The sequence below is a fragment of the Peromyscus eremicus genome, chromosome X, assembly GCF_949786415.1.
Source record: "Peromyscus eremicus chromosome X, PerEre_H2_v1, whole genome shotgun sequence".
Classification (NCBI taxonomy): Eukaryota; Metazoa; Chordata; class Mammalia; order Rodentia; family Cricetidae; genus Peromyscus; species Peromyscus eremicus.
In genome coordinates, this window is record NC_081439.1 from 1,439,610 (window position 1) to 1,510,314 (window position 70,705).

General features: G+C 44.0%; 3 protein-coding genes and 1 non-coding gene across 9 annotated transcripts; 3 read left to right on the forward strand and 1 right to left on the reverse strand.

Moving 5' to 3' along the window:
- Positions 1-8,295: 8,295 nt before the first annotated feature.
- Positions 8,296-39,485, reverse strand: Rbm10 (RNA binding motif protein 10). Of its 6 annotated transcripts, none has more exons than XM_059250056.1 (24): positions 38,699-39,485; positions 36,656-36,797; positions 24,803-24,983; positions 22,986-23,222; positions 21,178-21,247; positions 19,367-19,440; positions 17,847-17,933; positions 15,869-15,929; positions 15,571-15,747; positions 15,049-15,209; positions 14,795-14,892; positions 14,615-14,702; positions 13,231-13,414; positions 12,982-13,121; positions 12,750-12,867; positions 12,578-12,669; positions 12,313-12,477; positions 9,903-10,052; positions 9,743-9,808; positions 9,475-9,663; positions 9,317-9,391; positions 8,919-9,025; positions 8,714-8,843; positions 8,296-8,632 (listed from the first exon to the last, which is right to left on the reverse strand). In XM_059250056.1, exons 1-24 carry the CDS (start codon positions 38,799-38,801, stop codon positions 8,507-8,509), a joined length of 3,021 nt encoding a protein of 1,006 aa, XP_059106039.1. In that variant the 5' UTR covers positions 38,802-39,485; the 3' UTR covers positions 8,296-8,506. The 6 variants fall into 6 exon arrangements, with proteins under 6 accessions (XP_059106039.1, XP_059106038.1, XP_059106034.1 ...); XM_059250055.1 differs by having other exon boundaries at positions 38,763-38,870; XM_059250051.1 differs by lacking the exon at positions 38,699-39,485 and having other exon boundaries at positions 15,052-15,209; positions 36,656-36,778.
- A 13-nt stretch (positions 39,486-39,498) lies between these two features.
- On the forward strand, positions 39,499-41,663 carry Ndufb11 (NADH:ubiquinone oxidoreductase subunit B11). The gene is made up of 3 exons (XM_059250057.1): positions 39,499-39,745; positions 41,137-41,267; positions 41,442-41,663. The coding sequence occupies exons 1-3, from the start codon at positions 39,545-39,547 to the stop codon at positions 41,563-41,565; spliced, it is 456 nt and encodes a 151-aa protein (XP_059106040.1). The 5' UTR covers positions 39,499-39,544; the 3' UTR covers positions 41,566-41,663.
- Positions 41,664-45,347: 3,684 nt separating this feature from the next.
- On the forward strand, positions 45,348-48,552 carry LOC131899639 (NADH dehydrogenase [ubiquinone] 1 beta subcomplex subunit 11, mitochondrial-like). Its single transcript, XM_059251137.1, has 3 exons — positions 45,348-45,427; positions 47,563-47,724; positions 47,899-48,552. The coding sequence occupies exons 1-3, from the start codon at positions 45,348-45,350 to the stop codon at positions 48,032-48,034; spliced, it is 378 nt and encodes a 125-aa protein (XP_059107120.1). The 3' UTR covers positions 48,035-48,552.
- LOC131900343 (U2 spliceosomal RNA) lies at positions 46,033-46,226 on the forward strand. The gene has a single exon (XR_009376234.1). It is a non-coding gene; the product is annotated as a U2 spliceosomal RNA (small nuclear RNA).
- Positions 48,553-70,705: the final 22,153 nt, after the last annotated feature.

Sequence of the window (70,705 nt, forward strand, 5' to 3'; positions counted from 1 at the left end):
AAGCCTGGGTTTATTTCCTGGAACTGTGTACTCTGTGAGGGTGGAAAAAAGAACGGAACATGATAATGCCTTAGATTAGAAGATACATCCAACCTAAACATGGGAAGGCTGAGACTCCGGTGGCCAAAAGCGTTCATTCTTTTTTTTTTTTTTTTCCGTTTGTGGAGCTCAAGATGTGGACCAGGTGCTGGGACTTCTTCCTTGCCCTCATAGAACAATATTCTATCGTGAGAAACAACCGATAAACATAACAAAAAAAAAATCAAACAATAGTCTCACATATATCTATGCATTATAATAAGTAGCCTGTAAATACATAAATTATCATATATGAACATTTATATGTGTATGCATGTTTTTAACAGGATCTCCTTGTACAATTTAGGTTGGCTTGGAGCTTGCTGTACAAGCCAGGCTGACCTTGGACTTATGATCCTCCTGCTTCTTCCACCAAGTGGAAGTGGATTACTTACAGGCATGTACCACCACGCCCAGGTGCAAATGTTAGTATGTAAATGCTTTACATCTGTTTGTATCTTACATTTAATGAGTTGTTTATATTATATAACAGTATAACTGATTATGCATTGTATACACAGCATAAAAGTAACTATTGTATATATAATCATACATCCCTTAACAATAGTGATAGTTTTTAAGAACTGTGTCCTTAGGCAATGTCTTACATGAATTTACATAAAACCAAATGGTACAGCCTCTGCTCACCTAAGCTATGTTTTAGCCCAGGACTCCTACGCTACAAACTGTATATATAAATGTGGACAAGTATAACAGTGGTATTTGTGCATCAAAACACAGTAAAACTACAGCAAAAATACTAGATTATATGGGGTGTACTTGGTGGTAAAATGCTTGTGTAGAATGTGCAAACCCTGGATAGATCCTTGGCACTTCAGAATAATAATAAAAATAAAATAAATTAAGCAAACACTAAAAACAAAATATTGGGTAATAGGGATACTTTCTGTTCATACATGACTGTATATAATTGCTAAGTGCTATGGAGAAAAATAGACCACAGTAAAGTTAATTTGTTGGGACAGGTTGCAGTTTTATACAGAGTGGTGATGTGTGAGCAAAGATATTTAACATAAAATGCTTCTATCTCCTCAGATTCAGTCTTTCAAATATTGCCAAAGACCTTCACATTTGCTCATCTGAAATATTTATTGAGTACCTATTCAGTGCAGAGTTCTGGGAACACAACAGAGATTCTATCCTTGCATTAGCCAATAACATTCTTCCCAAAGATCTTTCCCTTATTTATCTCTTGCATAGGAACAGAGGAAAGATGTTGTGTAGAGGGAACATTGGGAACAAAAAGACTTGGTTGGCACATGTGAGAAAGAACACAATGGTTTGTAGAGTTGGAGAGGATGAAGTAGGGGCATTAGAAGACGAGCTTGGGGACAGATCAGCCAGAGTCTTATAAACCAGATTGATATGTTTAGCATGTAAAATTCAGGAGAAGGGGCTGGGGAGATAGCTCAGTGGGTAAAGTGCTAACTGCTCAACCTTGAGGGCCTGAGTTTGGTCAGGACTTGAGCACACATATAATGTGTGGTGGCTTAGACCTGTAATTACAGTATTGGGAGGTAGAAACAGGAGGATACATTGAAGCTCACTGGCCAGACAACCTAGCTAATAGATGAGTTGCAAGTTTAATAAGAAGCAATTCTTCTAAAAAGTAAGGTGTATGTGCGAAGGAATGGGGAGATAAATAATACTAACGGTGTTTGAAAAAGCCATAGGGAAACATACTATTTTAAAGGCTTACTTAATCTATATATGTGTGTGTGATATATACATATACATACATACCTTTACATATTGTAATGGAGGTAGGCCACAAGGAGGAATGATGCCCACCCTTCCCCAAGAGCCATAGACTAACAACCCCCGCCCCCCAAGTGCCAGGCAAGGGAAACCTCCCTTCAGTTTTTCATGGAGGTTAGGGTCCAAGAGAATCCCCAAAATGTAGGCTATTGCCATTGCCCTTTGGGAATTTGAAAGTAAGACACTATTGCTAAAGATACCACACACTTTGGACACAGGACTTGGGAGGAACTGAGCTGAAATTGAGCTAGACCAGTGGTTCTCAACCTTCCTAATGCTGCAACCCTTTAATACAGTTTCTCATATTGTGGTGACCCCCAACTACAATAATGAAATAATTATTTTCATTGTTACTTCATAACTAATTTTGCTACTGCTATTAATAGTAATGTAAATATGATAGGCAGGATATCTGATGAGACCCCTGTGAAAGGGTCATTTGACCCCCAGAGTTGTTACAATCCATAAGTTGAGAAACACTGACCTAGAAGTTTTCTCCCTAAGGACTAGCTTTCACAGTATCTGAAGGTGCTATGCAAGCTAATAAGGAAGAAAAATAATGAATAGTCGTTCGTACCCAGCTGAAAAGCCTATGAACCAGAATGACCAACCTGGCAAGATAACCACAGTGGTACAATAATGGCACTTTTATCTTGGGAATAACTAAACTAATAGCTGTCTAATTGGGCTTAAGGCCCACTCAGTGGGAGGGAATTTGTGCCTGGTACTATAAACCTAGCCAACTACCTGTGGCTGGACAGGTCATAGGCTTTAGAAGAGAACCTACTACTACCATTTTCTGGAGTCACTATAGTTTCTACATACTTATCCTTATACTCAGGTAAGTGTAGCAATCATGCCTCACCAAAGCTTTATTTTTGCAACAGACAGAGACTATTTTTTAAAATATTTATTTATTTATTATGTATACAGTGTTCTGTCTGCACGCCAAAAGAGGGCACCAGATCACATTACAGATGGTTGTGAGCCACCATGTAGTTGATGGGAATTGGACTCAGGACCTCAGGAAGAACAGCCATCTCTCCAGCCCCAGACAGAGACTATTACAGAGATCCACAATAGGTCAAAATTCAGAGAATAAGTGACCATTGGATGTCAAGCCCCAATTGGTACATCTATAACACAACCCCTACACCTAAGGGAAAATCAGGGAAAGGGGGTGGAAAGATTGAAAGACCAGGACACATGCTACTAGATAGTATCTTCTAGACATGATGGGGAAGCTGCATCCATGAAATTCCAATGTAGTTGCCTAAACAAGACCTGTATAACGACAATACCAGTTGAGATGGCAATGTGAATGGGGAGGTGGGGTGGGTTTCACAAGTCTCCACCCCTAGATGAAGAGCTACAGACAATCAGTGACTGCTAAAAGGAGAATCAGTTTTCTTCTTGAGACATGCCCCTTGACAGGTTATCCAATCCCAAGTGATCAGCCTTACAAGTAACACTAAATGAACTCAGAATATATATGGGTGTTATGGGAGGAGTTGGAGGGGGGACAAGGGTGGGAATGAAGTAACTCAGTACTCATGTATGAAATTCTTTAAAAAAAATTAAAATAATAAGGTGGGGCAGGAGAGATGGCTCAGCAGGTAAAGGTGCTTGCTGTGTAAAGCTGACAAACTGAGTTTGATGCTTGGAATCAATGTAACGTTGAAAAGGAGAGAACCAATTCTACAAAGTTGTCTGCTGACTTCACATATGACACACACCAATAATAATAATAATAATAATAATAATAATAGTAATAATGTTTAAAAATAAGGTAGAGAGTGACAGAAGATATCAGCCTCCATACGCACACACAGGTCTGCACACTAGCACATATACATGCACCACATACATACAGTCTATGAGCTGTAATGATTTTTGTTTGTTTGTTTGTTTCTTCAAGACAAGGTTTCTCTGTGTAACTGCCCTGGCTGTCCTGGAACTCAATTTATAGACCAGGCTGGCCTTGAACTCAGAGATCCACCTACCTCTGCCTCCTTAGTGCTAGGACTTAAGGCATGTGCCACCATGCCCAGCTAGGATTTTGTTTTTTGGGACAGCATTTTATTGTAGGTCAGGCTGGCTTGGGAACACATTTAGATAACAGGGGCTGGCCTAGAATTTTCAGTACTCTTCCTAGCCCCCCAAATGTTGGGATTATAGGCATAAGACACCATACCCAGTTGTAACAGGATTTTAAGCACAGGAATCACATAATTAAAACATTTTATTTTATTGCAGTGTTGGGGAGGGAACCCAGGGCCTTACACATGCTAGGTAAGCACTCAACCAAGTCATACACCAGCCCAATTGAAAAAATAGTCTGGTTGTGTGGAAAGAACATTCAGTGGGAAGTGGGGAATGAAAACCACTGGAAGTTAACTGTCAAGAACCCAAGAATGCTAGAAGAGCAGCCAAAGTAAGTAAAGTAGAAGCAGAGAGGAGGGGTCCTATTCTGGACTGATTTCAAACTTAAACATGCTAGATTTGCTGAGAGATCAATCATATTTGAGGTATGAAAAAAAATAACACCATTGCTGACTCACCAAGTTTCTGGCCTGTGTAGCTGGAAAGATGGAATTGTTATCCACAGACAGGCACAGGAAATAATCTACTAGAAGCAGGCATGGGGCAAGATGAAGAGTTTGATTTTGCCCGTATTACATTTAAGAAGCCTGTTAAGACACCCAAGGAGAGATGTTCCTCTAGAGAAGAGTTGAGATCAGGTGGTTCACAGCTGTATTACCAAGGCTCTGGAGGCTACGATGGGAGAATTGCTGGGGAGATTGAGGCCAGCTACACCACTGAGTACCAGTCTGAGCTACTGTGAAACTCAAAACCAGCCAGGTGAATGCATACAATTTCTTGGGAGGTGGAGACAGGAGGATCAGGAATTCAAGGCCATCCTCAGTGACAGAGTTCTAGGTTATCCTGGGTTACATGAGATGCAGTTTCAAAAATACAGAAAAGCCAGGAAGTAATGGTACATACCTTTAATCCCAGCACTTAGGAGGCAGAGGCAGGCAGATCTCTGTGAGTTTGAGGCCAGCCTGGTCTTTTACAAATCGAGTTCCAGGAGAACCAGGACTGTTACACAGAGATACACAGCCACCTTAAGAAAAAAGTCTACTTAAAAAAAATATTTGTGAAAAAAAGAAAAACGAGAAGGGTTGAAGACTAAGTATGAAATTCATAGTGAAATCTACACTGGAGACGTGAATTTGAAGACCAGAACATGTGGCAACTGAAACTAAGCATGTGACTACGTTTTTAATTGTCTTTACTTTTACCAGTGGGATACATTAAGGATATAATGTATGTTGCATATACAGATGTACTGTATATACAGTAATTGAAGCAGGATTTGGACTTGGAAAAAGGAAGAGGGAAGGATATTGCAGTTAGAAGGGACAACTCAAGAAAAATTGTGGAACTGGGAAAGTATGCAAAAGAGGGGTGGGAGGTAAGAATATTGTACCATTTCGACCTCCTCCAGAAATGTGTGTTCCTTCATAGCCTCACCAAGATTTTTTTTTTGGTCTGGAGCCCTAAGAATCTCCTCTCTTTCCCTCTCTCTCCTCCCAAGGTAGTCGTTGTCTTCCTATGTTGCTCAGGCTAGCCTCATACTTTTGGGCTCAAGTAATCCTTTGCTTCATTCCAACTTTCCATCCCCTGCCCAAGTAGCTGGAGCTATAGGCTATGCCACCATGTTTGACTAAAGCTTTGTTCAAAATGGAGTCCTAAGGGTAGCAGTGTATCTCCATGGTAAGAACACTTGCATACCATGTGTGAGGCCCTGGGTTCAATCTCAAACACTATATACACAAAACAACAGATTCCTGAGAATGAGAAGGATTCAGAAAGTTGTGGTGTGTGTGCATTTACTCCTGCCTCCAGGTCTGATACGTGTCAAACTCTGTTCTAGGCAGTGGTGACATAGTAAGAAGCAAGATAGACAAAAGTCCCTTCCATCATGGCTTTTGTTCCAATTCAGGCAACAAGTAATAGAACAACAAATATATAGGCAATAAATATGGAAAAATAGGATTTTCTATGACACGATTATGGAAAGTAGCACAAGAGCATACAGGGAACATGGCAGGGGAGGGTTGAGAATTTTACATGGGGCAGACATGGTAGATCTCACTATGGAGGTGGTGCTAGAATGCTCAGGTGGCATGTTTCCTTCAGTCTTCCCTTGGTGTTCCTGACCTTGATGCTTTTGAAGATTACAGGCCTTTTTGTTGCTCACCTGTTTGGGTTTGTCTAATGTTCCCTGACACAGGTTTAGGCTCTGTCTTGGATAGGGGACTCAACCAGGTGATGCTGTGTCTTTCTCATCCAGTCTTTTTGGGAACAGAATTCTAATACACCATAAAGGTGGTACCTGCCAGGTCTCGCTATTGTTTGTTTGTTTTTTTTTTTTGTTTTTCGAGACAGGGTTTCTCTGTGTAGCTTTGCGCCTTTTCCTGGAACTCACTTGGTAGCCCAGGCTGGCCTCGAACTCACAGAGATCCGCCTGGCTCTGCCTCCCGAGTGCTGGGATTAAAGGCGTGCGCCACCACCGCCCGGCCCAGGTCTCGCTATTGTAAAGTTACTATTTTCCCTCAGTATTAAGTACATTTAGGGGGCTAAAGAGATGGCTCTGTAGTTAAGAGCACTGGCTGCTTTGAAAGAGAACCAAACTTGGTTCCCAGCACCTTCACGGAGGCTCACTGCATTTAGTGCTCCATATTAATGAGTTCATACACAGATTCAACCATGACAGAAAATATTCAGGGGATGGCTGAGAGTATCAAGGAAGGCCCTGGGTTGTTCCCAGCACCAGTAAATAAATAAAAAAAATTAGGGGAGAAATAATTACATCTGACTTTTTTTCTACACATAAGACTTTTCCTTCCTAATTAATACTGTTTAAGAACTTACAAAATATATATTGTACCAGATACTAAAAATCATACATAGATGATTCTAAGTGTATACAGGTTCTATACAAATATTCTACCATTTTTGTATAAGGAACTTGAGCTGGGCATGGTGCCACATGTCTATAATCTCAGCACTTAGGAGGTAGTAAGAGGAGGATCAGTTCAAACCCAGCCTTGTTTACACATCCAATTTGAAGCTAGCCTGGTTTTGAGATTTGTCTGAAAACAAAACCAAACTTCAGGTAGGAATCCTGGTGTTTTGGTTCAGGTGGTGGTAAAGATAATGGTAGAGAGCAATAGCTATCCCTGAACCAATTTCCTGCAGATAAGTGACACTGTATTTCTACCTTCTTCCTTTTGTTTTGGTGGTCTTTTCCTTATTTCTTGTATAATCTACGTATGACAAATGCCATCCTTGCCTCAACTCTGTTCTACCAACTACCATCACCCAATTGCTTTGATTTCCAAGTTCCATATTAAAGGAATCTTCCCGTATGTACCTTTGTGTCTGACTTTTCACCTAGTGGTGTCTGTGAGGTTCATTTGTTGATACTTCTATTAGCATTTTCTTCCCTTTTGTTGTATCTCATTCTACAAATACATCAAACTTATTTGTTTTGTTAGACTTTTGGACTATTCCCAGTTTGGGGCTATTACAAATACAGCTGGCACAAACATGCATACAAGCCTTTTCATTTATGTTGGCTAGATACTTGGGTGTGAAATTGCTAGGTCACAGGGCATGTGCATGTTTAACTTCACATGAAGTCAGTCAGCCATACCATTTTACCCTACAGTTGCCGAGGTCTGTGGGTTCCCTGGGATTTTGGTAATGGTGCTCTAGGGTAGGAAAGAAACACACATGTCAAGTTAGGCTTGTATTCCTAGTCTCATTTTGCAGCTCAGCTGACTGGGGTTTAGAAGGCAATCCCAATTTTATGCTCCACTACATGGAGAACCTCTGCCAATAACATGCATAACCTGGGAGTCAAGGCTGTAGACCATAGAGAGTGAGGTACTGTGTTTATAGATATGGATGAAGGGAACAAGAGTGAACTTGACTGGTGCTCATGAAGACAATCTTGGGCTGAGGACTTACAGGCCAAGCTTCCTGTACTCCTTTGGGGTCATCAACATGTTGAGGGTATAGGGACAACCAGGGTTTAAGTATCTGCTGTGTTCTACATATAGATGCCTGAGAACATCATCTCTAGCCCAGGAATGGCAAATCAGTTTAGTCTAGGGACCATAGGCTAAGAGCAGGTGAGGGTTAAGTGAGGACAGGGGACTGGGAATTCCCAGTGCAGGTTCTAAACCACAAACTTCAGTTTCTGACAAGGGCTGGGTCATGACCAGAATCTTGCCAGCTGGAGTGCTGGCTAGAACCCCATGTATTTACAGTCACTATTGCCATCTAGCTTAGTCTAACATTTATGCATTCTGTGCCTGTGTAATTACAAACCATGCTAGGGCATGAGAAAGTAGAGATGGAAGATGCAGGCTTTTTAGATTTTATTACAAAAGGAACATGATTTGAGCCCAATTTCCCAGCAAAAGTCACCAACTCCAAGTCTAATTTGGTGAGAGCTTCTCTGGCTGGGGAGCAGGCTGGTAGACAGAAGAGCCTCCCTCAGACCACTTCACACCTCATCTTCTCTGTCCCTGGATGGACACCCCACGCCTGTAGAAACAGCTTTCAAAGTTGTTCACTGGGCCTCATTGAAGCGGGTCACCATTGTCTTGTGCAGTGTCTCCTTGTAGGATTCTGTTGAGGTGACCCCATAAGAACTGCCCCGGGCACCCAGGCCAGAACCTCGAACCCGTGTTTGGGCCTGTGTAAGAGAGGCAGGTTTTTGTCAGGCTGGTAGAGGTACACTGCGAGTGTTGGGAACAAGAATGGGTCATAGACTCACCTCAATGGGTGTCACAATGCCCTGTTTCTTGCGACCTAGACCACTGCCTTCTTTCCAGCCCATGGCCTGGAGCATGCGACTGCCAATGTTGTCACTGCCTAATCCATCCCGAGTGGGCTGTTCAAAGTCACTGCAGGTGACAGTGTACAGTGTGAGTGTTGTGCCAGCCCAGAGCCCCTCACCTGGTACCTGGCCCTGCACTCACACAGAGGCTGTAGATATGCCACCGTATTTCCTCCTTTTGGGCTCTGGTGGCTCCGGGATACCATACTTCTCCCTGCGTTCAGCTGCACGGTCTCGGTACTTCATTTGCTATGAATTAGTGCATGTGAGGATGTTGGAATTGGCTGTTATTTTCAGCAAACATAGGCATGGATAGGGTTGCAGGGTAGGCATATAGGTCTCTCTGTCTGGCCTGGTCTTAGGTCCTGAAGGTCAGGACATGATGGAATGGGAATTGGGAAGAAGTCTCAGAGCAATAGGATAACACATGGCTGCCAAGCTGTATGTACCTGGCTAAGGAACTTTAAGTCCCACTGCTTGGAGTGACAGGGACTTAGAAGGGGCAGATGGAATGGAGCCAAGGAGTGGGTCACACCTTACCTCCATGTCATTCTTTTCTAGTGCTTCCAATTCGTTTTCTGACAAGTGGGCTCGCCGATGAATCTCAAGGTTTTGCTGTAAAGGGAAACAGGAGAGTAAAGCAATTGGGCTGGAATGGGCTAGACACAGGATAACCTGCCGACTCTCTGCTCAATTACCTTGTGGAGCCCAGAGAGCTGCTGGTGCCGGATGAGTGCCTCCTTGCTGGGAAACTGGCGGCGGCAGAGCAGACAGGCTAGCTTCTGCCAGTCTGTGAGCTTTTCTTCCCGCTCAGGACCTCCTCGCTCCTGCTCCTCCTCACTGTCACTCTCCCCGCTGTAGGCTGCCACCAGACCTCGAGGTGGACTCTGTAGAAGTTGAGGGTGGACAGTCAGTCAGCTCTGCTGAGATCAGAGACCCCTGCCCATTTTTGCTCTGACAACTCACTGGGCGGTCATCACTGGCCAACTTTGGGAGATCCATGCTGGTGTGCTGTCTTTCAGCTAGTGCTCCCTGAGATAGAGGACACAGAAATTCAGGGCTCCACAGAGGACCCTAAGGAGTGATGAGATTGTAGGTGGGGTGCAGATGGACAGTTACAACACACCTTCTTCTCAAGGATGGCATAGCCTGCATCTGCAGTGGCCGATTCCCGCCTTTCATCATCTCGTAGGGCACTAATAGGCTGGAAGCTGTTTTTGAAGTTTTCTTTTTGCTTGTTGAGACTACGGGCCCACCGCTCCATGTCCTTGGCAATCTGGGGGAGTGGAGTGGGTAGAGGTTAAAGTTGCCAGAATTCCTCAAACTTGGGACTCTATTCTCTCACCCATGACCCTTGCAAGAGCAGCCCTGTAGCCTCAAATCTGTTACCTTTCTTATCTGAACCACTGTGTTCAGTGGCTGTGTATACCTGGCTTCTGGATTATGGCTCTTGGGCCTCATCCTTGTAGAACATTCCTTTACAAACCATAAACCATATCCAAATACCTCTACCTCCTCCAAACCATCTTATTAAAAACAAACTCAAGGCTGGGCGGCGGTGGCACAGGCCTTTAATCCCAGCACTTGGGAGGTAGAGGCCAGCCTGGTGTACAGAGCAAGATCCAGGACAGGCACCAAAACTACACAGAGAAAACCCTGTCTTGAAAAACCTAAGCAAACAAACAAACAAAAACTCAAACTCATGCCTAGGAACCCTCCCCTCTACTGGCCCCATTTTCAAACATTTTCCTGTCTCCCAACTGTTCCATATGGTCTGCAAAGGCAAAGGCAGCAGCAGAAGTAGAGTGGGCAAGGAAGGCAGTGCAAGCAGAAGGTCAGAAGGGCAGTGAAGCAGTGTTGCTGGTACAAGAACCTACTTTCTGTATTGGCCAGGGATCCTTTTCAAGCCCTTCTCTGGTTACAACCCCAACTTTTTCTTTCTTTTTGGGCAGATTTATTTCTCTGAGTAGCCCTGGCTGGCCTGGAACTCACTCTGTAGATCAGGCAGGCCTTGGAGATCCATCTGCCTCTGCCTCCCAAGTGCTGGGATTAAAGGCCACTTCCGCCTGGCTGCAACTCCAATTTCTGATTGGCACTTGTATTACTATTTGTTCTTTCATTTTTACTTTCTAAATGCAGTGAGCTACATACTTGTGTACTATGAGGGCGGGTACTGGGCCTTGCAACATACTACACAAGCACTCTTTCCACTAAGCCACACCCCTAGCCTTATATATAATTTTAATTTATGTGTGATGCCCTGGTTGGTTTTTGTCAACATGATACAAACCTAGACATAGCTGGAAAGAGGGACTCTCAATTAAGAAATTGCTTCCAACAGATTGGCCTGTTGGTAAGTCTGTGGGGCATTTTCTTAATTACTGACCAACATGGTAGGACCCAGCTCACTATGGGCAGCATCACTCCCTAGGCAGGTGGTCCTGAGTTGTATAAGAAAGCAGACTGAGCAAGCCATGGACAGCAAGCCAGTAAGCAGCACTCTTTGATGGTCTCTGCATCAGCTTCTGCTTCCAGGTTCTTTCCTTGACTTCCTTTCATGATAAAAAACCCTCTTATGCCCACATTGCTTTTGGTCAGTGTTTATCATAGCAACAGAAACCTAAGACATGTGACATGGTGTCATATTTAATGTTTTGTGTTTTTCCCAGGACATGAACCATTTTCATAATTCGTCAGGTTGCTGAGGGAGTATTTATTGCTTGTTTCTAAGTGCTGTGCTTTAATGTCATACCTTCTCTCCACAGAGACACTGAGGTTCCCTCTAACTGCTCTCTACTTGAGTGAACTTTTTGGAGCCCACTACTTATGATGGGACACCTCCTGCAGCCTTGAGGCGGGGGAAGGGCTTGGACTTGCCTCTCCTGATTGTGCCTCCCCATGGGAGGCCTTGCCTTCTTGTGGGTGGGAGTGAAGAGTGGGTTGGGAGGGGGAGGCTGGGGGGGCAGGAGGAGGGAAGAGAGGGATCTTTGATTGGTATGTAAAATGAATGAAAAAATTTCTTAATAAAAAAAGGGGGAAAATGGATATTTTCTTTTTCTTGACTGTAACAATCATTGCACTATATATATATGTGTGTGTGTGTGTGTGTGTGTGTGTCTATAAAATTTACGTTTTGCCTCTTAATCATTTATAGTGGAAAATAAAATTATAAACAATAAACAGTATATATGGATTTAAAAAAAAGTAAAAGAAAACCCTGCAGTATTTCTTTTCTTAATCAACTTCTTATGGGCCTATGAGAATTTATCTGGGATCAATAGACATCTAACTAGCAGCATGAAGGTTCCCTTCGTGGGACAGAGAAAAGCTTCCAGAGCTCACTCAGATGACACAAGTCACTTCATGGTGGTAGGTGGTCCTGCTACGGTACCCAAAAAAATTGATCTGGCTCAAATGTCTGAAGCAGTTACTACCACTGTCGATGCACACCCACTACCCTACTTTCCCATAGCAGGAGAGGGCAAGGGGTGACAGAACATAGACTCCAAACAGCCAGATGATGGCTGGAGGGTCACCTGTTGGGCTGTCTTTGTCTTATGCTTCTCTTTCTTCTCTTTTCCCTCCTTTGATGATGCCCCCGTCTCCTTATGTCCATCAGCAGACTGCTCCAAGGCAGGTATGTAGGTCCGCCGCTCCCCATCCCAGTATAGGTACTGTTGGCTCTGAGCATTGTAGTAATACTGAGGAAGAGAATGGGAAGAGGGGGCAAGAGGGAGGCCCTCTAGGGCTAGCTGCCACACAACCACAGTCCAGTTTTTCCTAGGCTACTCTGTCACCTACCTGGGAGTTGGGGTCATAGTACAGACCAGTCTGGGGGTCATAGTAGTAGCCAGATGTCTCATCATATTGGTAAGTAGAGACATCAGGGACAGCTGTAGGGAGGAAAGGCAAGGTTGTCAAATTCCTCCCTGCTTAGAGAAGAAGTCCATACCCTTACCCATAGGCTACTCACGGTACTGGCTGTAGGACTCTGGGACAGTGGGACTGGTAGCTGGTGGTAAGGCAGAGCTGGGATGAGTAGGGCTCTGGAGCTCAGACTTGAGCACAGCAGGTGACATGATGGTATATGACTGCTCATGGGTCACACAAAGGAACAGGACTCAGTGTTTATTAATAACCCCCTGCCCACTCAGGATGCATCTGCCAGCCCACCAGCCTCCCCAGAGTACCAAAGTCACCCTCACCTGGCTGTTGGAAGCTGTGCCTTGGCCACTGCTTCCCTCAGCTGATTGCTGATAGAGCCCAGGGGCAGCACCAGGCTGGGCTCGGGAGAAAGCCTGCAGTGACACAGAGTCTGCCCCAGCCTCAAGGGAGGCCTCAGGACCTGAAAGGAAAACCAAGGAGAATGCCCATGAATGTCAAGAGCATTCTGACATAAGACAGTAGGCCTCTAGGCCCCACAATTAGGCTCTGCAAGAGAGAATGAGGCTCACCTGCTCCAGCTGGGTCCCCTTTGGTCCCAGTCATGCCAGGGCCCTTGGTGTTCTTAAGGTAGCCATGGGCATAGAGGGAATCTGTGCCCTGGCTGCTGCCATAGCCCTCATCCTGTTGATAGTAGCTGTAGTCGACCGGTGGCTCCTCAGGGGCAGCCCAGGCACTCTCTCCACCCTGGGAGGCCTGAGGGGCAGGTGGGAGATCATTAGAACAGAAGGGGACATAAGGGAAGAGATCTGCTACAAGCATCTGTCCTACATGTGGAGCTAGCATTTGACAGAAAAACATGTAGTCTTAAGGTAAGTAAAAAGCAAGGGGTCCTGACCACAAGATAACAGCGGAGGAAAAACAGACTAGAAAAAGAATACATGCCCAAATGCTCCCCTGCCCTGAGCTGATACTGATGATGTACATGTGTTAGGCCTCAGACCAAGCAAGATACCCCCAATCTCTTTTTTCCTATTTTCTCTCTCCCCCCATAACTATGTAGCCCATGCTGGCCTGGAACATGTAGCAATCCTCTTGCCTTTGCCCCCACTGCCCACATCAGTGCTAGGATTACAGGTATGCATCATACCTTGCTAACCTCCTAGTCTTTATTCTCTTCTACCAAATTTTTCACTTCCCTTTCCTTTTTCTAGTCAAAGACTGGCCTTCAACATCTGATCCTCTTGCTTCCACCTCAGAAGAGCTGTGATTACAGCTGTTTACCACCACACTTGCCTCCCCAAATTTTTTGGATACTTATTAAGTTCCTTTTTATTCATAGCATACACACTTACATAAACAATGCAACACACACACACACACACACACACACACACACACACACACACACACACACACACAATATGCCATTTCAGGACAATTAAAAAAAAGTTCTAACCAACAGCATAGAGCACCAACCCAAAGACTATTGTCAAGAAATGTATAGGAGATAGTGATGGAGAGAAGGCTCAGCAGGTAACAGCACTTGTTGCTCTTGCAAAGGACCCAGGTTCAGTTCCCAGCACCCACATGGTTGTTTATAGCCATTCAAAATTCTAGGTCCAGGTGATCGGACACCTTCTGACCTCTGCAGACACTGGGCACACACATGGTGCACATACATAGGTACAGGCAAAACACTTATACACATAAAAATAATGTTTTAAAAAAACACCTTAAAGAAGAAAAAAGCCCCAAAAGTGACTGGGAAGGATATAGGATGGAGTAGGAATGGATCACTGTCTACAGAGGCAGGAGCAAAGTGGAAGGCCTACAACACCTGTTATAACAGGGCATAGCATTTTGATAACAAGCCAATTTTGCTGTTTGCAGAAAGAGGACAGAAGGGTTATGAAAGTCAGGTGCCAGGGTGATGGGGCAGAGAAGGCTAAGTACCTGTGAGATTGCCCACTGGGCAGCAGCAATGGCAGTGCTGGCCACAGAGGCAGCATTGATGCGACTGCCTTCATTGGAGGCCATATCCCTGGGGAGGATAGTAGAAACTGGAAATGAAATGGGAAGCCCCAAGGTGGTGGTGGGGGATAAGCTGTAAGGGGGCTTAGGTGGGGCTCTGACCTCTTAGAACCCTTGGCAAACTCCACGTTGATGGTCTTGCCATCGATGGTGAGCGGAGGGTGCAGGGCCTGCAGGATCTGCAGCAGCTGGGCTGCCTCCTATGGGTGGACCAAAGGGTCAGGCCCGGGGAGGCCCCCCGGCTCCATTGCCCCATTTCTAGATTGGTACCGCGGTGGGGGTGGGGTAAAGGACCCTCCTCCCTACCCTGGGGGCCGGGACCATAGCTGCCCGGCCCCCCCCTGTGCCGCCCTCACCACGATGGTGGAGAGCTGGATGAAGGCGAAGCCTCGGTTCAGCTGGGTCTGCTTGTCCTTTATAACACGCACGTTGGAGGAGGACAGCACCGCATAGGGTGCTAGGGCCCCCAGGATGGAGTCCATGGTGCTGTGTGGGTTCAGGTTGCGCAAAATAATGGCTGTGGGAAAGGGCTCAGTGTTAGGATGCACCTCTCACAGTCTGCTCAGGGACCCAAGTTGCCTCTATGCTCATGTACCTCCTGCTTCCTCTCACCTCTTCCTCTCCCATAAATTCTGCTTGTCAGTCCAAGTGCCAGCTCTGTCTCTCATCTGCTAGGAACCCTCTCATACATCCCCAAAATTAGTTTGTGGACAGTCCCTCCCTTGCTCTCTCTGTATCATGTGTTTATTCCCCACACCAGGTAGAAACATTCCCCCCCCATAAGGACAAGTTTTGTTCATTACCATTTCTCTGGTTTCAAAGGTCCCAGACCAGATGCCCTAGGGCATAGAGGAAGGAGGAAAGAACAACTGACTCACTGTCATTGGCGTTCTCGGAGCTTGGCTCTGAACCCTGTGACAGGGCTTGGGAGGTCAGTACTCCCTGGGCCTGGTAGGGTTGCGGCAGTGGGAGTAGGCCCTGGCTTAGTTCCCGCCCGCCCAGCGGCAGTGCCTGCTGATCCAGCCGGGTGCCAAGGGGCAGCTTCTGCTCTGCCTCTGTCGGGGATGGTGGGAGATAGGCTGGTGACAAAGGTGGAAGCTCCATGGCTGGTCACACTCCCCACCCTTCCACACTGGCCCTTCATTCCTCTTGCCATTCCCAGTTAGTACGGCTCACCTGATTTGGGCACACCACATTTGAAGCACTTCTCACGCCGTTTGAAGTTCTGGACACCACACTGTGAGGCACAGGCCAGGTGGTCAGGGCTTTCCATGATATCCTCCAAATATGGGCCCACAGAACAACATAATAATCCCCAGGAAGGGAGCTTTTGGGGTCGGGGTGGCAGGAGTCTTCTGGAACTTTCATTATTATTTTCAATCCTGTGAATCTTCTCTGACAACTGGTTCCTAGCACCAGTCCTCTTATTTCAGCAATCAGCAACTCTCACATGTAACAGCAGTTGCTTCCCCTCCCCATCTTGTTGAGACTATCAAATCTCAGGATTGTATCCCATGATCCTTCTTCCTGAGATTTGCTTACGTAACAGAAACTTGCACTGTTTCCCACTAGAAGATTTTGGTCAGATCCTTTCCATTCCTTCTTGCTAGGACTAGGTTGAATAAAACTACTTTTGATTTTTTCCCTTGGATATTCCAGCTACCAAAGACCTTGTCCAGCTTCCATCACATTCTATCCCTGTTCCAGTCAGGTATTAAGCAGTGTGCCTGTGTTAGGCCCTACACCATGTGATCAGGACAGTCTGCTTAGACTGTGCTGTCAGGGGTTAGGAGCAGAGAATGGGTTGAGAGGCTCACAGCTCACTGGGCTGGGCGACACAGAAGCAGGGAGGTTCAATCTGGGAAGCCCAGAGGTTTAGTTTTGCTGGGAAGGGATCTTAGTAGAGGGACTAAGAGACTTTCTACAGCTGGTGAAGGGGAACATGCAGAGATGAAAACCAAGGCTGGCAAGGGAAGATGGTGACAGTAGAATGAGGACCTCATGCTAAAACTAGATGTTCTTTGAGTTGTAGACAGGGAAGGGAGGGCATGCTCAGAGCTGGGTTTCAACTGCAACACCACAGGTGAGGGTGGAGAAAAAGGGATGAGGCTAGTGTAACGAGGAGGGCTCCGTGGGAACTGGATGGGAGGGTGCAGGAACTGGCATCAACTGTGAGAATGGCAAAGAAGGGAAGGTGGCTAGTCTGAGATGGAAGTGACAGGATCTGGTAACCAAAAGACATGTGGGACCCAAAGGAGAGGAAGAAGAAAATATGAAAAAAGATGAAGATCCACTGTCACTTTGTCCCTCTCTTTCCAGAGGTTGAACACCTCCCCTGTATAAAGGTGACAGCTACCACTCTCCCACTAACCAGACTGCTTCTCAGGGAGAAGACAGGGTGCTCCACTAGCTCTTAGCCTTACTATTAGATTTTGGGACTACCAGATAGCCCTGGTAGATGAGGCTGTAGAATCACAAAGCTGGCCTCAGGGCAGACCTAAAGCCACTTAGGGAACAGGAGGTGGCCCTGTGAGCTAAAGGCTCAAGTATGGTTCCACCTTTCTGAGCCTCAGCTTCCTCCTAGGGAATATGGTGGTGATCACACAACCTACAAGGTGGACCTTCAAGGCTTAATAGTGACATGGCTGTATCAGGGTAGTCTTTAAGGTTGAGTTACCCTCAGAACACTCTGTGCTTCTTTTCAAAGGTAACAACAGCTAATTAAGAGTTGAATGTGGGCCAGAAGTCCTTTTCTATGTTGCTCTCCCATCAATAGTTTCATTCTCTCAACAACTTAGTACTCACTCTCACCTCTTAAAGATGAGGAAAAGTGATGTACAGATAGGATAAGCACCTTGACCACCATCAAGACAGACCTGAGACAGTCTGCAAGCAGCCTGGCTCTGAAGCCCATGGTCTACACACTGTAGTAGGCTTATGTTGTCATGGATTAGTCACTTATGCTATTATTTCTTTTAAGTCTACTAGGCCTTTAGGCCAAGCTGTGTTTGATGAGGGCAGAACCTTGCTGACTGGGGCTAGACAGCCTGTTTCCAAGACCACACTTCCTCTCACAGGCTCTGAGAGAGTGAGTTGCTGCTGCTCCTGCTAGGGCAGACTCTCCCCAGCACCAGCTGCCCACCCAGCCCTGTACCTTATTACACAGCCAGTCCTCATTGATCTTGGGCTTGGGGTCGCTGTAATGCATGGATACCTTCTGGCCCAGGATGTTGAGGGAATGCTGTGGGAAAAAGCAGAGCACAGTGAGGCCTAGGTAGCAGTGCCCCACGCACCGTTTCAGCAAAGGAGAAGAGAGTGAGCGAGCCCTTCAGCTGGATGGATGAGGGACAGGGAATGAAGGGAGTTTGGAGAACTGATGGAGGGAAGAAGGAACGGAGGGAGGGAGGGAAGGAAAGCACCACAGCTCTCAGGGCACAGCTGCTTACTGCTTACACACCTCTCTCTCTCTCTCTCTCTCTCTCTCTCTCTCTCTCTCTCTCTCTCTCTCTCTCTCTCTCTCACTATCAGGCACATAGTGCTTGGTTGACCAACGACTGCCGAGTTGGGAGTACTCCCCCAGCTTGGTCCTGACAGTGCCAGGCCACACCCAGGGCCAGCACTACACAGGCTACACTGGGAACGAGGGGAGATGGGCAGGGAAGAGAGAGGAGGGGAGAGAAAAAGAGAAAGAGCGCACGAGCGCTAATGCTGGAAAAGGGGAAAAAGAAAGCCAATTTAACAGATGGAGGTTTCCCGCCATGAGGCCACCTTCCCAAAGTTGGCAGGGTCCTGGGCCCACCGCACTAGCCTACTGACCCGACCCACAGAGCAGGCCACAGGGTTGCCTCTGCCAGGACCCTCCACTTCACCACGGCTGCCCCTTCCTCCCCTGACACTTCTCTCCAGTGCTCTACATCAGTGATAGGCTAGGGCTGGGTAGCCAGGTTAGACCCTTGAGTCTTAGAAGGTCCCAACACAGTTGAGTTGGGATCCAGTGCCAGGCTAGGGGAGCCAGCTCCCTCCGTTGCAGACAGAGCACAGTTCCTTATTGAGAAGGTAGAGGTGGGGCCTCCTGTGGGTGGGGAGGGTGCTGTGAATGGGAGGGACCAGTGAATTGAGCCCAGCATGTCAATAAAACTATCACACTTGACTGGAACTTTCAACCAAAAGCAGTGCTGTCCCTCTGCATGGAACTCAGAGGGCCAAATTCACATGCAGGAGAGAGCTAGCAAAACAAGTCTTGCTAGTTTGTGTGCCAACATCTATGTTCCCCAGTGGCAGGATTTCAGTGGTCCTGAGAGCACAACCAAGTTCTGGCTCTGCTGACTCGGGAGCAGAAGGGTCCCACCAGGGTGTGGGAAGCTATGGGAAGGAACCCACCCTGGCAGCTCTTTCTCTGAAAGCTCAGCCAGGAGAGGTGAGGGAGCGCTAGTGCCTGGCAGTAGGATGGGGCCAGGGGACGGTGTTGAGAGTGGGCCCCAGATGGGAAGCCCAGTGGGTAGTGAGAGATGGGAAGAGGAAATAGTGGGGGTCAGGAGGGGGGAGAAAGAGGGCAGGGGTATGGGACACAGGGCCACAGGGCAGGGAACTGTGTCCATAAGATTCAGGCGATGGGGAGCGCTCGATTATAAAGTAGTATTTGTTTGGGGGGGGGTTCAAGTGCGGCAAAGCAACCTGATTGGCTTCCATCCATCGTGTAGCGTCCTGCAAGTGACTAAACTCGACGAAGGCGAAGCCCCGGCTCTGACCTGGAGACAGCATTCAGATACAGACGCAGTGGGTTAGTCAACAGCTTTGGACACACGGCGTTCCCGGGGGCAGAACCCGAGGGGAGAGGACCAGGGGCAGAGAGGGAAAGGGGAAGAGGAGAAAGGAAGAGAAAAAGTGATCAGAGAGAGAAAGAACAGGGAAGATAGGAGTCAAGGTAGATGGCTGGGAAGGGCAGGAAGGAGGGAAAAGGGAAGGGAAGAAAATAAGAATAGGAGAGTCAGATCAGGATAGGAAACATATATCCCAACTGTGCAGTGAGATGGGAGGCTCAGGCAGACTTGCCTAGCCAGCTTGGGGTGACAGATGGAGAACTGAGAGGGGAGGGATACATGGAGAGATGTGTCTCTAGAAGAGGAGGTTGCTTTGACTCCATATAGGCCAAAGCAAATAGCTCATGGGCAAGCCTAGAGCAAGGCCAGGAGGATTACTGGAACAGGTGTTTAATCAAAAGAGCAAAAGAGAAGCCAGGCTAAGTTGGTCTGTGAGGCTATTTTGGGGGAGAAGGGTATTCCTGGCCAGTACATAGGAAACCAGGGGGTGATTAGGAACACAATCTCATCTTAACCTTAGTGTAGGTAAAGGGGAGGATAGTCGCTAGGGAGCCACATCAGGGCCACAGTGGGAAGACTATAACCACTGACAGTCAAGATTCTCCTAAATAGGCAGATGGTGGCTGGAGCTGGCCAAGAGGACGTTACAGGTAAGAATCAGCAGGTGCCTAGGAGAAATGTCCAAAGCCACTGAGAGGCCATACCTGGGATGCCTCCCTTAGGGAAAGAAACACAGATTCTGTCAGTGAATGGTACAGCTAGAGTAAAACAGAGCAAGACCTACATGTCACTGAGACAGACTCCAGGCCTGGCCAGGGCCTTAGGGCTTACAGTTCTGGGAAAGTAACTCCTTCAGAGGTAATGATGAAAGGAGGCTTTGAATGTGGTGGATCTAGAGGGCATGCTTGATCTCCAAAAGAATCGCCATCAGGATGCATGGGAGGATGGAATAGTATACGGGGGTGGGCAAAGGAAGATGGAGACAGGGAGGAGGTGTAAGGAGGAGAGAGACTGAGATGGAAAGAGAAGCCCAGGCAGAGTGAGGCCCCACTGTGCCTGCCTTGGGGAGCCTGGGCAGTGGTTCTGCAGAGACAACTCCACCCACCCTGCTAAAACCTCAGGCCAGCTCCAAGCAGCCTGCAAGAGGGAGGGAGGGAAGGAACAGGCGAGGCCAGAAAGTTCTGACTGCTCCTTAGGATATACTTTCGATGAGAGCCATTCCTTGCCTCCCCTCTTGGGACATATGGGTGGGTCCATGTGAGACCTACTTTTGGTTAGAGGCTGTCAAAGTGATGTGAAGGAGACCAAGGGGCAGAGGAAGGAGAAGGAAGTATATGTATTAGCAAGGGTCACCGCCTCAGATACTCAGAGTCCCAAAGAAGAGGTTTTCCAGAGCCTGGCTCTGGCCTTGCCCCCGGGGAATAGTTAGCTCAGCCCAGAGCTGCATCCCCTTCAGGACGGCCCCCCTGTAGAGGCTGCTGGCTGGAGCTGTGAGAGTAGGGGATGGGAGAGAAAAAGAGGGTACCCCCCCCAAGCTGCCCATTCCCAGCTATGGCAGGAAGGGGAGTAGGGAGGGGAAGAGGGAGGGGAAGACAGAGGCAGAAGGGAGATTTGGAGGCTGAGGCTGGCCAGCAGAAGGGGAGGGCACTGGGAACGAAAGCTCACCTGAGGATTTGTTCCGCATCAGCCGGACCTCCCGTGCTTGAACACCATGGGACTGCAGCTGGCCACGGATCTGTTCAGGAAATAAAGAAGTGGGATAGATTTAGCAAAGAAAGCAGCTAAGTATATGCGCGCGCGCGCGCGCGCGCGCGCGCACACACACACACACACACACACACACACACACACACAACCTCCTCTGCCTCTTTCAAAGTTTCCCCCAGTAACAACAACTGCAACCCACACTAGTACTCAGTCTTGCTTCCAGCCCTGGACTTGCAGAAAGTGAGTCAAACAAAAACAGAAACATAGTACAGGGTAAAGGATGGCAGCAAGATGATCCCCAGGGGTACAAAGACAACAGGAGAGCAAGTGGGGCAGCAAGTCAGGAATGGTGGGCAGGGTGATCTGACAAAAGGCTTAGTAGTAGCCAAGGAGCATAGAAGCTGGAATGCAATTCTTGTCCATCATAAAGGAATTACTCCTTTTCCTTGACTTGCACCAAAGGCTACCTATGACACAGAGAAGTACAGAGCCATTTCAGCCATGTGAGGAGGAGAAACTTAAGACAAAAAGGCATGATGTTGATCTGGAAAGTTTTCTCAGTGAAATGAGCCTGAGGGATACTACAGAGGCAACTTAGGACCCCAGGTGAAGCAGTCTCTAGGCTGGCAGTACCTCTTTTTGTGGATGGGGAGTTTATGCCAGATACTTAGTGGGGAGAACAACCTGTGCTTTTGGGCATCAGCCCCCCATCAGGGTAATATACAAGAAATTAAGCCTCATGCACATAGGTATGCAGGAAGATGAAAAGTAAAGATACACAGATCTTATCAAGACTCATATCAGGGAAGGCTTAGAAAATAACAAGAACATGAGCTCTGGGGTCCAGCAGTCCAGGTTTAGATGCCAACTCTACTCTGCCACCTGCTGGAACATGAAGCAAGTCACTTTGCTGATTGGGTTGGGGCTATGTGGGACTGACTATAACTTGTACCTTCTAGAAAGAGCCTGGCACATGGCCTACCCTACCATAAAACCTCAGGTAAAAATGTCAGCAATCAGCTTGATCCTAGAAGGATTTCTTCGGTGGGATTACTACTGTCACAAAATGGGCAGCTGGCAGGCTTTTGCTTTCAGGGAAGTACTGCTGAGAGAACTGACTGGGGCTAAGGGCAGCAAGGGGTTCAAGGATCAGGAGGCTAGTCAAAACTCTAGCAATATACTCTTGGATTTCTAATGTGGCTTGCCATAAGACATCCGCATGAGAAGGAAATGAGTGAAGAGAGGAAGATGGAAGGCAGAGAATGTCACAAAGGCAAACAGGGTCAAGAAGCTATCAAAAGCCACCTATGGGTAGCTGTGGCCAGGCTGTCACTGCTGACAAAAGGGGAGGAATACAGAATTTCAGAAAAGCCCATGGGCCCTAACATCTCACTCTCATGGGTCTCTGCCACAAGAATATCTAACATTGGGCCTGGCCCTCTATTCACGTATACGAAAAGGGTGAAAGCCAATGGAATATGCAGGAGGGATGCTCTTCTCTCATACCCACCAGCACCAGACACCCACAGCTACTGCCCCTAGACTAAGCCAGCCTGTCTGCTGCCTTCACCCTTCCAGACCAGGAGCTGATGGGGCCCATCCCAGAGGATGGATAGTACCGAGGGACAGGAGCTGGTGGGAGAGAAGAGAGGGAAGGTGCTGTGGTTGGTTGCAAAGGATGGTGGAGAAAAGCTGAGGGCCCTGAAGAAGACCCAGCCTGGCCTCCTGCTCTGCCACCTGCCCAGAGCCATTGGGGGGGCACGTACATCATCCTCAGTGGCTGCCTGTGGCAGCATCCTCAGCATGACGATGTTACTGGCCTTCTCCTCCTCCTCCTCCTCATCCTCCTCCTCATCCTCCTCCTCCTCCCCTTGCTCGGTCCGATAGTCCTGGTCCCGATAGTCGCCGTCTCTGGGGAAGCCTGGCGGGCCAGTGGGACTGTGCCTGTGCCGCCGCCGCCGCCTACGCTGAGTCTCGGAGCCCGGGGAGGCCTCGTAGGAATCCTGGCCGACAGAATAAGATGAGAGACACCAGACGGGCAGTCAGTCTGGGTGGGCCTAGTGGCTGGCCAATGGCTCTCTGAGACAGGCAGGCTCTGAAAGCCAGGGGTGGGCAGGCGGGCTCCGGTTAAAGGCTCAGGCAGGCAGGGTGGGTAGGCCTTGGACTGTGGCCTTTTTAAGGCTGCAAATGTTCCACAGGATACTTTGGGGAACTGCCTTTAAAGAATGGCAGTATTGGTGTGGAGGAGGAACTCCCAAAGACAGGCTGACAAAAAACACAGCTTAAGCCTCCTTGGGATAAACTAGCCTGAGTTCAGCAAACTAGACTTTGCCTTCAATTTCTTCCCTTTTCTTCCTTTGCCAGCTCAGCTGGTATGTGTACAATTGTTTACTGTGCCATTGAAAAACACCTGTCTCCTATAGTTCCCAGCCTAAGATCAGGCCCTGGAACCAAGCCAGCAGTTTTAGGAACAGTTTCAGATATGGGTCAGAGGCAGCCAGCAGAAGTTGGTGGGCTACTATGCTTCCCCTTGGTCCTTGTTCCTCAGCCCTAACAAAGTCTCTGTTCACTATCAGTTTCTTTCACAATACAGTGCAGTTGCTGATTCTTAACTGTTGTCAATCTACTAATTTCAATACTAAGCAGCTCAGGCCTAAGCCTAGAGCCTCCTACCTGTACAGGACAGGTCCAGACAATTCAATGCTGTATTCTATACTTGTCAATGATCTCTTCCCAGGGTCCACTGTATCCATGGAAACATTAAGAGTCACTGCTCAAGAGCAGGCAATGGAGAAGCCTGGATGCCTATAGGCCCTGGCTAACCAAACAAAGCTGGTGGTCCACCAAGGGAATCTTCAAATAGCCCCCCCAGAGGGTAGAGGATAGTTCAAATACAATTCCTCCCCAGGGCTGGGCTTACAAGTGTAACCTTTCCATCCTACTAGACAGAGAGCTGCCTGTCTACCTGCTTATATCAGGTCTTTGACTGGTCCCCTCAGACTGGCGTTCTCTAAGGCAAGGGTGTTTCTAGCCCTCAGATGTGGGCTCTCTCATGGCAAGCATCATGCCTCACCCTTTAGGCTAGAGGACTAGTCCCACTCGGAACTGGCTTCCCCAGAGGACCTTTCCTTCCCTTTTGTCTAGAGGTTTTGTCAAGACCAGGAACACCCAGTGTTAGCTTCCCAGAGTTGTTTGGCTTGGATGATATTCTGTTCTTAGGCTGTCTTTCTAACCCTAATTGCTGGATCCCACGAAAGAGATCCTTTTGAGGGCCCTAAATTGGTGGGGACAGGCAGTACAGTGCTTGCAGTGAACCAAAGGCCAAAACTGAACAACAGGGAAGAAGGGAAAGAAGTAGTGGCTAGGAGCCCTGAGAAATACAGACTGAAGCAGTGTGGAAGCCAGGGAGACCCAACTCAGAAGAGCCCTCAGAGAAGGAGCAGGGACAGACCCTCCCCTAAGTGACACAAAGCAACTGAGCAATCCAAAGGCACAGGAGCAGAACACTGCTTACACCTGGTGCTGCAGCCAGACACATAGGCCTTTCAGGAGCATTGCCTCCAAGGCCTGGCTTTGCCCTCACCTCTGCACTTTGCTCTTCAGATGAATCGTCATACTCATGTTTGCCCTCCTGACTGCCATACTCTCGGGGGTATGAGCGGTAGTCCATGTCTCTATAATCATGGTCCCGGCTGCGGTTCTCTCCATCATCCTGTGAGCGATCAGTGGCTCCATAGCGGCCAGTCCTGTCACCACGACCACCTCTAGGAAAAGAAGGATAGGGATTAGAAGACCATTCTTCCCCAAAGGCTCAAGATGTGAGAGTTATCCCACAACCCTCTCTCTAGAACCTCAGTCCCACTCCCTAGAAAAGGACTCTGAAAATCTCACTCCACTGCATGGACTAACTACTACATGCTCTTAAAGCCAAGCCACTTATCTTCATCCCTTCCTCAACTCTGGTCTACATGTATCTCAAGTTTTCTGAATGGATTCCTCACCTCTATATAGGCTTCTCCCAGTTCTGTCTCTGTACCCCAAATCCCAAATATGAGTACTCTCTAAAGTCAATCAACCCAACCATGTCATTCAATTTAGTGATTTCCTCTAAACAAACAGATATAACACCCAAATTTTCATCAAGATCTCACCCAGCCTACAAGGTAAGGTCTCTGCAGACCTATCCCTGTATGCTCTATGCATGCCACTCTACCCACTTCACAGCCATCTTGCTAGAACTGGCAGGTCTTCAGTTAAAATTTCTCCAACTGAGGATCTTGTAGAGGACTTGAGTTCCTGGCACCCAGATTGGGCAGCCTATAACCCCAGCTCCACTGTCCTCTTCTGGCCTCTGATGGCATATGAATTCATATGTGCATACTCCCACACAGACACATACACATAATTAAAAATAAAAAATTTTCTCCAATTATAGTTAACTGCAAAGTAATTATCTCAAAGTTTATTTAATTTGTCAATCTTTGATGAGTTAAGAGATTACTACAGGGACTATAGGTATAGCTCAGTGGTAGAGTGTTTGCCTAATATATGAAAATTGATGACTTCCATCTCAGACATTGGGGAAAATTACTAGGGGTAGTCCCAGCTGCTCAAGACCCTGAGGCAGGCTTGAGCCTAGGAGTTCAGGGTTAGCCTAGGCAACATAGCAAGCCCCCACACACATCTAAAAACATTGGTTGTAGATGTAGTTCAGTAGTGCACAGGCCCAGCATGCAGACGGCCCTAGGTTCTATTTCCCATGTCACAAGTTAAATTACTTAATGGTGAGTTCTAGGAAATGATGGCCCATGCCTGCTGAGTCCTTATTCCTATCTTATTCCTTAATACAGTGTATAGGACTCAGTGGGTGATAACAATCAAGTATCTTATGGCAGGTATACCTATAATCCCAGCACTTGAGAAGTGGAGGCAGGAAGTTCAGGAGTTCAAGGTTAGCCAAGGTACAAAATGAGTTTAAGGTTACATGAGACCTTGTCCTTAAAAAAAGAAAAAGTATTTTAAAAAGAATCAACCCACCGGGCAGTGGTGGTGCATGCCTTTTTTTTTTTTTTTTCCAAGACAGAGTTTCTCTGTGTAGCTTTGCGCCTTTCCTGGATCTCGCTCTGTAGACCAGGCTGGCCTCGAACTCACAGAGATCCGCCTGCCTCTGCCTCCCGAGTGCTGGGATTAAAGGCGTGCGCCACCACCGCCCGGCTGGTGCATGCCTTTAATCCCAGCACTCGGGAGGCAGAAGCACATGGATCTCTATGAGTTCGAGGCCAGCCTGGTCTACACAGCGAGATTCAGGACAGGCACCAAAACTACACAGAGAAACCCTGTCTCGAAAAAATCCAAACCAAACCAAACCAAACCAAAACAAAAAAAGGAATCAAAACATGTTCATTTAAAAAGAAAATATACTGCTATGGCTGTTTAGCTTAGTGGTAGACCACCCACAAGACCCTGGATTTAATACCCAGCATTGAAGAAGAAAATAAAGGTGTAAAAAAGAACACAGTCAAGCAAGAATCAGACCCCACAGAAGAATGCAACAAGATTCCATTTATGAGCAGTAACAATACTAGAATGCCCATTACTGACACCACTTTTTTTTGGGGGGGGGGGTTTCGAGACAGGGCTTCTCTGTGTAGTTTTGGTGCCTGTCCTGGATCTCACTCTGTAGACCAGACTGGCCTCGAACTCACAGAGATCCACCTGGCTCTACCTCCTGAGTGCTGGGATTAAAGGTGTGTGCCACCACCGCCTGACCGACACCACTCTTAAAACTACATTATTCTAATGATACTAGCGAAAGCAAATAAATAAGGAAAGGAAGAAAAGACATTAAGAACTGTAAAGGTAAAAGAATCACCATTATTTGCAGCTGATAGGAGAATAGCCTTGCAAAGCCTAAATGAATCACACAAAAAAAGATTACAAGTAATTTATCAGGAGCTGCAGTTATAGTCCAACAACAACACATTTTGAGTTCTATCTTCAGCACCTCCAAAATAATAACAACAGTGATGACGATAATGAAAATCAGGGGCTGGAGGGATGGCTCAAAGATTTAAGAAAGTTTGGTTCTCTGTATCCATGTTGGGCAGCTCACATCCATAAGTAACTCTAGCTCTAGGGGATCCAATGACCACTTCTGGCTCTTGAGCACACTTGTAAGTGTGCACACGCGCGCGCACACACACACGCGCGCGCGCACGCACACACACACACACAAATAATAAATTTATTAGCGTTTCTGGCTATAAAATTAATATGCAATTACATGTTTTACTTAAATTCAGATAACTATTGTTTAAAAAACAGGAAGACACTGCCTACGATTGCATCTAAAAGGTTAAATATTGGGCTGGAGAGAAGGCTCAGCGGTTAAGAGCACTGGTTGCTCTTCCAAAGGACCCTGGTTTGATTCCCAGCACCCATGTGGCTCACAACAGGCTGTAACTTAAATTCCTTGGGATCTTAATGCATATACACATATATACACGCAAACACACACACATAAATGAAAATAATAAATCTTGTAAGCAAATACATGATTAAATATCTATGTATGTACAAGATCTTATGACTATTCTTCACATATATGAAAATTTACTTGTGTATTTATTTACTTTTTCTTTGGTTTGGTTTGGTTTTTTGAGACAGGCTTTCTCTGTGTAGCCCTGGCTGTCCTGGAACTCAATCTGTAGACCAGACAGCCTGGCCCCGAACTCAGAGATCAGCCTGCCTCTGCCTCCTGAGTGCTGGGGTTAAAGGCATGAGCCACCACTACAGGGTTTTTTGGTATTTATCTCAGGTTGACCTTGAATTCACTAGGTAGCCAAGACTAGCTTGGAACTCATGGTCCTCCTTTCTAAGCCTCTTAAATGCTGGAATTACAGGCATGGACCACTATGCCAGCTTCGATAAAAAATGTAAATGGAAGAAATTAAACCATAATAGAAAAAGGGGGGAAGGGGACCAGGTGTAGTGTCACATGCCTACAATCCCAGCCCTCAGGAAGTTAACAAAGGAGAATCTAAATTTTGATGCCAACTTGGGCTATGTGAAAAAAAAGGGGGTGAGGTGGGGTGGAAGAGGGACTTAGAGACATGGCTTAGCAGGTAATGGTGCTTAGTGTCCAACAATGCAAGCTTGACAATGAGTTTGATTCCTAGAACCTACACGAAGGTGAAAGGACAGAACCAACTCACAAACTTGTCCTCTGACAACCATACTCACACCGAATAATATAAAAACAAACAAACAAATGGGTGGGGATATAGCTCTATGTTAGATCACTTCTGTGCCATGCACAAAGCCTTAGCTACAAATCAGAAAAAGAAAAGTTAGAAAAAAATATTCATAATCCTTTATATGCTCTACTCACTTAGCCAAATCCCTTAGACCTATACCTTTAAATGGGAATTAATAACCCAAACCCCAAGGCATAGAAAAAAAGATCATTCAATTGAACTATATAAAAATAAAATACTGCTGGGCGGTGGTGGCACAGTCCTTTAACCCCAGCACTCGAGAGACAGAGCCAGGCAGATCTTTGTTTGAGTTTGAGGCCAGCCTGGTCTACAAAGCAAGTTTCAGGATAGGCTCCAAAGCTACATAGAGAAACCCTGTCTTGGAAAAACAAACAAACAAACAAAAATACTTAAGCTTGGAAAAATCCAGAGACCCACAAACAATCACGAGTCATATTAAAAGACAAACAATACAAGGAGCTAGGCTCTGTACAGTACTGAAAATAAAGAAAATGAACTAGTGCAAGCAAGCAAATTGGGAGTGGCAGTGTATGCTGTAATCTCAGGACTCAGGAGGCTGAGGAAGGAAGATAGAAATGTTGAGGCCATTTTGAGATACAGAGGGAAACCATGAATCAAACAACAAAAAATCCAAACAACAAGTAAATAAATACAAAAGAAGAAAACATAGCACCAGTGATTAACACCTAATTAACATAACAGCAGCACTCAAGGAAGCTAAGACAGGAGGATCACAAATTCAAGGCAAGCTCAGACAATTCAGTAACAAAACGTCTGGGGACATAACTCAGTGGCTGAAATATATCCTGAGCCCTTACCCACTGCTGAGTTTGGATGTTTTGTTTTCTTGCTATAAAAGCTCTTCACATGTTCTAGATAGGAATCCCTTACCAGATGCATGATCTGTAGATATGTTCTCCCATTCTGTGGGGTTTCTTTTCATCTTGATAGTGTCCATTGATCTGAAAGTTTCTAATCTTGATAAAGTCAAACTTATTTTGAAATATTTTTTGATTTACAAGAGTTCAAAGATAACACTTGTGTACCCTCTGCCTAGCTTCCCCTAATACTTAGAGAACTTAAGCCAACTAAACAATGGACTATTAGGATTCCACTAATTTTCTCATACCAGTCTGTCTCTTTGTAAAATTTAGTTTTAGTTTTTAAGTGTATGTTCATGCATGTGTACATATGAGTGCAGTTGCCAGTGGAGGCCAGAGTGTCAGATTTCCCTGCAGTTGGAGTTAAAGGTAGTTGTGAGCCACCCAACATGGGTGCTAGGGAACTGAACTCAGGTTCTCTGGAAAAACAGAAGCATACTGAGCCATTTGCAATATGTCTTGTTTCAAGGATATCAAAGTCTTCTCTGGCCTATGAAAGATTCTTCCCCCCGCCCCCCGACACAGGGTTTCTCTTTATAGTCCTAGAACTCACTTTGTAGACTAGGCTGGTCTCGAACTCAGCAATCTGTCTGCTTCTGCCTCTTGAGTGCTGGGATTAAAGATGTGCACCAGCACTGCCCGGTCTCTGAAAGGTTCAAAATATGTATGTATGTATGTATGTATGTATGTATGTATGTATGTATATATATATTATATTTATATATCTTTGTAGCTTTCTTTTTTTTCTGAGACAGAGTTTCTCTGTGTGACCTTGGCTGTCCCGGAACTCGCTCTGTAGATCCGGCCTGCCTCTGCCTCCAGAGTGCTGGGATTAAAGGCGTGTGCCACCACTGCCTGGCATCTTTCTTTCTTTTTAAGGATAGCAATGATTTTGTTTGAAGTGATTTCTTAATTACACTTGAGGTTATGGGGTTTTGTTTTGTTGAGAAACAACAAAAGTGAGAAGCCCTTCTGATTATATACTATCAAGCAGCAGCAGCATGACTTATCTCTGGCGATGTTGACCTTGATCAATAAGGTGGTATTTATCATTTTTCTCAACCCACAAAAATTCTGGTAGAGTATTTGTATAGTAGCATATATGAAGCCCTCAGTTTGGTTCCTTCATAAAAACCAGGTATGGTAGTTCATGTCTACAAATTCAGCACTTTGGAGACAGAGGACCAGAAGTTCAAGATGATTCTTGGCTACATAGGGAATTTGAAGCTGACCTAGGCTAGAGACCCTATCTCAAAAAAAAAAAAATTCCTATTTTTCCTTTCTCCATACTCTACTGTTTAATTTAGATGAAAGCCACTAAAACCAGCCCACACTCAAGAGAGGAATTAAGCTGTTTCTGAGTGAGAAGAAATATCTATGTACCTATCTTATTTAGAATCTATCTTATGTGGAATGTTTCTTTGTTCCCTCCCTCCCAGAATTCTTTTTTCTTTTTTGAGACTGGGTCTTACTATGCAGCCCCGACTGACCTGGAATTCACTATGCAGACCAGGCTGGCCTCAAAGTCAGAGATTCACTTGCCTCTGCTTCCTGAGTGCTGGAATTAAAGGCATATGCTATCATGCCTGGCTTTGGAATGTTTCTATAAAGAAGATCTGTGACAGAGCTTTTTGTTAATATAAAACTTTTTTGTGCTTTTGATAATTTCATACATGTATACAATGTATTTTGATCACACCCATCCTCCACTTCTCCCTAACTCCTCTCAGATCCACCTAACCCCTCCCAATTTCATGTCCTCTCTCTTTTTTCAATAGCCCACTGATTCCAATTTGTACTGCCTACATACTTATACGTGTGGGGCCATCCACTAGAGAGTGGTCAACCTATCAGAGGCCACCCTTTATAGAAAATCAACCCTCCCTTCCCAAGAAGCCATCAATCGCCAGTAGTTCTCAGCTAGCCACAACCCAGAACACTTTTTTTTGTTTTTTTGAGACAGGTTTTTTTCTGTGTAGCAACCCAGAAAATTTTTTGGGGGGGAAGGAGGGTTTTTTTAATGATTAAAAATAAGTATAGAAGTTTGAATACATATATCACCTGGATCACATGTAATGTGAAATCTGAAACAGGATAAATGAGAAACAACACTTACTGTATGTGAATGTTGGTGAAATAGTACAACTCAGCCTGGTCTACATAGTGAGTTCCAAGACAGCCAGGGCTATGTAGAGAGGCCTTGTCTCAAACAAAACAAAACAAATCAAAAACAATGTAGGGCCAGAGAGATGGTGGCTTCGTGGGTAAGGCACCTAACACCAAGCCTGATTACTTGAGTTTGATCTCCATAACTTATATGGTATTTTCTCAATAGACTCCTTCCTGCAAGTTGTCCTCATGCGCGCACACACACACACACACACACACACACACACACACACACCCCAAAAACAAGGTAGGTGGTTCCTAAGAACAATGCTCAAGGTTGACCTCTGGCTTACACATACACACGTATGCACCTGCACATGACTGGACATGTACACATATAAATACGCACACACTCACCAAAGGCTGGGGCATAGCAAGTGGTAGAACTCTTGCCTAGCATACTCAAGGTTCTGGATTCTCTCCCTAGACTGCAAAAACAAACAAGGCCCAGATGCCTTTAAAGGTAAGTTCTACTAAGTTTCAAGGTAAGAATAGCTTTTTTTTTTTTTTTTTTAAAAGATAGGGTCTCACCATCTAACCCTGGCTGGCCTGGAAGTCACAGAGACCTGCCTGCCTCTACCTCAGAAGTGCTAAGATTAAAGGCATAGTAACACATATAACATAGTAACCACAATAGTAACTCTCACACAAGTTTCTCCCAAAACAGCAAAGATTGCCTAATTTATACCATGAGGCTACCTTGTTTCCAATGCCAACACAACACAGATATAAATAACCAAACTAATACAATAGCTAACTAAACTTAGCAGTCTTAAAATAACACTGCTGGTGAGGAAGTGGATAACAGTGAGCCTTCATAGACTGTGGTTGGAAAAGTAAACTAGTCCATTTACTATGAATTCTGTATGGAGGCTCCTCAGAAACTAAAACCAGATCTCTCAAATGACCCAACTTTATCACTGCTATGTATTTACCTGAAGGACTTCAAGCCAACAAATCAGAGACATTTATACACTAATGTTTATTGCAGATTATTCACAACAGCTAAGTTATGGAACCAACAACAAAGGAACGGGTAAGGAAATTGTGCTTTATACACATAATAACAATTTCTCCAGCCACAAAGAATGGAGTTAGGCCTTTTTCAAGACTTGGGTGCAACTGAATAAAGTTATATTAAATGAATTGAGCCAATCTCAGAATAACAGACATAATGTTTTCTCTATGGTCCCTATATTTTATATAGATACATAAAATCATGCATGTATTTAACACGAAAGTAGAAGCAAAACTGTCTAAGAGAATAAAACAGACTAACATGAAAAATATGCCTGTATTAAAATGACCTTATGTGATAGTACTATGAACAATGACTACACATAATAATTTTCTAAAGAATGAAAAAATCTAGCAGGGCTTTTTAATTTAAAAATTTATTATTACTATACGTGTGCATAATGTATGTGTGTAGGCACATGGGCCACAGCATGCATATAGAAGTCAGAGGACAATTTTGGTGAATTTGTTATCTCCTTCAGGCTTTATATGGGTTCCAGGGAATTGAACTCAGGTCTCCAGGTCTGTGTAGCAAGTGCTTCACTTGCTGAACCATCTTGTTGGCACCCAAATCTAGCAGCTTTAAAAACATACACAAACCCAGCTAGGTATGATAGCACAGGCCTTTAATCTCAGCACTTGGGAGGCAGAGGTAGGTGGATCTCTGTGAATTCCAGGACAGCCAAAGTGAGAGAGAGAGAGAGAGAGAGAGAGAGAGAGAGAGAGAGAGAGACAGACAGACAGACAGACAGACAGACACAGACAGACAGACTGGCTTTGTCTCAAAAACAAAACAAAAACCACAAAATCAAAAACATAGAGAGGAAGGTGGGAGGTGGGGCTGGGTATGACATGACTGTTGCATTTTTGAACTCACAGCAGCTGTGATCACCTAAGCAGGATTTCCTTATGATGGGGCCCATCACACTCTGTCACAGAAGTGTGAGAGACTCACGGGTCCCCTTACCCCCATGAAGGTTTATAGGCAGTTAATAGTTGATGGAGTGAGAAACATTTTTTTCAGTGGTATAGTCACTGGTAAGGCACCAATGCTCCTGTTTAACAACCCTGATGAAAAGTACTGGGGATGGGGCACAAGATGGATCAGTGGGTAAAGGCACTTACTGCCAAGGAAAGAACTGAGTCTCACAAGTTGTCCTCTGACCTACACACACACACACACACACACACACACACACACACACACACACACACACGCCTTTCCTCAAAATAAATAAATATACCATTTTTTAAATATATGTGAAAATAGAAGAGGATATGGCTACCCACTACACTGGCTGTTCTTCCAGAGGTCCTGAGTTCAATTCCCAGCAACCACATGGTGGCTCACAACCATCTATAATGAAATCTGGTGCCTTCTTCTGGCCTGCAGGCATACATGCAAGGCAGAATACTGTAGACATAATAGATAGATAAATCTTTAAAACTGGCAAAACAACAACAAAAAGAACAGTAACTATTTTTGGCAGGCACACAGTATTAAGTAAAATGTAACACGCACATCTCATGGTGCAGCAATTAGAGACAAAATATTAATATACAAATGGCAATAGAGACAGCTAAAATACACAGTGCTGAGTATTATGGAAGTTCAGGAAACAGAAGACTGTAGCACTATGCTGTTTATGAGAACTGAAAACTGACACTTGAGACAATACTACCTATTTTAGAAGGATACATATTAAGCACAACAGAGCTGCTGGCTACAGAGGTGGGAATTGGGAATAAACTGAAAAAACTAAACATAGTAAGAGGAGGCCTTGTGATGACCGATCTATGATAAAACCTGTTTAGAACTGGAAAGTGTGATTAACTCAAACCTCTGCATTTCAGATTCTCTAAAAACCAGAAGAAAACCAGTGGTTTCACTTGGCAACAAAGTCCAAGGAGAGTATAACTACCTGAAGCTTAGTCACACAGCACTTGTAGTGATTATGGTCTACAATCAAATTAATCTTCCCCTAAGGGAGTACTGTATTGAAATTAACATTTCACACATGCTAAGTAAGAGTTCTACCATCGAGTATATTTCTAGCCACCAAATGCCTTGCAAAAGACAGTTTTAAAAGAAGGTCAATGCCAGGCATGGTGGCACATGCTAGTTCCAATACCTGGGAGGCTTAGGGGTGGTGGTGGTGGTGTTTGCAATGAGTTCCAGGCAAATATAAACTACATGGTGAAACCCCATCTCAAAAATAAATAAATATGGCCTGGAGAGATGGCTTAGCAGTTAAGAGCACTTGATTGCTCTTCTACAGAATCCAGGTTTGATTTCCAGCACCTACATGGTTGGCTCACTCACAACGGTCTGTAACTCCAGTTCCAGGGGATCCAATGCCCTCTCCAGAATCACCAGGGAACACATGTGGTGCAAAGACACACGCAAGTAAAACATTCATACACATAAAATAAACAAACAAACAAACAAACAAATGGATAAAATAGCATTTATAAGCTGGATCTGGTGGTATAGGCCAGGTAAACCTAAGATACTCAACAAGACTGAGGCAGGACAGTTGCAAGGTCATGCCTGCAAATCTGGTCTGGGCTACAGATTGAGTACAAGTCCAAGCTGGGCAATTTAGAGTCTATCTCAGAATAAAATGTAAAGGGCTGAGTATATAAAATAGCTCAGTGGTACAGCACTTGCTGAATTGTGCAACCTAGGTTCAATTTCCTGTACCGCACTCCACAAAGACATTTCAAAACCGCTTTCTCTCCAATGTTTCATAAATTTATTATTTTTTCAAGTCAAGGTCTCATGTAGCACAAGTTGGCTTTGAACTCCTGATCCTCCTGCCTCCACCTCCTAAGTGTTAGGATTACAGGTACACACTACCATGTCCAGCAAATTTATTAAGAACAGACTTTCTTTTTTTTTCTTCTTTGGTTTTTCGAGACAGGGTTTCTCTGTATAGTTTTGGTGCCTGTCCTAGATCTCGCTCAGTAGATCATGCTAGCCTCGAACTCACAGAGATCCTCCTGGTTCTGCCTCCCGAGTGCTAGGATTAAAGGCATGCGCCACCACCGCCCGGCCAAGAACAGACTTTCTTAAATTTGGTTTGCCTTCCTGGGCTCTTTTACAATATGGTGGATAGGTCACTTGCTTCAGAATCACCTGGGGCAGTAATCTACCAGGATGTAAAAGGATCTTGTACTTATACCCAAAATCTTTAAATTTTACCAAGTGTTCTAAATGTTTGTTTGGTATCAGAGTTGAAAAGCAAAACAAAACTATATAAGCCCAGTGAGATGTCACATCCCCAACTATTCAGGAAGATGAACTGGGAGGATCACTTTTACCCAGGATTTTGAGACCAGCTTAGACAACAGAGCAAGACCCATCTCAAATAAAAAAACAAAGCACCCTGTATGAATTGGATAAGCTGTCACCCCAGCTCTCTCAGGAAGCTAAAGTAACAGGATCACAAGTTGGCCAGTACGGACTATAAAGGGAAACTCTGTCTCAAGACAAAGCAAAACCCACTCTCACAGTGGAAGATGGCTCTATCAGTAAACTGCTGTGGTTTAAGTTTGAGGGCCTGAGCTCAATTCCCTGTCACCCATATACAAACACCAAGTGTGGCAAATGCCTGTAATCCCAGTGCTGAGAAGGTAGAGAAAGGAGGCTCCCTCAGGCTGGCTGGCCAGCCAACATAGCTAAATCTGTGAGCTCTAGGTTCAATGAAAGACTCAGCCTCAAAAAATAAGAGGGAAAGCAATTGAGGTAGATACCTGGCATCACTCTCTGGCCTCCACACTCATACTAACAAGAAACCTACCCTCACATCCAGCCATGGTACTCATCAGGCTGTTTGGCAATCACCTGTAAACTATGTGGTCTTCCTTGTAAGACCATACATAACAAGACATGAGGAGACCTACAATCATTATGTCTCATTCATCTTTGCATTCTCAGAGCATAGATACACATAATGCTGAAAAGAAACCACTCCTTTGCTGTGTTGTTTCTTCTGCCTAGAAGTAAGTGCCTCTCAGCATCTTCCTGGATCACTGCTCACATGGGGGTATGCCTATAGTGCTTGAGAACCAAGGGAGTGGATAACTCACCGTCTTTCATACTCCATGTCCTGATAGGGTTTTCGGGAGCTGCTGGGGCCCCGCCTCAGTTGCTGGCTCCGTTTCACTTCCCAGCCACCCCCGCTGCTGCCACCATGATCTGCCAGCCTGGGTGATGCCTCCTGCAGAGACTCTGCAGAGAATGGAAGGAAGAAAGGGGTCAAGACAGTTGGTGCAGAGAGGGCCTCCTTCAGAGACTGTCATTGTCAAGGCTCTCTACTGTCTATAGCCTAAGGACATTGTTTTCTACTTCCTTGTGCTCCTGTGAATCAGTACAGGAAGACAGCCCCCATTTGGCTCTCTCCTTCCTTTCCCCATAAGCATGAGGCCAGATTCCACTGCCCTAGAAAACAGTAATGCCCTTATCAAACAAAGAGCATCTTACAGAGATTTGGTGGGACCACTGGCTATGTGATCAAGGCTTTGCATTCTTAGATCAAGTGCTGAATGATTTGCCTGGATTAGGCATATTAGTCACAGAAATAAAACCACAATAGTTGGATGGGGTTATAGTTATGGGGCAGAACACTTGACCAGCATGTTCAGGGCTCTTGGGGTCCCCAGCATCACTAAAACAACTAGCAAAACACCAAAAGACAAAAGAGTAAAAAAAGACTTCACAACAATGGGAATCCCAAGCTCCTTCCCATGGGTTAAGGTATCATTTCATCCTCTCAACAAGATGCCAGCTATACCCTGACAAGGCAGTCAGAAACCTTGAAAGGCTTTTGGAGGGAGGGGTGGGAGGAGGGAAGGTGTGTGTGTGTGTGTGTGTGTGTGTGTGTGTGTGTGTGTGTGTGTGTGTAGGGGCTAACTTCGCAACAAGACAGCTGCCACCTCCCTAGGCTCCTGGCCAACACAGCTCTGGTTTTCGCACAGCAAGTGGCTCAGCCATGATGTGCAGCCAGGTCCCCAGGTGTATCTCTCCCCAAGGATCATAGGCTAAGCTTTCCAGAGGCAAAAGGGGCCTCTTTCTGAAGTGGTTCCAAGATATTTTGTTCTACTGAGTTGAAGGGAGCAGTCACTTCATCCAACTTTTGGAGCTGTCATGAGAACTACAAGTTCTGAGAGTGATACGACCCAACCAGGGATCAGAAACAATACCTGAATCTTCAGCTACCACCCACTGTACAGAAATCAAGTAAATAAAGCAAGGTAGTTACAGTACTTGCCCAATACTAGGTTGCCACCACACCTTTCCACCAAGTACACACGTGCCTATTTTCTCTTCCACCTCAAACCACGGGGAACCAGTTAACTGCTCCCAGATGGGGAAAAGAATCAACCAGGAACCCTAGTGGCTGAGAACTTGATGCAAACCCCTCAATGGCAAAAGGATGAGTCAAACATTGTCATACACACACAGCACAGACAAGAATCAAAGTTTCAGGCGAGCCCCCAAATAACCAAGAGCCAAGATCACAGAAGGAAACCCACAAGAGACATAATCAAACGATTCCCATTTTAATACTTGAACGTCAGTGTCAGATACAACTCCCAAAAGAAGAAAAGTCACATATATAGTCTCTGTCCACTGAACCCTCCCCAGCATTCACTAAATAGGTTGGGGTTGGCCAGTAACAGCTTCCTGACAGATAAGGACCGAGGTCAGATATATACCCCAAGGATTAAAAACCACAGTCACTTTCTCTCTTCGCGCTCGCCACCCCCATCCCCGCCACATAAATGAATAGAGGCCGCAGCCAGAGTATTTCCGTGTGGGTAATTAACACAGGGCAGCCAGCACACCCCGATCTAAGAATACCCCCTCAAAGTCGCAGGCACGCACGTTCCAAAAGATAAAAGTTCGGTGGAGCAAACACAGTTAAGTCACAGTACCCCACTCCCATCTGTCCGCCCCTTCCCCCACCCTCGTGCACCCATCCCGTGTCCCAAACGCGCACGCGCTTTTGCTTTCATAAGAAAAAGCCGGGGCGGGGTGGGGGGGGACACCCCCTCTCAGGTGCATCCCTTGGCTCTGTGTAAACCCCGAGTGTGCAGTCCGTCCCCGCGCCTCTTCTATGCGAACCGCACCCCCACCACCGCGCGCACGTCCCGCTCCCTTACCTCGGCCCCTACCACCCTCAACGGCGCTCACCTTCTCGGCCCGGGCTGTCAAGGGAGGGCTCCCAGGCATCACCTCCACCAGCCGCCACCTCCTCCAGAACTGCTAGTTCAACGGGAGCCGACGCCTGCAACAACCAAGTCCAAGGCTAGGAGCAAAAGAGAGGAAAGGGGGAGGGGAGACGCGCCCAACGCGCTGCCCTCCCAAGGAAACTCAGTGCCGCCTCCTCCTAGCCGGCCACAGTCACCAACACAAAATGGCGACGAGGAGAAGGGAGCCGGCGCTCCGACCACCATCCACCTACTAAGGGAGCGCGCTCTGGCCGGCCTTGACGATTGGTTGCTGCCCGCCACCGGCTGGCCCTGGCTTTCTCTGATTGGCAAGCATATGCTACCACCCCATTCCCCGTGAGAACGCCCCGGGAGTCCAGAAAAAGAGTAGCTATTGGCTACCCCTATGAGGCCCGCTTTTTAGAGCTTGCTTTCCTTTGAAGTTGAAAGACAAGCAGAAGCTCCACCTCTTTCCTCACAAGGCCGTCTAGATGTCACCGCTTTCTTCTTACGAAGAAAATAAACAGACGTCTCAAGATCAAATTTCTCCTAGCCTGACAGAAAGGATAAAGTTGATTTGGTGGTGATACGAGATGGGAAGTAAAACAGAGTCCACACCTCGCTATGCTCGAAAACAAACTTAGACCAAGGATCTATTTAGCGAGGTGAGGGCGGAGCGACAAAAATCGCGCTGGGCTCAACCGCAGCTGCGCACATCGCATTTCCGTGTCCCCCCCCCCCACCCACCCAGCAGCACAAGCTGTCATGGCGGCCCGGCTGTTAAGTTTGTATGCTCGCCGCCTTTCCGCCGCAGCGGTGATACGAGGGCTTCCGGCTGCCCGCGTTCGCTGGGAATCCTCCAGGGCTGTAATCTCGCCATCTGCTGTGGAGAGAAAGCGGCAACGAGAACCGACCATGCTCTGGCAGGAAGACCCAGAACCCGAGGACGAAAACCTCTACGCGAAGGTGAGAGGGAGGGGGAAAACGGGATGCCGCAGGGGCCAATCTGGGACCTGCAGACCGGTGTCAGAAGACAATGTTCTCCGGCTTGAGGCTTGCGCCGTGGACAAGATCTTCAAAGATTAGAAATTTTGGCTTGTTGTCCTCTTTTTTTTTTTTTTTTTTGATATCTTCAGTCTAGTACTCGAAGTGGGATTTGCTTTATTTGTAGACAGAAATCACACTTAAAGTGGGCAGCGCCCAAAATGCGTTAGAAACATAATCACTGTAATACTAAATTCAGAGATGGCACGTGCTTGGGGCCAGTGTGTGCTAGACACTTTGTATCTGTTAACTCATCTAAGTTCTGAAACAGTGTGATTTTGAAGTAGACACTATTACTGTTACCCTTTTGCAGATGAGGATACTAAAACAGATAAATTGCTTACTCAAAATCACATTAACTTGAGTAGGTAGTGGAAATGATATTTGAATTTAGGACTAACTGGATTCCTGTGCTTTATGAATAGTTGAGACTCTGGAGTCAGACACCCTGGTTGGAAATTATTCACTTGATGACCTTGGGCAAGTAGTTTATAGTCTCTTTATTCCTTAGTTGCTTTGTAAAGTGGGAAAAGCAATAGGACAGCTAAAAAATAGACCTGCTTCATATGATTAAATGAGTCAGAATGGTCACAACAGCTCCTGCCACTTAAGAAATACTCAGAATTAGAAGATGTTTATTATTGCCATTTCCACCTTACTGGGATATGTGAGGTTTGTATTTTTGAAAAGGCCTAGCATATAAGTACTTCATCAACACTAACCTCTGGTTGAGGGGCTTAAATATATAGGGTGCTATAGGATAAGTGGACCTATAAGATATTACCAATATTCAGCCATCTTTAAACATTTATTTATTTACTTATTTATTCATTCATTCATTCATTCATTCATTTATTTATTTATTTTCAGAGCTGAGGACCAAACCCAGAGCCTTGCACTTGTTAGGCAAGCGCTCTACTACTGAGCTAAATTCCCAACCCCATTTTTAAACTTTTATAAATAGCACTTCCCAAGGGTACAATTTAACAGACAGGGTGATTAGGTAATGTTTCCCAAACAAGTAGGTGAGGCCAATTACTCATTTGGAAATAAAGTCAAAAACCTTGGATGAGGTGATGGTGATGGATCCTGCTCTGATTAGATTTGGAGGAAGGGCCTTCTAGGTAGTGGGAGCAGCAAATACCAAAGCCCTTTGTTGGGAAGGAACTTCACATACTCTAAAGAATAGGAAAAGGATTTTAGTGAGGAGTAAGAAATTGATCTGAGGGCAGATTAGAGACCAGATAATATGGAGCCAGCATATATGTTTATGAAGCAACAGGAAGCCCTTATTGACATCTCCTTTTCCTCAGAACCCAGACTTTCATGGTTATGACCAGGACCCTGTGGTGGATGTCTGGAATATGCGAGCTGTCTTCTTCTTTGGTTTTTCCATCGCCTTGGTCTTTGGTACCACATTTGTGGCATATCTGCCTGACTACAGGTATAGGGGTATTCCAAGAGAGTAGAGTGGGTAGAGGCAGAGACAAGGGGAAAGGTTGAAGGAGTCTCTGGCCAGAATCCTTGCCCTGAACTGGTGGGGAATGGGGTGCTGAGGTGGGGAACTAGTGTCTAGTGAGGCTCTCTCATATCAGACCACACCTGTTACTGCTTCTAGGATGCAAGAGTGGGCCCGCCGGGAAGCTGAGAGACTTGTGAAATATCGAGAAGCCAACGGCCTCCCCATCATGGAATCCAACTGTTTTGATCCCAGCAAGATCCAGTTACCAGAAGATGACTGATGAATTGCTAAGCGGGGCTTAAGAAGCATTATTTTGTCCACCCCCTGCCCGTTATTATTCTGGTTTCTCAGAGCACCTTATTAAAGGGATTGAAAGAATGACTGGTTACTGTTGTTTTTGTTATGGAAGAGGATATATGAGAGAGTGTGTGACAAGCCTTACAAAGGCAATTGCTGCCTTTCTTGGTTGTCTAGAGCTGTGCAAGGTTTGGTGACTTAGTACTCTGTTTCATGGCCCTGTGGGTTGCACAGTAAGGGTGTTTGGCTCCTCAATGGATCCCAGGTGGTTGCTGTTAGGTATTAGCTAGGGCTAGAGTCATCTGAAGCACATCTGGTCTATACAGCCAAGGTTTCTAAAAAAAACAACACATCTGGCACTTCAGTCTTCAGCATAGTAACCTGGGCTTCTAATAGCAGTGGTTCTCAACCTTCCTAATTCTGTGACCCTTTAATACAGTTCCTCATTGTGGTGACCCCCAGCCATAAAATTATTTTCATTGCTACTTCATAATTGTAATCATGCTTCTGTTATGAATCGTAATGTAAATATCTTTGGAGATAGAAATTTGTCAAAGGGGTTGCAACCCACAGTTGAGAACTACTGTCTTCGAGGGTAGTTCAAGGCTCTTCTGGATGGAGACATAGCATATAGGGAGAAATAGACAGTAGCCATTTATACAAAAGAGCTTAACCTTCCTACATTTGAACTTGTATTGAGATAACTGGTGGGTGAGAACAGTTTTTCTGTTGCTAAGTATGGTTATTTGGTTCCCTGCTTTCTCAGATTTGTGGCTTCTCTGCTTCTGTCTTGAGTATTGGTGAGTCTGGATGCTTCTTTTTTCTCTTCTAATCGAATTCTGAATGGTCTTCAACTTGACATGCATCTAGGCTGGGGATGTAGCTCAAGGTTAGAGTACTTGCTGAGTATGCTATAGGTTCTATTCTAGCACCAAATACTTAAAAAAAAGATTGTACATTTCTGTCTGCCTCTCTCTTTCCCTCTCCCCACTCTTCCTCCTTCTCCTTCCTTACCACCTTCATCCCTGATAATAAGCTGTCTCCTTGCAATTGTCTATCTGTTGTTCAGTCCAGTGTCTGCTTACTGCCTTTGAGCATTATGAAAGCAAGCCAGCTTTCAGCTCAGTCCCACCATGATTTTCTGCAACCAAAGAATGAAGTGTTTCAAAACAGAATCTTACAGTTTAGTTCTGTTGGGCAACCAAGAGCCTATATTGTTTTAGGGGCCTCCCTGGCCAACAACTTGTAAGGAAATAAACCACCCTTGGCACTGAGATTTTTGTTTAGCAACTTACAGGTTATGGAAACATCTTTTTTCCACTCCTACATTGTATCTTCATTCAAACACTTATTTGCTTTTTTGAGGTAGGGTCTCATATAGCCCAGGCTGAGATCAAACTCATGTAGTAGCCAAGAATGACCTTGATCTCCCAATCCTTCCTTACCTCCCAAGTGCTAGAATTATAAGTGTGTACCATCATGTCTGGCTCACTCAAACTCTAACCATTATTTTGACTAAAATCTGCAGGCACGGAACTTTTGTAGGACTTTTCTCATTCATCATGGTGGGTATCATCTGCACCCATAAAGCTTTTAAAATTTTCATAGGTGTGCCTGGCCCTTATACCCCATATGATTCCCCATGTTTGCTCCTTTGGGTGTTGCTTGCATGTTTTTCATGTGTTTCTAAATCTGTAAAACACTCAGAGGTTAACATTATATAATCTATGTAATGAAATCTTTTTAAAAATTACACACATTTTTGTGTGCATGTGCATACTACAGAAGACAACTTGCAGAAATTGATTTCCTCCTTCTGCCATGTAGTTCTCAGGGATGGAACTCAGGTCATCAGGCTTGGTGACAGGAGCCTTTACCTACTGAGTCATATATCACTATTTTAAAAAGGGTAGTCAGGATTATTAAAGGCTCCTTACATTCTAAGAAAGTGCCAATGATCTAAGGAATTGGCTGCTAAGGGGTAGTTAAGAAAAATTTTAGCAAGGTCCAATACAGAATGAAAAGATTCCATTGCTTGTATCATTTTCTCAAAACATCAGTGGTAGATACAATGGATTGGATGGGAGGCAACTACTTTAGTTAGCCCTCCATTAAGCACAGTTGTAGCTGGAGAGTTTCTCTCCAGCTCCAACCAAGCCCTGGCAATCCTGCAGCCCACTTATAAAATAAACACACAGACTCTTATATTATTTAAACTGTTTGGCATAATGGCTCAGGCTTCTAGCTAGCTGTTCTTATATCTTAAATTAACCCATTTCTATAAATCTGTACCTTGCCACATGGCTCGTGGCTTACCAGTATCTTACATGTTGGTACTCAGGGCAGCTGCTGGCAGCAGCTCCTGACTCAGCCTTCCTGTTCTCAGATTCTCTTCTCTGCTTGTCCAGCCTATACTTCCTGCCTGGCTACTGGCCAATCAGCATTTTATTTATACAGAGCAATATCCACAGCACACAGTCATTCTCCATAAGCCTTTTCACCTCATCCTAGAGTATGCCATGGGACTCCATATGTCTCCTCACCTCTGAAGGCTTAAGTGGAACTGGCTCCTGCTCCTTTGAACAGCTTGAGACCAGGGGGATATAGGCAACACATCTCATCCCCATGTTTGACAGCTTTTAGGCCAATGCTACAGCTGGCTGCTGCCTCTCCATTGGCCACATTTGGCTGGTGAAAGAGTCCCAACTAGATAATCTCTACTCGGCATACTGTAAAAATTATTATTTTTAATTATGTATTTGTGTGTGCCAGCAGGTACTCATGGAGGCCAGAGGCATCACATCTTCCTGGAGCTAGAGTTACAGGTGAGCTACCCAACTGGGTACTGGAAATTGTACTTTGGGACTCTCTTCAAGAACAATTTGATCTCTTAGACACGGAGCCCCCAGCATACCTTTTTTTTATGTGTAGGAAGGTTTTGTCTGTTTGTATGTATGTCTGTGTAAAATGTGTGCAATGCCCATGCAGGCCAGAAAAGGGTGCTAGATTCCTTGGAACTGGAGTTACAGCTAATTGTTAGCCACATGTATGTGCTGGAAATTGAAGCCAGGTCCTCTAAAAGAACAGCCAGTGCTCTTAACTGCTGAGCCATTTCTCCAGTCCCACCCCAAGCATACTTTCTATCTCTACCCCCTCTTCTTTTTGTTTTTTGTTTTTTGAGACAGAGTCTCACTATGTAGTTGTGGGTGACCTAGAACTCACTGTGTAGACCAGGCTAGCCTTGAACTCACAGAGATCCACCTGCCTTTGCCTCTGCCTTCTGAATGCTGGGGTTAAATACATGTACCACCTTCCTAGTCTCATTTTTTTTTGTTGAGGTGGTCTCACTATGTAGTTAGCCCTGGCTGTCCTGGAACTTGCTATGTAGACCAAGCTTGCCTCAAACTCACAGAGATCTGCCTGCCTCTCCCAGTATACTTTCTTACAGACAGGAGAGAAGTGTGAGTATAATTGCCTACTCCTGGAACAAGCCATGTTAGGATTGCCCCCACAGATGCTACACCCTAGGATGGCTTAGCTTCAGTTAGTTGCATGTCTCTTCACCCACAGCAGAGACAATGTACTATTCCTCCCCAAATTCATTGTTGTCATGTCTCTGGGTGTCAAGTGTTGTATCAGCTTTTCCTGGGGAGATAAGAAGAAGCATCTTATCTATTCAAATAGTTCACCAATGACAAACTGTGGGGAGCTGAGGAAGCCCTGAGTGTGTGAAGTCCTGAGTGAATGTGTGCTGTTGACATAGTCATGGCCATGTCAAGGACCCCAGTGCCTCAGATCCGTGGGAAAAATGGTAAAGTCTTCCCCAAGCCTAGCTTGGGGAAATGGCAAAGGCTTCCCTCCTGGTCCAAGTGTAGATGTTGATAGTGTATACAGAAAATGTCCATTATAGCTTTCTCCACACTTCCATATTTACGTCCTAAAGACTCCTACCCCTACAGAGACTGCTCCTACTGAGATTAGCTAATCCTGTCTTCTTCACCCAGCTATATTCCATAAACCCTGGCTCCTTAGTTATCTGGATATAATAATCCTATCTCTCTGTTAATTCTATGTAATAAGTATGCCAAGATTCCTAGAGTACTATGATTCCTCCATCAGAGAGCACAATCTAACAGATCCCAGCTTTTCTGTGTGCCTGTATTTGTGTTTTCTTCACTCCATTGCTGCCCTGGATAGGTCTATCCTTGGAGCCATGCAACAGACTGGAGAAACACAAATCTAGCTTGGTAAACCTATGGGTTTAATTGGGGTTACTTACAGGAACATGGGTCAGGGGTTTAACTGTTTTTATTTTAAGACAGCAATGGCAATTCCATGCCTGGAGGACAGCATTCCACAGGATATAAGTTCTAGAGGGACAGGTATTCAGGTGCATTCTACTCAAAGCAGTGCTCAGCGTAGTGTGTGCTTGATGGACATTTGGTCCATTATCACTTGTCAGCCTTTTGGCTAAGATGAAGTTTTGTGTCTATTCCTAATCAGTTTACTATCTGACACGTCCTTTATCTGAGGAAAATGTATTAAATGAGTTTTTTTTTTTATAACAAGGAGATGGAATAGCTGGCTCTGTCCACTCCATGCAGGAATCTAGTATTACGGGACCCCTACGAATTAGTTCCTTTGGGAGGGATTTTAAAAATGGGTATGATATCTCTTGTGTAGATGATATCGATCTATCCATGGCCTTCTGGCTTATAGATTAAGAATGAATGTCTCTTGTTCTCCCAAGTTCTACTTCATTAAGCTCTCAGCTCTTGAGAAATTTTCATTCTAGCTATACATGAATGAAATCCTAAAACCTAGAGGCTACCCTTTGACCAAATCCTAAAGTCCATGCCCTAGCCCCTTCTATTCTGGTTGCAAAGACCACTTTCTCTTGCTCATTGTAACTCAGGCACTGATTGCCTATTTTGGGTCACTGACTTAAAATATACACTTAGGGGTGGGGAAATATAGAGCTCAGTAAAGTTGGTAAAGGACTGAAGTTAACAGTTTCTTTGTAAAGTGGGAAAAGCAATAGGACAGCTAAAAAATAGACCTGCTTCATATGATTAAATGAGTCAGAATGGTCACAACAGCTCCTGCCACTTAAGAAATACTCAGAATTAGAAGATGTTTATTATTGCCATTTCCACCTTACTGGGATATGTGAGGTTTGTATTTTTGAAAAGGCCTAGCATATAAGTACTTCATCAACACTAACCTCTGGTTGAGGGGCTTAAATATATAGGGTGCTATAGGATAAGTGGACCCATAGGAAATTACCAATATTCAGCCATCTTTAAACATTTATTTATTTATTCATTCATTCATTCATTCATTCATTCATTTATTTATTTATTTTCAGAGCTGAGGACCAAACCCAGGGCCTTGCACTTGCTAGGCAAGCGCTCTACCACTGAGCTAAATTCCCAACCCCATTTTTAAACTTTTATAAATAGCACTTCCCAAGGGTACAATTTAACAGACAGGGTGATTAGGTAATGTTTCCCAAACAAGTAGGTGAGGCCAATTACTCATTTGGAAATAAAGTCAAAAACCTTGGATGAAGTGATGGTGATGGATCCTGCTCTGATTAGATTTGGAGGAAGGGCCTTCTAGGTAGTGGGAGCAGCAAATACCAAAGCCCTTTGTTGGGAAGGAACTTCACATACTCTAAAGAATAGGAAAAGGGGGGGAGCTGGAGAGATGGCTCAGAGGTTAAGAGCACTAACTGTTCTTCCAGAGGTCCTGAGTTCGATTCCCAGCAACCACATGGTGGCTCACAACCATCTGTAACGAGATCTTGTGCCCTCTTCTGGCCTGCAGTCATACATGCTGTATACGAAGTAAATAAATAAATCTTAAAAAAAAAAAAAAAGAATAGGAAAAGGATTTTAGTGAGGAGTAAGAAATTGGTCTGAGGGCAGATTAGAGACTAGATCATATGGAGCCAGCATATATGTTTATGAAGCAACAGGAAGCCCTTATTGACATCTCCTTTTCCTCAGAACCCAGACTTTCATGGTTATGACCAGGACCCTGTGGTGGATGTCTGGAATATGCGAGCTGTCTTCTTCTTTGGTTTTTCCATCGCCTTGGTCTTTGGTACCACATTTGTGGCATATCTGCCTGACTACAGGTATAGGGGTATTCCAAGAGAGTAGAGTGGGTAGAGGCAGAGACAAGGGGAAAGGTTGAAGGAGTCTCTGGCCAGAATCCTTGCCCTGCACTGGTGGGGAATGGGGTGCTGAGGTGGAGAACTAGTGTCTAGTGAGGCTCTCTCATATCAGACCACACCTGTTACTGCTTCTAGGATGCAAGAGTGGGCCCGCCGGGAAGCTGAGAGACTTGTGAAATATCGAGAAGCCAACGGCCTCCCCATCATGGAATCCAACTGTTTTGATCAGATCCCATTACCTGGGGGTAACTACAAAGACTTAAAATCCTGAGAGTAAGCTCAGCACATGGCCTGACCTCTAGAACCACCTATCTGCCATGCGGTTCACTGCTAGTGGGACTAAGAACTCAGACTAGGGGTGAAAGTTTCCTCAAGTCTTCAGCCTCTTCCCTTCCACAGTGTGGTAAAAGCAAAACAGAATTTGGAAGCGCTAAGTCTGGTCCTCTAGTCTAAATCTCAGGGCTCTGTTTGCTTTTTTCACTCCCCAAGACAAGCTGGCAATAATCCTATGTTCTAGAGTTTCTACTGTTGTGATAAAACATCATGGCAACAACTGAACAGTGTTCCAAGAGAGACTTTGCAGCACTGGGTCATAAATGGGATATCTTTACCAAACTTGTCCCCTCAAGACTCAAGGATATTCTCAGAAGAGGAGGCAGAAATACTGTAAGAGCCAGAGGTGTTGGAGGACGCAAAGGAAACAGTATCTTCTAGACACAACAAGGCTGATATGCATAGGAACTCACAGAGACTGTGACAGCACATATAAGACCTGCAAAAATTCAAGCCAAACAAAATCCCAACATGAAGGGGAAGTGGACACAAAGTCCCACCCCTTAGCAAGAAGCTATAGGCAATTGATAGCTTTTGGGAAAGGTAAAATCCATTTTCTACTATGGAGTGTCACTGTATGTTTCCGAAGCACTCCAGGGCAAGCCCCATGCCCAGGAGTAGTTTGGCCAACATAAAATGGACTCTGTTTTTATGTGCTTTTTGTTTTGTTTTGTTATCATTTGTCTTATTATTTATATTTTTGTTGTTCCTTGACTGTCAGTTTTAGTTTTTTTTTTCTTTTTTGAGAGAGAGAGAGAGCACCCGAGTGAGTGCAATTTGGGTGGGTAGGGAGGATCTGGGAAGAATTTGGGATAGGGAATGGATATGGTCAAAGTATACTGTATGAAAAAAAATAAAGAAAAGCTACCATGACTAACAGCAACTTGGCAAGGAAAGGGTTTGTTTCAGCTTATAAACCTGAAATCACACTTCATCACTGAGAGAAGTCAGGGCAGGAACCCGGAGACAGGAACTGAAGCCCAAGCCATGGAGAATTATTGCTTACTGGCTTGTTCTCTAGGGCTTGCTCAGCCTGCTTTCTTATACAACCCAGGACCAGCTATCTATGGGTAGCACCACCGACAATGGGCTGTGCCCTTCCACATCAATTGTTAATCAAGAAAATGCCCTGCCAGGCGGTGGTGGCACATGTACTTGGGAGGAAGTCCCAGCACTTAGGAGGCAGAGGCAGGCGGGTCTCTGCGAGTTTGAGGCCAGCCTGGTCTATGGATCAAGTTCCAAAGCTACACAGCGAAATCCTGTCTGGAAAAAAAAGAAGAAAAGAAAAGAAAATGCCCCACAGACTTGGTTACAGGAAACCTGATGAAATCATTTTCTCAACTGAGGTTCCTTTTTCCAGACAACTGTAGCTTGTGTCAAGTTGACAAAAAAACTAATTAGCACAAATATTAAAATAGCAATGTTCAGACATGGTAGGTACTTGACTCAAATGTTTTACTTCAGTAGAGAAGTGGTGGATATCAATAACACTGAGTCCCTTGCAAAAAACCATCATCAAATGCTGCTACAGGGTGGGCAAGATTACTCAGCAGGTAAAGGTGCTTGCCTGTAAGCCTGATGGTCTGAGTTTGAGTCCTGGGACTTGCAATGGAAGGAGAGAACTAAGTCCCACAAGTTGTTCTCGGGCCTCACAAATAAGTAAATAAGTGAAGTATAAAAGAATTTTTAAAATTAATGCAACAGACTTGGCTCCAAGAGGCCTTGTTACTTAAAAGGGACAAGTGCTCAGCCTCTGTGCTGGCTAGTTTTATGTCAACTTGACACACAAACTAGAGTTTTCTGAAAGGGGGGAACCTCAATTGAGAAAATGCCTCCATAGGATCTGGCTGTAAAGTTTTTTTTGTTTTATTTTCGAGATAGGATTTTTCTGTGTAACAGCTCTAGCTGTCCTGGAACTTGCTCTGTAGACCAGTCTGGCCTCGCATTCACAGAGATCCACCTGCCTCTGTCTCCTGAGTGCTGGGATTATAGGTGTGTGCTGCCACCACCCAGCTTGTTTAGTATCTTATATAGAGATAGATTGTTGGGATAATGAGTGTCACATTCCCCAACAAGTTCTTGAGAGGACACTTCCAAGCAGATGGAGTTAACAGTTTAGATTACTGGATATGGGTGCACTGAGCTTGTTTGCCCAGTAGGTGGCAACATTATAAAAGGTTTTATTTCTCCTGATTTACCAGGATACCTTAAAGCATTGATTCTCAAACTGTGGATCATGACCCCCTTTGGGGGGATCGAATGACCCTTTCACAGGGGCCACCTAACACCATTGGAAAACACAGATATTTACATTATGATTCACAACAGTAGCAAAATTGCAGTTATGATTTAGCAATGAAAATAATTTTATATGCTGGGCGGTGGTGGTGCACACCTTTAATCCCAGCACTCAGAAGGCAGAGCCAGGTGGATCTCTGTGAGTTCGAGTGGTCTACAAAGTGAGTTCCAGGAAAGGTGCAAAGCTACACAGAGAAACCCTGTCTCAAAAAACCAAAACAAGAAGAAAAAAAAAAAAAAGAAAGAGAAAATAATTTTATGGTCGAGGTCACTACAACATGTGGAACTGTATTAAAGAGTCACAGCATTAGGAAGGTTGAGAACCACTGCCTTAAAAGGATGTGGGTATACCCTAATTGGATGTGACCAATCTTACTTATTGTGGTTTGAAAGAAAATGGCCCTCAAAGGGAGCACTATTAGGAGGTGTGGCCTTGTTGGAGTAGGTGTGGTCTTGTTGAAGGAAATGTGTCACTGTGGAGGTAGGCTTTGAGGGCTTATGGATGTTCAAGCCACGCCCATTGAGACAGTTCACGTCTGTTGCCTTTGGATCAAGATGTAGGATTCTCAGCTCCAGTACCATTCCTGCTTGCATGCTGCCATGTCCCACCATGGTGATAATGGACTGAACCTCTGAAACTGTAGCCTCCACCTCAGTTAAATGTTTCTCCTTTGTAAGAGTTGCCATGGCCATGGTGTTTCTTCACAGCAATAGAAACCCTAAGAAACTTATGAAGGCCACTATTCCTGAATCTATTCTGCATTGTTGACATAAATCTGGATATGTTCTTTTTTTATTGTTGTTTTTGAAACAAGATCTCACTATGTAGCCTTGGCTGGCCTGGACTCATAGTCTTTGCCTCCATAGTGTTAGGATTAAAGTTGTACACTACCATAGTCAATCTGGGCATGTTCTTAAAGCTTGTGGGTAAGGTACTTCAGTTTCTTGGCCTTATTTTTTTTCTATAAGAAGCCCATGCCGGGCAGTGGTGGCGCACGCCTTTAATCCCAGCACTCAGGAGGCAGAGGCAGGTGGATCTCTGTGAGTTCAAGGCCAGCCTGATCTACAGAGCGAGATCCAGGACAGGCATCAAAACTATACAGAGAAACCCTATCTCGAAAAACCAAAAAAGAAGCCCACTTGCAATATAATATTATAGTTAATATTGCCATATTCCGGCTATGCCTTCAATCCAATCTAAGTTCCTTTCAGGACCCAGCTGGTTCTACTGAGATCAGTCTATACCCTGCTCCAAGTTATTCCATATTGTGTAAAAGTCTTTTCAGACTGTAAATTGCTCTGAAAGACTTCATTAAAGATTTCAATATATTGTTATTGTTTGTATGGTGTGTGTGTGTGTGTGTGTGTGTGTGTGTGTGTGTGTGTGTGTGTGTGTGAAGGTAGGAGCATACATGCCACAGTGTGAAGAGCTGGTTCTTTCCTTCTACCATGGGATCCTGGAGTAGAATATAGGTTGTCAGGTTTGTATGGCAGACACTTTTACCTGATAGCTATCTTGCTAGTCAGAGAGAGTCCATCTTACAAGCAACTTTGGAGTTCATTTTGAGAGGGAGGATAACTCTGCACCTGGGTGGAAAAATGAATGGTACCATATGTCTGGTACTACCCACATAGCACAAACCATAAGCAGCTTATTCCTAGGAGTGGAAAGGGTGCCACTCTATGAACTTGTTGAGTGAACTGGAACTGTAGGGGCACATGAGCATATTAAAATTACATCAGAATGCTAGGCCCCAAGAACTTAGTGGCCACATCAGACCAAGGAAAAAGTGTAACTACTTCACCCAGATTCCATAGAGAGGTGGACACTGCAGTTGTTTGAATAAGAATAGCCCCCATAGGCTTATATATTTGAATGCTTGGTCATCAGTGAGTGGTACTACTTACAAGGATTAGAAGGTATGGCCTTGTTGGGGTAATTGTGGCCTTGTTGGAAGGAAGTGTGTCACTGGGGGTGTGAGCTTTGAGGTTTCAGAGGCTCAAGCCAGGCCCAGTGGCTCGCTCTCTCTCTCTCTCTCTCTCTCTCTCTCTCTCTCTCTCTCTCTCTCTCTCTCTCTCTCTCTCTCTCCTGCCTGCAGATTTGAATGTAGAACTTTCAGCTACTTTTCCAGCTCAATGTCTGCCTTCATAATGCTATGCTCCCTGCCATTATGACAATGGACTAAACCTCTGAAACTGTAAACAATCCCCAATTAAATCCTTTCCTTAGCCTGGCAGTGGTGATGAATGCCTTTAATCCCAGCACTCAGGAGACAGAGGCAGGTAGATCTCTGTGAGTTCAAGGCCAGCCTGGACTATAGAGCAATTTCTAGAACAGCCAAGACTGTTACACAGAGAAACTCTGTCTCTAAAAAAAAAAAATAAAAAACAAACAAACAAACAAACAAACAAAATCTTGTCCTTTATAAGAGTTTCCATGGTCATGGTCTCTCTTGAAAGCAATAGAACATTGACAAAGACAGAAATTGGTACCAAGGAGCAGGGTGTTGCTGTGATATGTATGACCATGCTGCTTGTTGGTGGAATGTAGACTTCGGGACTCTGGATTGGGAAATCAGTTGAATGCTTTAGGCAGGATTTAATGGGCCATACTAGTAGTGCTGGGAGCAATGTATATTATGATGATCCAGCTGAAGAGAGTTCAGAGGAAGGGAAGAACATTAGTGAGTAGCCTAGAGGCTGTTCTTGTGATATTTTGGCAAAAAATATGGCTGCTTTCTGCCCTTGTCCCAAAACCACATCTGAGGCTAAACTGAGGATTTTGTATTCATGTTGTTGGCAGAGGAGATTTCAAGGCAGCCTGATATTGACTTTGTCATATAGTTATTAGTGTTCACTCTTATGCAGGCCTATAATGAAAAGGAACAATCTGAGCAAGGAAAAAATACAAAATGTACAGTTTAGGAGAGAGGAAGCACCAGGAAGTGTAATGGAGCTAAGCCCAATGTTCAAGGAGATAAAAATTTTAAAGAAAAGTCTGGTACTAAATGGAATAAAGGGACTGGTGACCTCAGGAAAAGACTCAACTTAGGTTAGCTTCCAACTTGTGAAAAGGAATTAAAGAAAAATTTAAGAACAACAACAGAAAGCTGATGCAGATGTAATTGAAAGAGGGGGCCATGTTCCAGCCCCAGCAAGCACCAGAACTTGGCAGCTTTAGCCATTTTTTTCTGACTTTAGAGTCAAGGATAGAAAAAAGGGATTGTGGAATCTTCGTCCTTGGCTAAGGAAATCTGCTGAGGCCAGGCACGTGTCAGGGGTGTCCCTGCATAGAGGCCCAGAAAGTGAAGCTGTGAAAGATAAGCCATTAAAGAGACTCCAAGATGTTGGAGATGCCAGAGCCATGGGATACCTGCTGAGGAGAGCTGCTAACAGGGAGTGGAACCACCCAAAGAGAGAGAAGTGTGTTGCAGTCAACAAAGCTGAAAGAGTTGGAGATCTGAAGAGTGCTTTGACATTAGACATGAAGATGTAGAGTTTGGTGTTTGCCCTGCTGGTTTTCAGTCTTGTTTTAGTCCAGTATTTCCTCACTATACTCCCTCCCCTATGTTTTGGAACGGTAATGTATATCCTGTGTCATTGTATGTTAGAAGTATGTGATCTGCTTTTTTATTTTGATTTTACAGGGGATTAGTTAAGAGATTGGCATGAGTCTCAGAAGAGACTGGACTTTGAAAGAGTTTTATGACTGTGGTAGACTATGGGGATTTTTGAAGTTGGACTAAATGCATTTTTGCAGTGTGGTATAGCTGCAAGCCTATAGGGACCAGGGAATGGAATGGTGTCTCTTTACAGCAATAGGACACTGACTAAAAAAGACACCTAGCACTGAGATGGTAACAGCCCTTTTTGACTTGTTATTTGGCTACTTGGTGTGTGCACCAAAGACTGATGAGCAGAGAACTTTTCACTGTCCTGGGAACTTAAGCTCCTCTTGGTCCTTCTGTTGATGGGGCTTACTTGAATTTACTGTTTGCTCATCCTCCTGCTTACCTATCCAGACCTGCCATCTGTTCATCCATCTGCCTGTTCATTCTTCTGGAGCTAGTTCTACCCTTTCACTTCTGTAGCTGGACTCAACTCTACAGCTCATCTTTGATCCTGTGGCTCAAATCTAAGGTTAGTGTCCAGCAGCCAGTTCTCAGCTTTGTTCAGTTGATACCTTATAAATACAGACTCCACTTGAACTTTCATCAGCTTCTGTGTTTCTCATTTCTGAAAAACTCTTGAACTCTGCTGTAGCCTCTGAACTCTTTACAACCATTCTATAACCTTTATATCATATATACATATGTATCTATATACACACATACATGTATGTGTATACATATGTATTTACTATATGATGTATAATATATGATCTGAGAGTTAAAATTGGTAATAAGATGGAATAAAATAATATTATGGCTGGAGAGATGGCTTAGTAGTTAAGATTGAAGACAGCCCTTGTAAAGGACTTAAGTTTGGCTCCCAGCACACAATTGCCTATAACTCCAGTTACAGGGTATCTGATGCTTTCTCCAGAGCTCTGCAGGCATCTTCACTCTACAGCTACACATTCCCTCACAGACAAACACATATAAACATAATAAAAATAAAAATGAACCACACAATAAGAGGGAAACATGCCTAATACTAGAAACCTGGACAATTACCTAGAGCTAATGAAGTCATGGATCTTGTAGGAGAACCTACAACTGCTTTACTAAACCAACATAATCCCTAATTACCTACATTCTAAATATGTGTCCTTATACCCACAGATAAGTGTCCTCCTTACTTACCCCTCATTAAGGAAACTTCTCTTTGCAACAGATGGAAAGGAATATAGAAAACCACAATCAGTCAAAATACAGAGTTGTGGCACCTAGTCCCAGTGGATACATCTACAAAAAGTCCTACACCTAAGGCTCAGAGATCATTGCAAAACAGTGGACAGAAACATTGTAAGAGCCAGAGGACCAGGGAGTTTGCTGTGAAATTGTATCTCCTAGGAATATTAGAAGTTACACCCATAAAGTCTCACCAACATGACTGCTCAAAGATGAACTGAACAAGGATGACTCCAATGGGTATGCCAAAGTGGATGGGGAAAAGCCCACAAGGTCTCAACTATATACAAAGAACTATAGGCAACTGAGAAAAGCTGGAATCAGGGGAGGTAGTGAAAGGATGATAAACGGCGCTGGTTGTGGTGCGCGGTGCTGGTTACTGCTGTGGATATCACTCTGTATAAATAAAATGCTGATTGGCCAGTAGCCAGGCAGGAAGTATAGGCTGGACAAGCAGAGAAGAGAATTCTGGGAACAGGAAGGCTGAGTCAGGAGACACTGCCAGCTGCTGCCATGAGTACCAACATGTAAGATACTGGTAAGCTACGAGCCAGGTGGCAAGGTATAGATTTATAGAAATGGGTTAATTTAAGATATAAGAACAGCTAGCAAGAAGCCTGAGCCATTATGCCAAACAGTTTAAATAATATAAGAGTCTGTGTGTTTATTTTATAAGTGGGCTGTTGGACTGCCAGGGCTTGGCAGGTCCCGAAGAGAAAACTCCAGCTACAGGTTACTGCGTGGAAAGGTCATGGTCATGACAGAATCCAGTGTTAGATTTCAGAGCTTTATTAGGAGGGAAAGCAGGGAGGGGAACGAGGAGAGCCAGGCTTGGAGAGAGAGAGAAAGATGGTGGGAAGGGGAGCAGAGCAGAGTAGAGAGAGAGCAGAGAGAGAGGATGGGGTCTGTGTCTGGCTTTTTAAGGTGCATATGTAGTCGTCAGCGCACACTGATGACACAAGACCCCAAACTGTGCATGTACAAGAGTGAGAGCAGGATCCTAACAGGTAGTCTCCCCCAAAATAAGCATAACAATTTTCAATTGTTCAATGTCAAATAAGCAGCCTTGAAAATATATATAAGTACCATTATACAGAATGTGCAGGTTATATTTAGGAATCACCATCACCACCACCACCACCACCAATAACAAAATAACAAGAAATCAAGTCATTGGTCATTGATATTTCTCAACATCAAAGATCTCAGTTCCCCAATAAAAAGACATAGGTTAAAGAATGGATGCAAAAACAGGATCCATTCTGCTGAAATCAAGAAATACACCTCAACATCAAAGATAAACATTATCTCAGAGTAATGGGTTGGAAAAAGATTTTCCCAGCAAATGAGGCCAAGAATCAAGCAGGTACAGCTATTTTATTATCTAACAAAATAGATTTCCAACCAAAATTAATCAAAAGAGATAGGGAAGGACACTACATACTCATCAAAGGAAAAATTCACCAAGATAGTGTTTCAATTCTTAACATCTATATTCCAAATGCAAGGGTACACACATTTCTAAAAGAAACATTACTAAAGCTTAAATCACACATCAAACTTCACACATTGATAGTAGGAGACTTCAATACCCCACTCTCACCAACAGACAGGTCTGCCAGACAGAAACTAAACAGAGAAATATTGGAGATAACAGGTGTTATGAACCAAATGGATCTAACAGACATCTACAGAATATTTATTCAAACACAAAATAATATACCTTCTTCTCAGCACCTCATGGAACTTTCTCCAAAACTGACCACATACTCAGGCACAAGGCAAGTCTCAACAGGTATAAGAAAATTGAAATAACCCCTGCATCCTATTAGACCACCATGAATTAAAATTGGATTTCAACAACAAAAGAAACAACAGAACATCTACAAACTCATGGAAATTGAACAACTCTTTGCTGAATGATTACTAGATCAAGGTGTAAAGAAAGCAAGAAATTAAAGACTTCCTAGAATTCAATTAAAAATAACTGCAAAACATACCCAAACCTACGGGACACCATGAAAGCAGTGCTAAGAGGAAAGTTCATAGCACCAAGTGCCTCCATAAAGAAATTGAAGAAATCTCATACTAGTGACCTAACAGCACACCTAAAAGCTCTAGAACAAAAGAGCAAACATACCCAAGAGGAGTAGATGGCAGGAACTAATCAAACTGAGGGCTGAAATCAATAAAATAGAACCAAAGAGAACAATACAAACAATCAATGAAACAAGGAGTTGGTTGCTTGAGAAAATCAACAAGATAGACAAATCCTTATCCAAACTAACTAAAAGGCAGAGAGATAATATCCAAATTAACAAAATCAGAAATGAAAAGGTGGAGGCATCACAACAGACACTGAGGAAATCCAGAGAATCATTACATCATACTTCAAAAACCTGTACTCCACAAAATTGGAAAGTCTAAAAGAAATTAACACTTTTCTCCATAGATACCACTTACCAAAGTTAAATCAAGATCAGGCAAACAATTCAAATAGACTTATAACCTCTAAGGAACTAGAGGTTAAAAGTCCCCCAACCAAAAAAAGGCCCAGGGCCAGGTGGTTTTAGCGAAGAATTCTACCAGGCTTTCAAAGAAGAGCTAATGCCAATTCTCCTCAAATTATTCCACAAAGTAGAAACAGAAGGACCATTTCCAAATTCATTTTAATAGGCCACAGTCACCCTGATACCCAAACTTGATCATGGTGGATGATCTTTTTAACGTGTTCTTGGATTCAGTTGTATTTTATTTAGTATTTTTGCACCAATGTTCATGAGGGAAATTGGTCTGTAATTCTCTTTCTTTGTTGAATCTTTGTGTGGTTTGGGTTATAAGTCTATTTTTTATTTTTTATGTCAGTTGGCTTTTTTTCTGCATGCATGTTTTTGTGAGAATGTAGGATCCTCTGGAACTAAAGTTACAGACAGTTGTGAGCTGCCATATGGGTGCTGGGAATTGAACCCAGGTCCTTTGAAAGAGCAGCCAATGAGTGCTCTTCACTGCTGAGCCATCTCTACAGCCCCTTCTTTATCCATTCTTCTGTTATAGAACACATAGGTTGTTTCCAATTTCTGGCTATTATGACTAGAGCAGCAATGAACATGGTTGAGCAAGTGTCTCCATGGTAGGATGGAGCATCCTTTGGGTATATGCCTAAGAGTGGTATAGGAACCGGCATACTGATTTCCATGTGGCTCTACAAGTTTGTACTCCCACCAACAATGTGTGAGTGTTCCTCTTACTTCCCATCCTTGACAGCATGAACTGTCACTTGTGTTATTGATCTTAACCATTCTGACAGGTATAAGATGAAAGTAGTTTTGACTTGCATTACCCTGATGGCTAAGGGTGCTGAACATTTCTTAAGTGTTTCTCAGCCATTTGAGATTCCTCTACTGAGAATTCTGTTCAAATAGGTACCCCATTTTTAAATTGGATTATTCAGTTTGTTGATGTCTAGTTTCTTGAATTCTTATGTATTTTGGAAATTAGCCCTCTGCCAGATGTGTAATTAGTGAAAACCTTTTCCCATTCTGTAGGCTGCCATTTTGTCCTATTGGCAGTGTCCTTTGTCTTACAGAAGCTTTTCAGTTTCATGAAGTCCCATTTATTAATTATTGACCTTAGTGTCTGTGCTATTGGTGTTCTGTTCAGGAAGTTGTCTCCTGTGCCAGTGTGTTCAAGGCTATTCCTTGCTTTCTCTTCTATCAGGTTCAGTGTATCTGGTTTTATGTTGACATCTTTGATCCACTTGGAGTTGAGTTTTGTGCATGGTGATAGATATGGATCTGTTTGCATTCTTTTTTTTTTTTTTGGTTTTTTGAGACAGGGTTTCTCTGTGTAGCTTTGGAGCCTTTCCTGGAACTCACTCTGTAGCCCAGGCTGGCCTCGAACTCACAGAGATCCACCTGCCTCTGCCTCCTGAGTGCTGGGATTAAAGGCGTGCGCCACCACTGCCCTGCTATTTGCATTCTTCAACATGCTGGCATTCAGTTAGACCAGTACCATTTGTTGAAGATACTTTCTTTTTTCCATTGTATAAATTTGGCTTCTTTGTCAAAAATCAGGTGTCCATGCATCTGGGTCTTTGATTCAATTCTATTGATCCACTTGTCTGTTTTTATGCCAATACTATGTGGTTTTTTATTATGATAACTCTGTAGTAGAGTTTGAAATCAGGGATGGTGATGCCCCTGGAAATTATTTTATTGTATATTGATCAACCCACAAAAACAAACAAATAAAAGCAAAAAATGTAATAATAAAATGACTCCTAATGACATTCTACTCTTCTCACAGATCCGTGTCTTGTTCAGACATCATCAGAAAAACTTTCTCCAGCAGAAGATGAGAACATATACAGATACTCACAGCCATACATTACACTGAGAGCGAGATATCTTGGAACACTCAGCCCTAAATGGGAGATCTCCATGTACTCCCTCCTCTTAGAGCTCAGGGAACCCTGTGGAAGAAGAGGCAGAAAGAGAATAAGAGCCAGAGGGGATGGAGAACACCAGGAGAACAAGGCCCTATAAATAAACATAAGCAAAGCTCATATGAACTCACAGAGACTGAAGCAGATATACAGGGCTTGCTCAGGTCTCCACCAAGTCCTAAGTGTATATATTATGGCTTCTACTTTAGTGGTTTTATGGGATTCCTGAGTGTGCTAATGAGTGGGTCTCTGATTTTTGTGCTTTCTTTTGGGCTCTTTTCTTTCTTTCTTTCTTTTATAACTTATTTATTTTTATTTTATGTGAATTGGTGTTTTGCCTGCATGTATGTCTGTGTAAGGGTGCCAGATGCCCTGGAACTGGAGTTACAGACAGTTATGAGCTGACATGTGGGTGCTGGGAATTGGACCCTGAGTCCCCTGGAAGATCAGTCAGTGCTCTTAACTGCTGAGTCATCTCTCCAGCCCCTTTGGGCTCTATTCTTTCTGTTTGTTTTATTATAGTCTTTTTTAAAAAGATTTATTTATTTATTTATTTATTTATTTATTTATTTATTTATTTATTGTACATTGGGGTTTTGCTTGCATGTATGTCTGTATGAAGGTGTCAGATCCCCTGGAACAGGAGTTATAGACAGTTGTGAGCTGCCATGTGGGTGCTGGGAATTGAACCCGGGTTCTTTGGAAGAGCAGCCAGTGCTCTTAACCACTGAGACATCTCTCCAGCCCCATATTATAGTCTTTTTTAAAAATGAATGAATGAATGAAAACCTAGCCACTAGGATAAAAGTTAACAACTGAACTGTCACTTATACCTGCTGGAAAAGGGAAAATCAGTTTTCTCCAATTGAGTAATACTGGATATATCAACCACTCCAGGGTCAGCCTCATGTTCAGGAGGAGTCCAACATATAATTTTACAGGATTTTTTTTTGTGTGTATGTGCTTTTATTTGGTTATAGCTTGGTAGTTTTCTTTGTTTTGTTTTTGTTCTGTTTGGATGTTGTTTTATTTTGTTTTCTTGGTTTTGGGGGGCCTTTGTTGTTGTATTAGATTTTTGTTTTTATTTTGAGAAAAAAAGTTGGGTTTGTAGGGATTGGAAGAGGATCTGGAAGGGCTTGAAAGAGGGGAAGAATGTAGGGTAAAAGGCTGAGCTCACCTCTGGGTTTGAAAACCCACCAATCCTTGAGCTCAAAAACCTATCTCCTTAGCAGGGCAGTAGTGGTGCACACCTTTAGTCCTAGCACTTGGGAGGCAGAGGCAGGAGGATCTCTGAGTTTGAAGCCAGCCTGGTTTACAGAGTGAGTTCCAGGACAGCTGGGGCTACACAGAGAAATCCTATCTTGAAAAAAGAAAAGAAAAAGGAAACCCATTTCCCTGGCCTTGAAATCCCACCAATCCCTGGGCTCACCCCAAGCTTAGGACTTGAAATTCCACCAATCCTCACTCTGGAAAACTCCTCCCCCAAGAAACTGTATATAAGCCTGTCTTCTGCTCAGTTCTGCTTCTCACCTGAGCAGGGGCAGCCCCTCTCTTATGTCCCTCCCAATACATCTCTTGTGTGAGGTTATTGTACAGTGTGACTTTGTAGTATTCCTTAGCTCCTGACTGCCAGGATACCTTTCCCCTCAGAGCTGCAACGCTTCCATTGGGAAAGCCTTTCCCCTCAGAGATGTAACACAAAGAATATGATAAAATATATTTAAATTTAAAAATTGTTGTAATAAAATAAAAAGAGCACTTGTTGCTGTTGCAGAAGATCTGGGACCCATATGACAGTTTACAAACATTCCTAACTCCAGTTCCATGGGGTCTGATGCTCTCTTCTGATCTCTTAGGGCACCAGGCACACAAGTGCTACAATACATATATGCAGGTAAAATAGTTATACATATAAAATAAAATAAATAAGCCTAAAACAATAAAAAACCTAGCAAATTGAAACACCACACCTTCTGAAATTTTTCTTATTCAATAAATTGTGACACTGTGGAAAGATGCAATCATATTTTCGTATGTTTCTGACATAGGACACTCATGATAGGTATAGCAGGTAAAAGAGGCACCTGTTGTGTAGCTATTTCCTCCAAATTGAAGTATCTCCTCCTTGGTGGTAGCTCCTTAAAACTGAAGAAGTTAGTGAAATTTAAAAGTGCAGAATTAAAAATCTCACAAATCTCAAGGAGTTCCTGAAACTTACAAAATTCACTCCTCCTCCCACAGGTTATGTAAATAGTAACAACTGTTTAGCTAAGGAGAGTCTAGCCCAGCTGTCTCTGAGTCCTGCAGAGAGCTCCCGTAATGCATCTTTCAGGTATTTGGGGCTTTTTGGTGATGCAGTTGTCTTTGAATCACCCATGCTCTTGCATGTAACCCCTCATTCATACTCTTGAAAGTGACTCCAGTAAACTCAGTGTTTCATTAAGCTAGACTTGGGTGAAACTATTTCTTTAGTCAAAAACAGAAGAATGTACTTCTGAGGTCTGGTATTGTCACCATAATATAATAAAGGAGAAAGGCACTGGCTTTGTCATATATACAATAGGGACAACCAGGAAACTCTGCATGGTCGTATTTATCCTCTTTTAAAAATTACTAATTTTTCATATATTTTGGTAATATTCTTTCACCTCCCCAACTCCTTCCAGATCCTCCCCATCTCCCTACCTACCCAACTTTGCATTCTTTCCCTCTCTCTAAAAAAAGAAAACAAAATAAAAAATGAAAATCAAAACAGACAAACTAAAATAAGAGAAGGAATGAGACAAAAATATCAAAACAAAATGAAAAGTGCACACACAAAAAAAAAAACCCCACATGGTGTCTGTTTTGGTTAACTATTCTTGGGCATGGGACCTGCCCTGGAGTTCTTTGGTTATACCCAGTGATACTCAAATGGAAAAAAACCTCTTCTCCTCCTGGCAGGTATCAATTACAAACAGCCTTTTGGTTAGCTGTGGGTCTTTGTGTCTGGTTCTTTTTTCAGTGCTAGGATTTTGTTTGGTTTGAACCTGTGCAAGTCTTGTGTGTGCTGCTACAGTCTCTGTGAGTTCCTATTGAAAGGATCAGAGACAAAACAAGAATCCCAAGACCAAGTTCTCATCACAAAGGAGATTTATTTGCCCCAGAGGGACAGAGATCAGGGAATAAGAGACAAAGACAGGAGACAGATGATGAAGAAGGAAAGGAACAAGGGAGAGGGGGAAGAGATATTGGCCCAGAGGGACAAAGGACTGCCTCTGGATAGACAGGAGACACATGTGGCACATAGGAAAATGGCAGTTTATAAAGGGCAAAGGGGAAACCTTATGTTAGGATAAGTTGGTTTGTTTTGGTTGGGCATGTCAATTAGGGTAGCCAAAAGGGGGTATCTTAGTTAAGGTTTTATTGCTGTGAAGAGACACAATGACCATGGTAACTCTTATAAAGGAAAACATTTATTTGGGGCTGGCTTACATTTTCAGAGGTTTAGTCCATTATCATCATGGTGAGACATGGTGGCATGCAGGCAGACATGGTACTGGAGAAGGAGCTGATAATTCTTAATCTGCAGGCAACAGGAAGTGAACTCTCACAGTGGACATGGATTGAGCATATATGTGTCCTCAAAGCCTGCTCCCACAGTGACACACTTCCTCCAACAAGGCTACATCTCATCCAATAAGGCCACACCTCCTAATAGTGCCACTCCCAATGGGCCAAGCATTGAAACACATGAGTCCATGAGGTCCATACCTATTCAGATCACCACAGGGGGCTTTTGATCGTTGGACTTTAATACTTTGATAGGTGGACTTGATGGTTAACCTCAGGAGGAAGAAGTGGCCAAATAAGGGACTAGACCTTGGTAGATAACTTTAGGGATGTAATCTAATGGTTTTTAGCAAGGCAGAGGGAATGGGAAGAAGGACAAGGCCTGCCAGAGCCATATTTGTCATGTTCAGGCCTGTGTTTGCCATGCTCAGGCTTACTAGAACCCTTCACATATGTGTATCAGTCCTGTTATGTCTGAAAGACACTGTTTCCAATGTGCTGGTAAATGAATGGAGCTAGAAACATGTATTTGTAATCCTTTCATCTTTTTGGTAGTTTAGAATGTCATGTCTATACCCAGGGCCAGAGCTAGAACTCAGATCCATTTGTTTTGGACAAAAATTATACAGTGGAGTAAGTTCAAAACAGTTAAAGAATAATACAAAATTGTGCTCAGACCTAAAAGGGATCTTCCAAGGCTCAGGGAACATTGTGGAAGAGGGAACAGAGAGAATGTAAGAGCTGGCTTGAATGCTGTGAAATGCTGTCTTCTGGATGTGATATGGCCTTTCCACTTATGAAATCACAGCAGCTATGCACAAGACCTGCACAAGATGGAACCCATCAACATTCTGTCATAGACAGAAGAGGGACTCCTTGTGAGGTCCCAGTCCTCCCCAAGGGATTATTGGCAGTTAAAGATTGCTGTGTGAGGAGTCACTTTCTTCAGTGATATAGCCACTGGTAAGTTGCTCATTCTCCAGTAAACAATCCCCAAGCCATGCTTATATAAACAACCCTGGTTAAACTCAGAGACTCACAAAAAAATCATGCAAACTAAAACAACAACAACAAAGATAGAAGAAAGAGTTCAGCAGGAGGAATGAGAGAGGGCAATCAAAGAATAATAATAATAAAAAGGTTTAAAAAGAAAAATAGAAAATAACTCTATAAACTAGGCATACTTTTCTAAGAGTGAATAGCTTTCTCTCTTTTTAAAATTATTTTATCTTTTGAGATTATAATATAGTTACATAATTTCCCCCTTCCTTCCCCCTCCAACACTCCTGTATACCCCTCCTTGCCCTCTTTCAAATTCATGACCTCTTTTTTTATTAATCTTATATAAAATTTGTGGAGTTAAAGGCATGTAAATTTAACACATGCAAAATATTCCTCCTCCCAATATGACCACATTGAAAAGCTCTTCTTTTTCTCTATTATTGTCTCTTTATTCTACTGTAGATCTGTGGCCAAGCCCTAAAAACTCGAGTTACACAGCCATCTAGTTTTTAGCAAAGGTGACCCAAGCATACATTGGGTAAAATACAGCCTGTTCAACAAATATTAGGAAAACTGAATATCTATCTTAGGCTTTCTATTGCTATGATGAAACACCAAGACCAAAAGGCAAGTTGGGGAGGACAGGGTTTATTTGGCTTACACTTCCACATCACTGTTCATCACTGAAGGAAGTCAGGACAGGAACTCAAACAGGTCAGGAACCTGAAGGTAGGAGCTGATGCAGAGGCCATGGAGGGGTACTGCTTACTGGTTTGTTCCTCATGACTTGCTCAGCCTGTTTTCTTATAGAACTCAGGACCACCAGCCCAGGGATGGCACCACTCACAATGGGCTGGGCCCTCACTCATCAATCGCTAATTAAGAAAATACATTACAGCTGGATTTTATGGAGGTATTTTCAAAATTAAGTTTCCCTCCTTTCAGATAACTCTAGTTTGTGTGTCAAGCTGACACAAGACTAGTCAGCACAATATTCATATGAAGAAGAATGAAGTTAGATCTTGATTCCTACCATGCACAAAAATCAATTCAAAGTAGACTAAGGACATTAACATAAGCCCCCAAACTTTGAAACTGCTAGAGGAAAACACAAGGTATTAGTATAGGCAGTGACTTTCTAAAGAGGGCTTCAATAGCTTAAGATGAAACAGCAAAGATTGACAAATGGGATTGTATGACATTAAGTCTGCACAGCAAAGGCAACATCCAGTGTAGTGAAGAGAGAGTCTACAAAAGGGATAAAAATCTTTGCCAGCTGTACATCTGACTGAGATTAATATCTAGAATTTCTAAATTATTTGAAAAATTAAATATAAAAATAAAGCCATTCAATTAACAAAGGACCAGATAAATTGAACTGACTATTCTCAAAGAAAGAAACATAGTAGGGCTAAAGAGATGGCTCAGGCAGTTAAGTGAATGAAATCATCTGCAGAGAAATGAATGGAATTGGATATTATCATGTTGAGTAAAATAAGTGAGATTCAGAAGGGCAGAAATTTTTCCTCTTGTTTGTGGAATGAAATACACAGCTGGGCGGTGGTGGCACATGCCTTTAATCCCAGCACTCGGGAGGCAGAGCCAGGCGGATCTCTGTGAGTTCGAGGCCAGCCTGGGCTACCAAGTGAGTTCCAGGAGAGGCGCAAAGCTACACAGAGAAACCCTGTCTCGAAAAACAAAAAACAAAAAACAAAAAAGAAATACATACACATATACATATATATGACACAATTGGAGTGAGAAGAGAACCAGAAGACAATAGAAGATAATGGAGAATGACTATCAACATACATATATGAAAATATAATGAAACACACACACACACATAAAACAATGAAAACAAGCTGAAGTCTTCATGGTAGTGAAATTAACTCCATTCACTTTCATGGACATTTTATCTTTAATTTTGCTTTTAAATTTTATTTTATTTTTTGTGTCTGAGTATTTTGTCTACATGTATGTATTTCTGTGTACTATGTGGGTGCCTGGTACTCATGGAAGCCAGAAGAGGGCATCAGATCTAAGAACTGGAGTTATATGTTGGAACACAGTCCAGGAATGGATTCATGAGAGAATTCTGAGTGCTTGTGAGTGTTATGCCTGTGTCATGAGCTCCCCAGAGACCACCATGAGTCCTAGTTTGTATGCAAAAGCAAAGAGCCTTTATTGCAAGCTCGAGCTTGGGCTCTCCATCTGTTCTGACACAGCGGTTGATCAGGGAGAGCCCTGAGCTCAGTTATGGAAAGTTTTTAAGGAGTAAAGGATGGGGGTGTAGGGGAATTCTGGATTCAGATGGGGGTTGAACTCCTGACTGGGCAGGAGTGGGGCAACAGAAGTCTTGTCAAACAGGGATTGGTACTGGTGTTGCTGCAAGGAAATTGGCAACATATATGCAAGTGATGTGAGCTATCCTTAATGTTCTGGAGCATTTAGTACTTGTTTGTCTCAATTCTGATTGGTGCTCTGAGGGTACAGTTTGTGGCTTTTCGTGTTTATTGTAATGGTGAGGCCTAGTCTCAGTATTGTTAGTCTGCATCTGCAGCTTGTCATGGCTGCACTAATGTTAAGTTAGGCCTCAAGAAAACAGGACAAGAGTCTTGTGACCTTAGTTTCTTTAAGACACAGAGAATTGTTCTTTGAATGTACTTTCATGCTATTCCCAGGTGTAGCAGATAGGAGTGAGTTTACTTCAGATTACTCATTATTGCTTGCTGATGTTATTCAATTCAGTTTTTAAACTTATCCTTAAATGCCTCTATGGACGAACATGATTTTGCCATGTGCAGCTTGTCCTTGTGATTGTACACAACTTAAACTCATGAGAACTTTGCTCGTGTGATGATTTTTAACTCTCAGAGTGTGATGGCTATTCCTGGTTGTCAACTTGACTATATCTGGAATGAACTATAATCCAGAAATGGAGGGCACACTTGTGATCCAGATCTTGAGGCTGGATGACACACACCTTTAATTCAGACTTTGAGGCTGGAGGGCACATCTTTAATCTGGGACACACCTTCTTTTGGAGGCCTATAAAAGGACAATGGAAGGAGGAAATGGTGTTCTTCACCTCGGTCAGCCCATCCATTTCTTCTTCAAGATCCCAGCAGACCAGCTGAGACACTCAGTCTCGTGGGACTGAATAGCTACTAAATTCTTGGACTTTCCATTCATAACTAGCCATTATTGGACTGCAGCCTGTAAGTCATTCTAATAAAGTCACACACACACACACACACACACACACACACACACACACATTCATTCTGTAAGTTCTGTGACTCTAGAGAACTTTGACTAACACAGATATTGGTACCAGTGTGGTTCTAGATAAACTGAAGTATCCAGAATAGGCTTTTTAATTTACCAGAACCTTCAAATTCACCAGCACCTTCAGCTACTGAAGCCTCTCCAGTCACTGTCTCTCCTGGGAGCTTGGAAAGTACTAAAAGCCCATGGTGTAAACCATATTCAAAACTTAAAGAGGGGCTGGAGAGATGGCTCAGAGGTTAAGAGCACCGACTGCTCTTCCAGAGGTCCTGAGTTCAATTCCCAGCACCCACATGGTGGCTCACAACCATCTGTAATGAGATCTGGTGCCCTCTTCTGTGTATATAATAAATAAATAAATAAATCTTTAAAAAAAATAGAAAAAAAAAACTTAAAGAGATAAGAATGCCTTTGATTAATGTTATATTTGAACCTTTTGACAGTTTGGGGGAAAATAAAGAAAATTATGCTACTGGTTTGTGGTGATATTTTGTATATGCTCTAACAAATAAAGCTTGCCTGAAGATAGGACGACAGAGCCAGCCACAGAGTTAGCCATAGAGGCCAGGCAGTGGTGGCACACACCTTTGATCCTAGCACTTGAGAGACAGAGGCAGATGGATCTCTGTGAGTCAAGGCCACCCTGGACTACTTGAGATTAATCCAGTCTAAAAGAGAAACAAAGCTAGGTGGTGATGGCACACACCTTTAATCCCAGTATTTGGGATTCACACACCTTTAATCCCAGCACTAGAAAGGTTGAGAAAGGAAGTGATATGGCTGGATAGAGAAAGGAATATAAGGTGGGAAGAGACTGGTTTGGCCCTTTTGGCTGAAGACTGTCCAAAGATTAGTGGAGACAGTATCTTTCCCTTTTGGCTGGGGAGTTGGCAAGGTGAGAAGTGGCTGTGGCTTATTTCCTCTGATCTTTCAGCATTTACCCAGATATCTGGCTCTGGGCTTTTATTATAAGACCAATTAGGATTCATGCTACACGGTTGGTTGCTCTTACTATCTCTGGATAAATTGCTAAAGGATAGGAATGAACTCCATGATAAAATAACCAACTTCAGAGTACAAAAGACAACAATGAACTTAGTGATAAAGTTGACCGGCTCCAAATGTGCATAGAGTCTAGAGGTTTCTAAGTGTGCCCTGGAAGAGTCTTCTCTCCAGCAGCCACAGAGCTTAAGTTGCAGAAAATCAAACTGAAAGCCTTCATTATAAGGTTAGATGAACTACAGCAAAAATTTAAGTCTCAGTCTCAGGGTGTCAGCAGTTAAAGTAAGGGCATTAATTGGTAAAGAATGGGATCCTCTTACTTGGGATGGGGATTGTGGGAGGACCCTATTGAAGGTGAGAATTTTGAACCCTCATATTCTCAAGGGCTTATCTCACCTGAGGAAGTAGTACCCTCAGCCCCACCCCTTGAAATACTGCCCTTTTAACCTTCCACTGAGGAAATTAATCCTCCATTGTTTGCTAAACCAGCAGTGACTTTTTCTGAATGTCCCTCAAAGCCCACCAATAGTTGCCTCTAGACCTACAGCTAGACTTGAGACAAAGCAGGTCCTAGAGGGGAGGTAGAAAGTATAGTCCATGAGGAGGTGCACTACACTACTAAAGAGCTTAATGAGCCTGACAATTCATTCAAGCTGAAGTCTGGAGAATATGTGTGGGAATGGATTTTAATGGTGTGGGATAATAGTAGCAGGAACATAAAACTGGATCAGGCTGAGTTTATTGATATGGGCCCACTGAGTGGAGATTCTAGGTTTAATATGGAAGCTCACACAGTTAAAAAAGTGTGAAAAGTTTGTTTGGTTGGGTGAAGCATTTGTCAAAAGCTGGCCTGCTGAAAAGGAGTTGGAGATGCCTGATATCCTTAGTGATGATGAAGGGATTTGAAGGCTAGGAAAAATGCTATGCTAGAGTGGGTACACTGTGTGAAACCTGACCCCCCACAATGGGAGGACCCAGAAGACATGCCCTCACTCATCCTGTAATATGCAAAATGATGAAAGGGGCACCAGCTTACTTGACAAGCTTTATTGTTGCCCTTTTTCTTGTCCCAGACCTTAGGGTTGGAGACTCTGCTGCTGAGTTGGATGAATTAAATGTAATGGGTTTAATTGGGTCCTGAGGTAGCAGGGGCCAGGTGGCAGCATTGAATCGCCAAAGGCAAGGTGATTGTAGCTATCATAATGGGCATCACAATGTTCATAATGGCCTAACTCATAATGGTCAGCACAGGCAAGGTAAATTTTATAGTGGCATGACTCATATGGACTTTTAGTACTGGCTAATCAATCATGTAGTTTCCAGACATGAAATAGGTAAGAAGCCTACTGCATTTCTGTTTGATCTGTCTAAGCAGAAAATTTCTCAAACAAATGAAAGAAAGGCTCCATGGATCATGGCAAAAAACAGTCTCGGCCAGTGACCCAGTTTCCAGACTTGAGCCAGTTTGCAGACCCAGAACTTCTTGAATGAAGCAGTGGCCAGGTTCCCCTGAGGAAGGACCCTGATAAGATACCTAAAAGTTTTACAGTTAGCCTTTCTCTAGTTCTTCCCCCAGAGGGACCTGAGGCCTTTTACAAGGGTAACTGTACACTGGGGGAAAGGAAACAATCAGACTTTCCGGGGTCTGTTAGATACTGGTTGTGAACTGACACTGATTCTGGGAGACCCTAAGAAATATTGCCCTCTAGTTAAAGTAGTAGCTTCTGGAGGCCAGGTGATTAATAGAGTTTTAGCTGGAATCTGACTCACAGTAGGTCCAGTAGGTCCCTAAACTCATCCCGTGGTTATTTCCCCAGTCCCAGAATGTATAATTGGGATAGATATATTCAGAAGTTGTCAGAATTCTCACATTGGTTCCCTGACCTGTGGAGTGAGGGCTATTATGTTGGAAAGGCTAAACGGAAGCCTTCAGAGTTGCCTGTGCCAGGGAAAATAGTGAGTCAAAAACAGTATCACATTCCTGGAGGAATTGAAGAAATTAGTGCCACTATCAAGGACCTGAAAGATGCAGGGGTGGTGGTTCCCATCACATCTCCCTTTAACTCTCCTGCCTAGCCAGTGCAGAAGACAGATGAATAGTAGAGAATGACAGTGGATTATAAAAAGAAACTCAATCAGGTAGTGACTCCCATTGCAGTTTCTGTAC

What these genes read in the sequence shown, in the direction of transcription:
- Rbm10 (XM_059250056.1), bottom strand. Translation starts at nt 38,801, where the DNA reads ATGCCTGGGAGCCCTCCCTTGACAGCCCGGGCCGAGAAGGTGAGCGCC. An exon ending in ATGTGGTGTGCCCAAATCAG is followed by an intron (nt 15,748 to 15,868) that starts GTGAGCCGTACT and finishes CATCCCCGACAG; the next exon opens with AGGCAGAGCAGAAGCTGCCC. An exon ending in AGAGTCCTACAGCCAGTACC is followed by an intron (nt 12,670 to 12,749) that starts GTGAGTAGCCTA and finishes TCCTCCCTACAG; the next exon opens with CTGTCCCTGATGTCTCTACT.
- Ndufb11 (XM_059250057.1), top strand. Translation starts at nt 39,545, where the DNA reads ATGGCGGCCCGGCTGTTAAGTTTGTATGCTCGCCGCCTTTCCGCCGCA. An exon ending in ACGAAAACCTCTACGCGAAG is followed by an intron (nt 39,746 to 41,136) that starts GTGAGAGGGAGG and finishes CCTTTTCCTCAG; the next exon opens with AACCCAGACTTTCATGGTTA. An exon ending in GCATATCTGCCTGACTACAG is followed by an intron (nt 41,268 to 41,441) that starts GTATAGGGGTAT and finishes TACTGCTTCTAG; the next exon opens with GATGCAAGAGTGGGCCCGCC.
- LOC131899639 (XM_059251137.1), top strand. Translation starts at nt 45,348, where the DNA reads ATGGCCATGTCAAGGACCCCAGTGCCTCAGATCCGTGGGAAAAATGGT. An exon ending in AAGCCTAGCTTGGGGAAATG is followed by an intron (nt 45,428 to 47,562) that starts GCAAAGGCTTCC and finishes ATGAAGCAACAG; the next exon opens with GAAGCCCTTATTGACATCTC. An exon ending in GCATATCTGCCTGACTACAG is followed by an intron (nt 47,725 to 47,898) that starts GTATAGGGGTAT and finishes TACTGCTTCTAG; the next exon opens with GATGCAAGAGTGGGCCCGCC.